Here is a 72,089-nt window from a genome sequence, read left to right as displayed (position 1 = left end):
AAATACAGGCAATTAAACACACTAAGAGTTTGTCTTTGAGTATTATAACATAAATTAATGTTAAGACAATATAAAGTAGCTATGCTTTGCATGCCATTTAAAATGAACATTATACATTATAAAATATCATGTCTTGTCAACTGAGTACGTTTATGTAACATAATAATTTTAATACGCTTGTCGCATACAGCTTGCAACACCACTTTCCGCCATGGTTTAATCATGTCAAGATTTAAAGATGTGCATGTATATAATAGTCAAAATTGTAATCAAACAACGAGATAGTTTATATAAGTATAAGCGAAAGTAAATATTGTCCAATTAATACAAAGACACATGGTTCTTTTCTTAAATAGACTAGTTTTTAATTAATTTCAGCAGTTGATTTACAAGCTATGGAACGCTAGCAGGATATGGGTTAGTACGAAAGCAATATATTAATACTTGTAATGATAAAACGCATGCATACAGTGCAAAATGAGTTTTAAGACATACTAATACTATGGAAAAAATAAAAATTATTCATAATAATTAAATACCGTATATCATTATATCAGTATAATTGTATCATTAAAATACATTAGCTCAAATATCTAGTCTGTGATTAGTCAGATGTCTAAAGTTTATCTATCACTAACTTTAGGTTTGCTAAATGTAAACTTACATTTGACTGAAGGAGTAATCCTAAGTTCTAAGCTGTTTGGCACTTGATTTATTCACTCTAGTTCCAATATAGTAACAAAATGTGACTCCGCTTAAAAAACAATGGTGAAGTCATGAACACAAGTTGCGGCTAATATGTAGCATTGTCTGCTTTATGTGTACTTTGTATCTACCCGTTCTTTGTCTTAATTTCAAACCATTTATCTTAGTTTAATACAACATGTAGCATCATATCATGTTATCATGCAATCATTGACTGGTTTTATCACTTATATCAGCTATAATTAAGGTATGTTCAAATCAAACAGTACATAATTACTGATAACCTCTTTATGAACTAAATTGGTTGTCTGTGTCAGTGGTACATTTCCCTGCATTACACAAAGTCAACGAAGAGTAAATATCAAGCAAATAAGATGGGTGAAATATAAACCTCGGATCTCGGCCTTTTAAAATCTCAGTGGAGGCCAAAGTTAATGACGAAACATTGATGTAAATATTATAAGTGTTCTCTTCACGCTGATCATTTCAAGTTTCCACAACCAAGAAATCCACCCACCTACTTGAAATTATGTGTTAGCTAGTGTAGTGCTTGGCACATATTTGAGATTGAAGAAATTGACATTATATTAGGACAGTTTTTTTTAGATGTTTCCTTATCATCTCTCTATAGTGAAGATAGGTTTTATACACATACTATTGCTAAAAGCGATATATCTTTTAATGTTTTAACTATGTTTTTCCACAACACATGAGACAGCAATAGTTATTTACCAATTTACAATCAGAACCAAATTTTAATAGGCTTACCGTAATTAATAATAATATATTTCCAGTAAAGATAAGAATGTTAAATTTGCAAAATACAATTGTATGTATCATATATAGAGTAATATTTATGATTGTCAAATTCGTTTTACTGCATCTATTTTTATTTCTTTTCTTATTTAGGACTTAATTATATTACAAATATACAGTCTTAATATTATTTGAAGTAATGCTAGCTAAAGTTAGAAAACAATCATGGCATCTACAGTGTTTAGAATAAATAATCCTTGACACCTAGCGATCCATTTGACAAATGAAATAGAGTTCTGGTGGTTCGTTATTGAGTTAGGTGGACATTAGAGCTAAGGGGACATTCTACTGGCCTGGACCACGATCCTATCTTGAGACTTTCGAGTAAGCAGAACTTTTACTCCTGTGGTTTGATTAAAATGGCAGCCGTTGTGTTACCTCAGCACAGTGGCGTAGCTAGGATTTTTGGGCCCCTATGCAAAAAGTGTTAGTGGGCCCCTCAGAGGCGTAGCGACCCTTCACGGCGACCGGGGACAAACTTTTGATTTGCACCCCCACTCAGACTTTCGATTTGCACTTTCGAAAAAGGGCCCCTATTTGCCTCGGGCCCCATGCCTTGCTTGCGCTAGCTTTACGGTAGCTACGCCACTGCCTCAGCACCCTTACAATTTCCAATACACGTTTTAACTGGGATACATTTTTCTAAAAGATACTCTTATCTTACAACATAGCTGCTTCATGTCGCATCAATGTGATAGAACAAATTAAGTACATTATATTATAAGGGGAGCCGTACGTTTTCCCCGAAGGTCGATTTCCCAAACGGACACTTGACCGAATGTGACAAATGCCTGAATTTCAGTGTAATGATGTTGTATAGGTACTTGCTATTTTAATTTGTTGTAATAAGAAGCAGTTTTTATTATAGACCACCAGCTGAAGTTACTACCGGTTGAATACGTTTGTTATTTAAATTAGCACGGTTCAGTAGACAAAATATTTTGTAATATTATTTCTTCTGTTGAGAATAATAAGCTTTTAATTGAAGTGAAAATAAGAAAATAAACAATACTTGCTTATTTCAAAAAAAGGAATTATTGATAAAATTATGTAAGATATCTGATTTCCTAATCGACCAAAGCAAATTTGTTTTCGTTATTCAGTTCATTTCAAAGATTATAATTATGTTAAATATATTTGTTTTAGTTGAAAACCCCTCCATAAATCCATTCCTGTAAAAATTTTCAGGTGATTCGATATAACATTAACATGTGTTTATGTTAATTTTAACCTTGTAAAGTGTTTAAAGTACCCACCAGAACTCTCTCGATTAGAGATGACGTAGTCGACTCTAGTCCGAAATCGAAACCCGACACTTTCCGGTTATCACATGACTTACCACACGACCACACCGTTCCAATGTTAAAGTCTGACAACGGCCTCCTTCAGTCTTGGTGTGAGTTACTTTAATTTGTGCTTTCACACGCGATGTTACAAATGGATCTTTTTGTAATAGCTGGGTTCTCTGTAACCCGCAGTTATGCAGTGAGAGGGTATTCAATACCATTATGTTCTTCTCTAACCATTCAGTAGTTTTTCCTAGAGTTTCAACATAGAACAAGACGACATTAACGTACGACCTAACCCTAACACATCTTGATGCGTTCATTATATCTCTCGCACCAATATTCGTTCACATTTACACACCTGATCAAAAAAGATCATAACACTTTACTTTTAGCTGAATTTTAAATTCTGTTAATTTTTCGCCTAAATTATGTTTCTACTATGTTATTAATTAAAAATCGAAATATCTTTTAATATATCTACTATAGATCGAAGTTATAAAATAGACCTCAAATACCGCTTTTAGTTAATTTTGTCAGCGAATGCGGAAATTTAAAAAAAAATGTCGTCGATGTTTGTGTTATTTTCTGTTTAAAAACATCGCTATTTATACTGCCACTTGATGGTGTATTCCATCTCATTGCATCACGGACTACATGTGCATATCCTGTTATATGTGTATTGACATATACAAATATTCAAGATAAATCTTCCAATACGAGAAAAATGGCCGGTTGAGAAAGGATACAACGGGAACTAGGTTGATAGTGCTGTCCATTTTCTCTAAAATAAAAGCAACACACCCCCCACACACACACACACATCCCAAAACATGGATACCGTCCCATTCAACGAAATATAATTATATACTTTTTCCAGTGTCCGCCCCTCCCAGAAAATTCTACCCCCAACCCGAAAATTTCAAGTACTCCCACCCCTCTCCGGGGAGGAAAAAGTCTGAAAGAAACACTGGTGTCGCGCTTAGCCACTACCCGAAGAATTGCATGAAAAAAACATAGTAGGATATTTTATCACATTTACAGTAAAACATCTGATCTTGGTGGGCCGTGTGGGGTCAGTCCATCTGTACTTCGGGTTTAGACCATATCAAATAAACAAATGAGTCGCGAGTGTTGTTTTTTTTGTTAATGATCAGAAAGATAATTTAATGAAAACTATAGTTGAGATTTGTATTATAAAAATGATCTTAATGTCTAACTAATATAAAACAGTTTAACATTCTGGCATTTTGAAAGGGTTATATTCATACACTCTAGCATATTTTACGGAGTTTTAAACGTATTTCTCGGTGTGTCAGATATTAGTAGTATATTAGGTCCCTTTTGGGTCGCAGGCGCAGGCGCAGGGTGAGGGGAGCAGGAGCAGGAGCAGGAGCAGGAGCAATGGTTATATAGGAAAATACTCCCTGCCTGGGTGAGCCGCAGGAACAATGACATATAGCAAAATACTCACCCACCAGGCGCAGCCTGCCGCAGCCGCAGGAACAACGAGATATAGTAAAATACTCCCTGGGGGAGCAGGAGGTACACCGACATATAGTAAAATACTCACCCAACTGGGTGAAGGTGGGTGAGCCTGGGTGACCCGCAGGAACAATGAGATATAGTAAAATACTTACCCACCTGGGTGAGCAGGTGGGTGAGGGTGGGTGAGCCGCAGGTACAATGAGATATAGTAAAATACTCACCCACCCTAGGGTGGGTGAGCAGGAGCGGGAGTAGGTCAGTAGGTCACCACCGGTGACCTTGTGACGTAATTAGTAACATTATGACGTAATCATTGACCTAGTTACGTAATTTTAATGAGTTTTTTTAATTAGTTTTAATGAGTTTTTTAAATTTTAATTAATTTTTGACCTAGTTACGTAATTTTAATGTTTTTTGATTAATTTGATTTTAATTACTTTGTTTGTGTTTTGTTTGTTTATTTTTTAATAAGTTTAATTAATTCGATTTTTATTTATTTTGTATTTGTTTGATTTTAATTATTTTAATTTTGTTTGTTTACTTGTTGTTTAATTTAATTACTTTGTTTATATTGTGTAATTTTTATTGACTAGTTACGTAATTTGATTATTTGTTTACTTTTAATTATTTTTATTGAGTAGTTACGTAATTGGATTTTAATTTTTTAAATTTTTAAATTTTAAATTTTATTTTATTAACTAGTTACGTAATTTGATTATTTGTTTGAAATTCATTTTATTTCTTTGATTTTAATTACTTTGTTTATTTATTTATTTGATATATTTCTTTTCTTTGTTGTTTAATTTGTTGGTTTGTTTATTTGATTGTATGTCTGTTTTTAAATTCTCCCCTACAACGAGCGTGTACTAGAACAGTCTCTGTATACCAGCCTTTAACCAGACATGTATCACCTGTTACGTATCGACCGCCCGCGAAGTTTTCTCGGCGCTGCCCGTTTTAATGGGAATGTATTGATCGCACCCACGGGACCATCGGGACAACGGGCGCGTTAATATTGATTCCACACACGGCCATCAAATGATGGTCCGCCTAATTAATTTGGTCATGCATCGTGGGTTTATGTCGACTACAAACATCCATTAGAGACACCTGTTACTCGCTAATGGCACCCGACACGTATCGATCCACATGCGATCCTTTGTTCTTATCAACCACCGTACAAGGGCCAAGTTAATATTGATCGAACCCACTGACCATCAGTATGATGGTCCACCTATGTGTAATTTTTATTAACGAGTTACGTAATTTGATTTTAATTTTTTTAAATTTTTAAATTTTAAATTTTATTTTATAATTAGTTTAATTATTATTAACGAGTTACGTAATTCGATTTTAATTTTTTAAATTTTTAAATTTTTTTTTTTTTTTTTAAAAATTATTATTTTTAAATTTTATTTTTAATTGTTGTTTACTTGTTGTTTAATTTAATTACTTTGTATAATTTATTTGTTTGAAATTCATTTTAATTAGTTTGCTTTTAATTTCTTTGTTGTACGCCGTTTAAAATAAAAGACTAACACTAGCGTGTACTAGAAAGTGTCATTGTGTATAACATCCATTTAACCACAGCTGTTACTTATTAGTGACAGCTTGTACTTATCGATCCGCCCGTGATCCTCCCCAGCGCTCCCCGTGGTTGCTTAATAGCGGGCTCACTGAAGCGATCACAACAGGTAATTAATCGAAGCCATTAAGTCCCTCTCCGCGTTAAGTGTGGCGACAGCTGGTGCTGTAATTAGTCACGGCTCTCGGCTTTTTTTCATTAGACTACAGCTGTACATGAACTATGTTCACATATCGTACGCCCGGTCATTCTTTGATCAAATTAAAAAATTTTGTTTCCACATGTCCTGCGAACCGTCCCTTGCTATGTATGAAAGATTAATGGTTGTAACTATTCGCTTATAGCGAGGGTCAGCGAAAACAAAAATATATTTAAGGGTCGGAATTTTCTTTCAACCACCGTTAAGTCAGGTTTTGAGACGAAACGAAGTCTCGGTAGGTTCGTGTTTTTTAATGGGCGACAGGGCGACTTGATGCGTTGGTACGTAGGTATGCGGGGTTAAGGTTCTATAACTCTATATATTTAAATACGTTTTTTTTTTTTTTTTTTATTCAAATGAGTTTACTCCCCCTAACGTAAGTACATGTAAAGAGGGATTTCCTATAGATCTGTAATGAATTAGGCCTTTTTGACTATGACTTGTTGCCCAGGTGTTGACATGATACGCTTTTTTGAGATATACATACACACACACACACACACACAAACACACACACACACACACACACACATGCGCGCGCGCGCGAAATTCATACTAGGTCGGTAATGGCGGAGAGAACTTATAGGTATACATTATCATGGCGACAACAAAAGCGACTCTTATTTTATTTACATGAAAGCGTGTTTTCCAAAAAGTGTCACCATGCCATTGTCATTTTCGCAGCGGGGTTTATTTTAAGTGTACCCCGTGCACGGTTGTTTACATTTTAAAAGACGTGTCGCGTGTCTTCCCCTTACGGCTTCCCTAATAGAGAAACGAGAGGAAAGACAACTGTTCTAAAATTAGAACAGCCTTGTCTACAGACACGAGTATCGTCCCTTGTGAAAAAATTCGCGTCAGAATCCTTAACTAAACAGTCAATTTCTTTAAAAAGTTAAAAAATAATTTAGGAAGACAAGGGTTAACAAAATATATATCTTAGTCTTGCAGCAGATTACCTTCCCATGTTCGCTTTAGTATTACAGTTTTCATCAATCTTCTTTTTGACTTGAACTTCTTTAATTTTTAAGAAAGTTTACTTATACATAATACATTACGTCTAATGACAATTTTTTTATTTTTACCACTCAATGTATTTTCTTTTTCTATATCTTACATTGTCATCTTAATTTTTGATCACCTTAGGTGGTGGTAAGGTGGTAAGGTGGTGGTAAGGTGGTGATAAGGTGGTGGTAAATTTGCTTAAGATTATAAACTTCAAGTTTTAAAAATCAACAACGTTATAGTACGTCGTGTCAAATGACACACAGTTTAAAATGTCTACATTTAAATTTCACCAAAATAAGGGTGTATAAACTAAATATGATATGACGTTAGCATACATATCATTCAATCTAATCATTCTAAAGTACAAATCAATAATTTTTATTGATTAAGGGGCTGGGTGAGTTATTTTTATCACTATTCGCCCTTCCCCTTCCATTTGTCCGCAACCCCTTTCCCCTTCTCTCATCCCTAACCTCAATACCAACCGTACCACTACCCATTCTATTCCATTAAAGAGGCAAAGGCTGTAGGACAATCCTACAGACAAATATTTATTCAACTAATATCACAACTCCTAGACACTACTTCAACAGACTGAGATATGTAACTTGTAGACACCACTCCGTAATGAATACCATAGGCGCCCTACCTACATCGACAACTTTGTCCGCCGCTCTCACCCCATCCCTAAACAACCGATAGATAAACACACCATACCACTACCCACACTATTCCCTTGGACAGACAAAGTAACAGACAAACTTGTATCTGTATTCAACTAATGTTACAAGTGACAACGTTCCCATCCAACTCCAAAACATCCATGGCCGAATTTCGAAACCAGCCTCGTTGAAAACTCCCCTGACCCTAGTTTAACTTTGCCTCACCATTTCCAAAACAGTCCTGTACCAAACATCTATGTACCAATTTTGTTGAAAACAAAGACCGTCCCACTCTAGTGTAAACTCTACCCCGACCAACTCCGAAACAGGGATGGTCCACGTTTGAAATCTGCCTCGGTGAAAATAAAACCATCCCACAGTAGTATAGACTCGGCCCCTATCACTTCCAAAACATGCATGTAGTAACTTTGAAACCACCCTCGGTAAAAAATTTCACCGACCCTAGTATGAACACAGCCCCTGTCCATTCCTAAACATGCATGTACCAACTCTGAAACTCCCCCGACCCTAGTATGAACTCGGCTACCAACAATTCCTAAACATGCATGTACCTATTTTGTAACCTGAAAACTTCACCGACCCTAGTATGGACTCTACACCTACCCCCGACCCTAGTATGAACTCGACTGCCATAATTCCTAAACATGCATGTCCCAACTTTGTAACCTGCCTCGGTGAAAACTTCACCGACTCTAGTATGAACTCTACACCTACCGATTCCAAAACATACATGTTCCGAGTTCAAAACCAACCTTCACCGACCCTAGTATGAACTCGGCTACCAACAATTCCTAAACATGCATATACCAACTTTGTAACCTGCCTCAGTGTTAACAAACCTCCCCGACCCTAGTATGAACTCGACTGCCAACAATTCCTAAACATACATGTCCCAACTTTGTAACCTGCCTCGGTGAAAACTTCACCGACCCTAGTATGGACTCTACACCTACCGATTCCAAAACATACATGTTCTGAGTTCGAAAGCACTCTCGGTGAAAACTTCACCGACCCTAGTATGAACACGGCCCCTAACAATTCCAATGCTGCATGTACGAACTTTGAAACCACCCTCGGTGTAACCAAAACAGATCCGTCCCTAGTGTAAACTCTACCGCATCCAACTCCTAAATATGCATGGTCCGAGTTCAAAACCCAACCTTCACCGACACTAGTTTGAACTCGGAACATGTATGTTTTAGAATTGTTGGTAGCCGAGTTCATACTAGTGTCGGTGAAGGTTGGGTTTTGAACTCGGACCATGCATATTTAGGAGTTGGATGCGGTAGAGTTTACACTAGGGACGGATGTGTTTTGGTTACACCGAGGGTGGTTTCAAAGTTCGTACATGCAGCATTGGAATTGTTAGGGGCCGTGTTCATACTAGGGTCGGTGAAGTTTTCACCGAGAGTGCTTTCGAACTCAGAACATGTATGTTTTGGAATCGGTAGGTGTAGAGTCCATACTAGGGTCGGTGAAGTTTTCACCGAGGCAGGTTACAAAGTTGGGACATGTATGTTTAGGAATTGTTGGCAGTCGAGTTCATACTAGGGTCGGGGAGGTTTGTTAACACTGAGGCAGGTTACAAAGTTGGTATATGCATGTTTAGGAATTGTTGGTAGCCGAGTTCATACTAGTGTCGGTGAAGGTTGGTTTTGAACTCGGAACATGTATGTTTTGGAATCGGTAGGTGTAGAGTTCATACTAGAGTCGGTGAAGTTTTCACCGAGGCAGATTACAAAGTTGGGACATGCATGTTTAGGAATTGTTGGCAGTCGAGTTCATACTAGGGTCGGGGGTAGGTGTAGAGTCCATACTAGGGTCGGTGAAGTTTTCAGGTTACAAAATAGGTACATGCATGTTTAGGAATTGTTGGTAGCCGAGTTCATACTAGGGTCGGGGGAGTTTCAGAGTTGGTACATGCATGTTTAGGAATGGACAGGGGCTGTGTTCATACTAGGGTCGGTGAAATTTTCACCGAGGGTGGTTTCAAAGTTACTACATGCATGTTTTGGAAGTGATAGGGGCCGAGTCTATACTACTGTGGGATGGTTTTATTTTCACCGAGGCAGATTTCAAACGTGGACCATCCCTGTTTCGGAGTTGGTCGGGGTAGAGTTTACACTAGAGTGGGACGGTCTTTGTTTTCAACAAAATTGGTACATAGATGTTTGGTACAGGACTGTTTTGGAAATGGTGAGGCAAAGTTAAACTAGGGTCAGGGGAGTTTTCAACGAGGCTGGTTTCGAAATTCGGCCATGGATGTTTTGGAGTTGGATGGGAACGTTGTCACTTGTAACATTAGTTGAATACAGATACAAGTTTGTCTGTTACTTTGTCTGTCCAAGGGAATAGTGTGGGTAGTGGTATGGTGTGTTTATCTATCGGTTGTTTAGGGATGGGGTGAGAGCGGCGGACAAAGTTGTCGATGTAGGTAGGGCGCCTATGGTATTCATTACGGAGTGGTGTCTACAAGTTGCATATCTCAGTCTGTTGAAGTAGTGTCTAGGAGTTGTGATATTAGTTGAATAAATATTTGTCTGTAGGATTGTCCTACAGCCTTTGCCTCTTTAATGGAATAGAATGGGTAGTGGTACGGTTGGTATTGAGGTTAGGGATGAGAGAAGGGGAAAGGGGTTGCGGACAAATGGAAGGGGAAGGGCGAATAGTGATAAAAATAACTCACCCAGCCCCTTAATCAATAAAAATTATTGATTTGTACTTTAGAATGATTAGATTGAATGATATGTATGCTAACGTCATATCATATTTAGTTTATACACCCTTATTTTGGTGAAATTTAAATGTAGACATTTTAAACTGTGTGTCATTTGACACGACGTACTATAACGTTGTTGATTTTTAAAACTTGAAGTTTATAATCTTAAGCAAATTTACCACCACCTTACCACCACCTTACCACCACCTTACCACCTTACCACCACCTAAGGTGATCAAAAATTAAGATGACAATGTAAGATATAGAAAAAGAAAATACATTGAGTGGTAAAAATAAAAAAATTGTCATTAGACGTAATGTATTATGTATAAGTAAACTTTCTTAAAAATTAAAGAAGTTCAAGTCAAAAAGAAGATTGATGAAAACTGTAATACTAAAGCGAACATGGGAAGGTAATCTGCTGCAAGACTAAGATATATATTTTGTTAACCCTTGTCTTCCTAAATTATTTTTTAACTTTTTAAAGAAATTGACTGTTTAGTTAAGGATTCTGACGCGAATTTTTTCACAAGGGACGATACTCGTGTCTGTAGACAAGGCTGTTCTAATTTTAGAACAGTTGTCTTTCCTCTCGTTTCTCTATTAGGGAAGCCGTAAGGGGAAGACACGCGACACGTCTTTTAAAATGTAAACAACCGTGCACGGGGTACACTTAAAATAAACCCCGCTGCGAAAATGACAATGGCATGGTGACACTTTTTGGAAAACACGCTTTCATGTAAATAAAATAAGAGTCGCTTTTGTTGTCGCCATGATAATGTATACCTATAAGTTCTCTCCGCCATTACCGACCTAGTATGAATTTCGCGCGCGCGCGCATGTGTGTGTGTGTGTGTGTGTGTTTGTGTGTGTGTGTGTGTGTGTGTATGTATATCTCAAAAAAGCGTATCATGTCAACACCTGGGCAACAAGTCATAGTCAAAAAGGCCTAATTCATTACAGATCTATAGGAAATCCCTCTTTACATGTACTTACGTTAGGGGGAGTAAACTCATTTGAATAAAAAAAAAAAAAAAAACGTATTTAAATATATAGAGTTATAGAACCTTAACCCCGCATACCTACGTACCAACGCATCAAGTCGCCCTGTCGCCCATTAAAAAACACGAACCTACCGAGACTTCGTTTCGTCTCAAAACCTGACTTAACGGTGGTTGAAAGAAAATTCCGACCCTTAAATATATTTTTGTTTTCGCTGACCCTCGCTATAAGCGAATAGTTACAACCATTAATCTTTCATACATAGCAAGGGACGGTTCGCAGGACATGTGGAAACAAAATTTTTTTAATTTGATCAAAGAATGACCGGGCGTACGATATGTGAACATAGTTCATGTACAGCTGTAGTCTAATGAAAAAAAGCCGAGAGCCGTGACTAATTACAGCACCAGCTGTCGCCACACTTAACGCGGAGAGGGACTTAATGGCTTCGATTAATTACCTGTTGTGATCGCTTCAGTGAGCCCGCTATTAAGCAACCACGGGGAGCGCTGGGGAGGATCACGGGCGGATCGATAAGTACAAGCTGTCACTAATAAGTAACAGCTGTGGTTAAATGGATGTTATACACAATGACACTTTCTAGTACACGCTAGTGTTAGTCTTTTATTTTAAACGGCGTACAACAAAGAAATTAAAAGCAAACTAATTAAAATGAATTTCAAACAAATAAATTATACAAAGTAATTAAATTAAACAACAAGTAAACAACAATTAAAAATAAAATTTAAAAATAATAATTTTTAAAAAAAAAAAAAAATTTAAAAATTTAAAAAATTAAAATCGAATTACGTAACTCGTTAATAATAATTAAACTAATTATAAAATAAAATTAAAAATTTAAAAATTTAAAAAAATTAAAATCAAATTACGTAACTCGTTAATAAAAATTACACATAGGTGGACCATCATACTGATGGTCAGTGGGTTCGATCAATATTAACTTGGCCCTTGTACGGTGGTTGATAAGAACAAAGGATCGCATGTGGATCGATACGTGTCGGGTGCCATTAGCGAGTAACAGGTGTCTCTAATGGATGTTTGTAGTCGACATAAACCCACGATGCATGACCAAATTAATTAGGCGGACCATCATTTGATGGCCGTGTGTGGAATCAATATTAACGCGCCCGTTGTCCCGATGGTCCCGTGGGTGCGATCAATACATTCCCATTAAAACGGGCAGCGCCGAGAAAACTTCGCGGGCGGTCGATACGTAACAGGTGATACATGTCTGGTTAAAGGCTGGTATACAGAGACTGTTCTAGTACACGCTCGTTGTAGGGGAGAATTTAAAAACAGACATACAATCAAATAAACAAACCAACAAATTAAACAACAAAGAAAAGAAATATATCAAATAAATAAATAAACAAAGTAATTAAAATCAAAGAAATAAAATGAATTTCAAACAAATAATCAAATTACGTAACTAGTTAATAAAATAAAATTTAAAATTTAAAAATTTAAAAAATTAAAATCCAATTACGTAACTACTCAATAAAAATAATTAAAAGTAAACAAATAATCAAATTACGTAACTAGTCAATAAAAATTACACAATATAAACAAAGTAATTAAATTAAACAACAAGTAAACAAACAAAATTAAAATAATTAAAATCAAACAAATACAAAATAAATAAAAATCGAATTAATTAAACTTATTAAAAAATAAACAAACAAAACACAAACAAAGTAATTAAAATCAAATTAATCAAAAAACATTAAAATTACGTAACTAGGTCAAAAATTAATTAAAATTTAAAAAACTCATTAAAACTAATTAAAAAAACTCATTAAAATTACGTAACTAGGTCAATGATTACGTCATAATGTTACTAATTACGTCACAAGGTCACCGGTGGTGACCTACTGACCTACTCCCGCTCCTGCTCACCCACCCTAGGGTGGGTGAGTATTTTACTATATCTCATTGTACCTGCGGCTCACCCACCCTCACCCACCTGCTCACCCAGGTGGGTAAGTATTTTACTATATCTCATTGTTCCTGCGGGTCACCCAGGCTCACCCACCTTCACCCAGTTGGGTGAGTATTTTACTATATGTCGGTGTACCTCCTGCTCCCCCAGGGAGTATTTTACTATATCTCGTTGTTCCTGCGGCTGCGGCAGGCTGCGCCTGGTGGGTGAGTATTTTGCTATATGTCATTGTTCCTGCGGCTCACCCAGGCAGGGAGTATTTTCCTATATAACCATTGCTCCTGCTCCTGCTCCTGCTCCTGCTCCCCTCACCCTGCGCCTGCGCCTGCGACCCAAAAGGGACCTAATATACTACTGATATTTGGTTACATTTACGGTAACATATCTGATCTTAGTGGACCGTGTGGGGTCAGTCCAACTGTACTTTGGGTTTAGACTAAATCAAATAAACAAAAGAGTGGGCTAGTAATTTTTTGTGTTAATGACCAGAACTATAGTTTGAACGGGTTATATTCATACACTCAAGCATATTTCATGGAGTTTTAAACGTATTCCTCAAGTTGATGCAACAGTACCCTATGAAAGTGCAAAAGGAAGAGATCAAGAATTTCTCACTATGGTTATGTTTCTTATACACCTTATTTTTGAAATGATGTAGAAATAAAACAATGTCTAATATTATCATGTAAATTTAATAAACTAACCTGTTTTATTCTACTCCTCAACACTAATCTGTTACAGAAGTTATAAGCGGTCTACTGGTACAGCACTCAACACTTAAATCTCTCATATATCAAAATATATAATTGACGTCATATATTCATTACATATATGATGTATATCAACAGTAAATGATTTTGTAAGTCTTATATGTGTAATGAAAATAACGATTTTTTAAGGTTAGAATGTATTCAACTAAATTTATATAAAGATAATGGATCATGTGCTTCTAATTTCAAGTTCGATGTTTCTTGTAGCAATTATGTGTTACACTTTTTTGTTACACATACACATGTTTATATAAGTAGTTATATAAATAATTATTTAGTTTAATAGATGTAACGATTTTCGTTTGTGTTGATGTTTGTTAATTTAAAGATACAGTGTTACTAAATAAAGGAAAACATGTTTTTAATACAGATAAGCTGTCATTTATTTATTGAACGAATGTAGTGTTCACAATTACGGAGACTTGTAGTAAAATAAAAATAATTGTAATTTTTATTTTACAAATGACTAACTTGGATTAATAGCCTACTTTCGATACATAGGGCACATACTGATGATGTACAGTGAAGATATTTTAATATTCGTCTTTGTGGAAGTTCATTTGGTTTGTCTCAAGGGTTCTGTTAACAATGTAAATACATTTTAATTTTTTTTTACAAACCAAACGTATTCAAATACATTTGTGCTCCTATACAGTGAAGGAAATGGTACATACTTATATTCTATAACGTTGGTCAAGTAGAAAACATAATTAGTGATCATATTAAATCAATACAAACAAAATGATAACTAAACAAATTTCATGTAAATCATTCAAGTGTTTGTAGACATACAGTCTACCCACTTAGTAAGTTGTTAGCGTGTGTTTAACATGGTGGTTACATATTTGATTGTTTTAAAAATTACCATCCACCATGTTTTGTGTTGTACTTCTATAAACTAACGATAGTAAAACTACTGCGCCAGGATAAAGCTGCGTCTTGATCTGCGTGAAACACTTCAAGGTAAATTACTTGACCTTTCTTCATGTCAACAACCACTGACCCAGCAGCGCTAGTGTTGGCACATTTCACTTCTATAGCCGTACAGCACCTGCCTCCAGCCATCACAGCAACTCCAATCTGCTTATCTTCCCATTCATGTAGAGTTACACAAACAAGATATAAACCATCATGTGGTGATACAAATGTTCCTGTTGTTTGATTAAAATGTTGACCGTTATATTCACGTACTTCTTTAAATCTTGAAATAATTGATCCAGTACTGACAGGTGTGGGACCAGCAAGCTGTACATGACAAGCATATCTGTTACATACACGTGACTCTGTTGATTAGAAAACATTTATGATGTACATGTTTAATTCCACACATGCTCTGACTATTAGATTCATATGTTTGTGAATTGTTATTTAATTATTTTATGTAATTAACACTAAACATAATCTCAGTATATGTGTTTTGCATGCAGTTCAGAATGTAAGTAAAAATGGCTAACCCAAATAAAACAATTGTTTTTGAAAAAAATGAACTGTGTATAATAATCCATAATGTTTACATAATTAAGTCTAAGACCACAGAATGAAACACTAGACCACTAGTTTAGTACGGTCCTCTGCGTTAGTGGTGATAGTTTATCGTGTCCTACGTATTAAAACTACGAGTGTAGTAGGTGACGTAATACGTCACTAAAGTACAGCAATAGTTATTTGTGTTATGTTATAATCATACATAACGTTATGGTCTGTCTGGCTAACGAACATCACATTATGGTCTGTCTGGCTAACGAACATCACGTTATGGTCTGTCTGGCTAACGAACATCACATTATGTTCTGGCTAACGAACATCACGATATGGTCTGTCTGGCTAACGAACATCACGATATTGTCTGTCTAGCTAACGAACATCACGATATGGTCTGTCTAGCTGTATGATTTGGAATAAAAAATGTAAGACAAACTTACCTATTAGATTCAAATCTTTGGACAATTTTGAAATAGCATCTTCAATATTTTCCAGCTAAAAAAGATTTTATAAAGTGATTGAAAATATCACATAGTTACGTAGAACATAAAATCACTGCGCTGATTTTAACAGGGTGTGTCAGCTTGTAAGAATAGAACATAATTTAAAACAGGGATTATTTTATAATTATAAAGGCTTAAATGTTTCGCTTAATTTAGAAAACATGGTATTAACTGGTCAGCTAACATAGTGTTAAAAATTAATGCACAATTATCAACGTCATAGTTTATTTTTATCAAATTACTACACGTAGCCCTATACCTTTGTTATCCTTTTTTCCCTTGTTTCCAACTTCTGGTTAAAGATTTGAATCAATTTTTCAATGGGCATCAATCTTTGGTGCAGTAGCTTGTTTATTAAAATGTACTAAAGAGCAGAAAATTGAATAAAAGCATTACAATTTTAATTATTTTTACTATGCATTATAATTATCAAAAACATGTGTCTTAAAATTGGTATTGTATTAAAGGTATAACTGTTGATACAGTTAATAAGTTGTCTTTAGATTTAACCAGGTTATAAAATGTGAAATAAGTTATGTGGCCAGTATGTGTAAAATTGTGTACACAGATAATTCGCAATTTTACCTTTTCTAATTGAGTTGATGTATTCAGCATATTTTTAGAAAGCACTTCTTGTAGGTTAGACATCTTATCAGAATGTGTTTTAATTTCTTGAGTTATACTGTCTGTTTTGTCTGTGTGATCTTGCATTTCTTTATTTATTTTGTATACGCTATTCTCATATTCCTTCATATCTCTAAAAAGTTTATCTAGTGTTTTGTTTGACTTGGATTCTTTTTCTTTTAAACTTTCAATTTCTTTTTTCAGCTCCTTTACTTTGTTATCTTGTTCACTCATTTGTTTTCTGAGGTTTTTAAAATTCTGCTTTTGTTTTTTGGTCAGTTGTTCAATGTTTACCCCCATGTCACTCTGTTCTGTTACAATGTTGTCTCTCCATTGTTTTATTTCTGCTATGTCATCTGTAGACTTGTGTTGTGTGTCCTGTAGTGAAGATAGTGTTGTTTCAATATAGGCGAGTCTACGCTCTAGGTCAGGATGTTCTTCAACTGAGAAAAGTCACAAATATAAGTTTGAAATTTAAAATACCGAAATCTTGAAAAAAAAGTGTGTTAAAAATTAAACAAAACCAAGGTATCAATCGTACATTTTTTTACAAAATACAATACATGTACATATTTTAAAATTATATCGAGTATATGATGATGCTATTTAACGTGTTACACCAAAGCATACTATAATATACCCGCTGTATGTGTGACTTGTGTCTTGAGTTGTCTTGTTGATTCTACTGTTAGAAATGTTGCTGTTGTCTGTGTGTCAGGCTGTGGTAAAGATGGCGTTGGTTTGTTGACATCCATGTTGTCCTCGTCTGGTGGAATCGGATTTATAATTTTATTTTAATTGCAGTTTAATTGAACAAGGATACTATAGTACACACAATAAGTTTTACTGGTTTAGCTAGTTTAAACTATAACGCCAACCATGTAATGTTCTGATGAAAAAAAACTTTGATTATCATCCAAATTTAAGCAAACACAAATAGTTCCAACACTTCATTACTGAACACAGAGACTACATTACCATAGGCAGAGGCGTAGCGAGGGGGAGGGGATGCGGGCGGGGTGTGCGGACTGCACCGGGTGACACCATTTAGGGGGGTGACACCAAGGCAAAAAATAGCAAAATATATAGAGGAAAACTCGAGCGGGGGTACAAATCGAATGTTTGAGGGGGGGGGGGGGGGGTTGCAAATCGAAAGTTTGAGGGGGGCGGTGCAAATTGAAAGTTTGAGGGGGGGGGGGTGCAAATCGAAAGTTTGTCCCCGGGAAGGGTCGATACTACTCTGGGGGGTGACACCATTAAGTGCCGCACCGGGTTAAACCCGACCTCGCTACGCCACTGACCATAGGCGGCTTTGAGATTTTAAATTATAAAAACTATTGGAGTATTGACTTGAAATATGTGACGTCACATCCAACAAGGCCGTGGCTGCTGTGTCCAGTTCTTGTGATAGCTCGATGTAGCTGACAGATGATTGGTCAGTTTTTTCTTCTAGCCACGCCTTACTTTTTGCAACAACCTGGTTAAAGCAAACAACAACAATATTTTCAAGTTGCCACGTGTGGCAGAGCTTTATTCCTAAACACGTGTGGTTGTTCTGTGTTTTTTAACACATGCACTTCGAAAAACTCTAAACCTACTTTATCGTGAATAAAATGATCTTTACATTTTAAGTATAACGAAGAATTTTTAGTTTGTAATGACTTACATTTTTCATATTTCCCAAAACAGGTTCCAGAACTTTTATCTGTTCTTCCAAATATTTCTTGCGCTCTGTAACAAACTTGACGTGAATTCTTGAAGGCATCTAAATGTTAATAACACTAAATTAAAAAAAATATATTAACTCTGTCATCATCACTAAGTAAAACTAAAGCAGTATTTCTTCTAGGCTACCCCCCCCCCCCCTATGATAATCTACCGCCCCCAGACGAAACATCGAAAATATATACTTTTAACAGTAGGCGCCCCACCCCTCCCACCCCTTGGAATTTTAGTTCTCCCCCCTCACCTCCACCCAAAAAAAAATTAAGTGCCACCCCCTCTCCCCTGGAGAAGAAAGCTGGAAGAAGCACTGATCTAAAGTCGTTTCATATAGATCATTTTATGATAATATGTAGTCTATTTGTTTTCATTAGAATAGTAAGTCCAGTGCACATGTTATTAATGTCCGTCAATATGTAGATGACTATATCGTAAAGTATCCTGGAATAGGATCTGATAGTGGAAGTATTGTTAACATAACGTATTTTTTATAACAAAATCCACTGCGCTCATTCGTCATAGTTAAATCCTTTAACTACTAAACTTTGCTAAAATTATACACTTGGGTATTTCCGATTTTCACTTTCATTATCTATCCAGCGTTGTGATGAACTATTTAATATTTATCTATGAATTGCCTAATTATACAGTAATAAAATACGTTTTAAATAAAACGACCTACATTCTTTTCTATTAATAAATATATTTTTATGGAAATTATTATCAAGCTTTATACTTTAAAAAATAATAAGAATAGCTTAGTAAGAATTAAAGTAGAAGAGCTTTTGATTTAGTTTAAAATTCATTATTTTAAGTTTTTTTGGTTAGATTAAAAGGAAATGCTATTTTAAAAATAGATGAAATAGATTAAAGATTAGCAGTACCTTAAGTAGGCGTATTTTTGTTGTGAGGAATCAAAGGACTAGAATTGTGTAGAGTTGCAGAACTTCCTCCTTTAAATAATAGTGGGCTTTCCGGAAACGCGTTGTCATTATTAGAGTTATCTTTCTTGTAGTGATGATTTAATTACGTGTAGATCAGCCACAACAAGAAATCTGTTTCATCAAAACAACATTCTATCTAAATTTAAGTTAACAATTGTAGATCTCATACACAACGTTTTAATTATTTACACATCGACTAACGCGTGTGAAGTTTAAATGCGAAATTGCACCACGATATATCATATATCGAGGCGCTAAAATGCGAAATTACGTAACATTTGTGTCTCGCAGTTGAAATACTTCACTGGGACTATTGCATCTGCATTTATAATTATGTTATCAGAGGCGCAGCGTCCCAAGCCGGCCCGATGCGAACTCTTAATTGTGTGCCCCTACCCACTTTTTTTTGTGGCGTTTGTTAAAAATTCCCCCCCCCCCCCCCCCCCCCACCGCAGCACCATTTGAAAAGGTTGGTGGCGCTTTTAACCAGTCACTACTTTTTTTTTAGCCACACTTAGACTATTCAATACCTCAGCTATCAATGTTTTCTACGCGATTTGACGCCCCATTAAGGTCGGCAGCCTCCCCACCCGCCCTACACTAACTACGCCACTGTATGTTATTAAGAGTCACATGCATTTATGATCACTTTATCGGTAAGCAATGTAGAGGTGCCACTTTATAAAACACATGTAGATGTTACTTTCAAATGAACATTTATTTAGCCTATCTATCACTTACATGCAGATGTCTGAGTACAACCCCATCCTTGAATCTTTGAACATTTTGTTGGAACAGTTAGAGAACATGCATGTTCATGTACAAAGTAATTTAAGTGATTCTGTCATACATGTTAGTCTAACGTATATGTTTCTAATGCACTTATATACTTAAAATCGAATATATGTGAATTTATTAACCTGTATTTAAAAATATTTATATTTTCTTGTATGGTTTATGCCTTTGCTAACAATGAGCATTTATATTAACTAAACTAATAATGTATCAAGATTTGGAAACTATTTTCTAGTAATTTGTTTGCTCTAATTAATTAGATCAAAATAAAAACAAGGAACTGGATGGATAAAACGTCTGACAATGATATGGCATTTAAAGATGTAGTTTCCATGGTAACATCCGCGAATGCTATATTGATAAAACATCTAGATATTATAGCTGGTAAACTGAACATGTGTATCTTGCTGTTAGATTGGCTGCTCTAGTGCTATGTTCAACTTTTGGTTTTAGTTCTTTACTCTCAGTTTTGAAATATAAATTGTGTAACATATAACAGAAAATTTAGGTATGGAATTTAGCTATTATTTTAGAGAATAGTGTTTATTTAATGTTGAGCATACACAAAGCAAGAGGTTTTTTTAAACAAATATTGTTTAATATATTTACTTTAGATTGATTAAGCATGTAGTAAACCAAATCAACGTTTAAACTGAGAGTGACTTTCGGTCAAGATAAAAGCATATTTGTTTTAGAGCTTTTTTCTAAATTAAATTATAGATTCCTACCAATGAAAGACTTTTTTTTATAAGTTTCAAATAACTCATTGTTAGACCAAACATTTTTTACAGAATGCAACATGCAGTCTACCAAGATAGTTTTACAACACAAGACACCTGGTGTAACAGGCACCAAGGAATCTCAAACTGATGAGAGGGGTTTCTGAAATTAAGAACAAATATTAGCTTAATAGGTGTTGTAACTATTGTTGCCTAAAAGGTTTTTTACTGTTTAAATTTAAAAGAGTTGTTATAATACACTAGTTTATTTTAAAAGAGTTGTTATAATACACTAGTTTAATTTAAAAGAGTTGCTATAATAACTAGTTTAATTTAAAAGAGTTGTTATAATACAATAGTTTAATTTAAAAGAGTTGTTATAATACACTAGTTTAATTTAAAACAGTTGTTATAATACACTAGTTTAATAACTATTTTGTTGTTGCTAGTCTGTGGAAGCATCTCTCATTTTGTTTTTGTAATGTGTTTAAACCATGTAAACTATATCTATACTTAGAATCAATCTTAATCAACTCCGATTTGTCAAATCGAGTGAAACTTGTTGAGAAAGCTACAGTTTCTCTTCAAGGAAGGAAACAAAAGATGAGGTGTCAGAATTGAAACAATGGAGAGAACACATGCTAACATAACAGAGCGACAGCACAACAAGAATTGAACAATTAAGTAAAAAGCAGAAACAAAACACTAGAGAAACTGTCTCTAGATAAAAAAAACAATATGAAAACAACCTACACAAACGAAATAAAGTAATGCAAGTTCACACAGATATTACTAATATAATGGCCGACGTATCAACCAGCATTACTAAATTACAATTAAAGGTAAGTCAAAATAAAATTTAAATTTTCTAAATACTTGCGTACACCATTCTTCAACTCATCTGTAATTACAAGTTTTTATCTGAACACAACACTAAACAGCTGAGGTATATAAAGTCTAGAAGTGTTTCCATTATGAAACTAAACTTTCTTTCAACATTTGTTTTAAGTCTATTTGGTGTCACCACATGAGGTTCGCACTTCCACCTCCGCCTCGCGACGCCTCTGTATACACATACTGGTAGATTAAATCATAATTTTTAGAGAATGTCAATTGTTTCAAGGCATGTCTCCACCCCCACCCCCCCCCCCTCCCCCTCCCCTGAAGGAAATGGAATTTATATAGAAAATGTTTATTTTTAACAATGTCCGCTCCTCCGGAAATTACAGCCCCCCCCCCCCTCCCCCCGAGAGAAAAATCTGGAAGAAACATTTCACGTAACAAAAATCATTTCTATATTACAAATTACCATCCCACGTAGTGTTATATTAGAATATTCGAGAAAGTTTAGGGGAGATCACTCCAGGTTTATTTTCACGCATTTAGATAGCAAATGCTTAAGAATATTACACTATGGCGATCAAGGCAAGCTTTTTACTATATGACTTTTTTGCAAAGCGTCTGGCCGCCCGCTATGTATATATTCAATGTAGAGCCCATGGAAATTTTTAACATTTTATCTAAGCAACAATGTGTGTTATTTGCTGCAAAACAATCACTGCTATAGTAAACATGTCTGTCGTTTTGCAAAATGTTTTACAAAACCATTATCACGATGCACGAAAAATAAACACTATTTATGAATAAAAATCATGTTTTTTTAATCAAATTGTTATATGGTTAGATTTTTACAATGCACACTTACCGATTGTTTAAAAATCTTTGGATAACTTTGAAATATTATTTTTAACATTGCCAAACTAAATAAAAATTAAGTTTAAATTAGAAAAATAAAATAATCACATACTTAGATACAACATACAATTAATCCACTGACATTAATTAGGTATGGCAACTAATGAGATTTAGAATACACAATATTTTGAAGCTATTTTATAAAAATCAAAGTATTTACGAAAACATGTTTTAGACTTGTCTAATAATAGAGTATTAAAAGTTAAATCATGATTTATGAAAATTACTACTTATTTCTTAATATCAATAATTACAAGATATATTTTCTCTTCCCTAGTATCCAAAATCTGGTTAAAGATTTGAATCAGTTTGTCACTGTGTATCAATCTATGTTGTAGGCGTTTGCGCATAACACTGTGCTAAATAGCCGACGATTTTAATTGATAACAACTAAATTTGCCTATTTCTATTGCTGAATAAATTGCATTTTTAAATTTGTGCCTTAAAATTAGTTTTAAATTAAAGGTTTTCCTGTTGATATATTATTTATCTAACATGTAATTACTTCTTATAAACTTGGTTATAAAATATGGCGTCAGTAAAATGACAAGTAGGTGAAGAATTGTGTACCCAATTAATTACCAAATAAAAACTTATCTCTGATTGCACCTCTTCAAGTTTGGTTGATATATTGACCATGATTTGCTTGTTATCTCCTTGTAGAGAAACAATTAAAACAGAATGTCTTTGCATTTCTTGTGTTATAATGTGTGTTTTAACTGTGCAAATTTGCATCTCTTTATTTATTTTGTGTGCGTTATTTTCATATTTTTTCATATTTAGTGACAGTTTTTCTAGTGTTTTTTTTTTAATTTGGATTCTTTTTCTTTGAAACTTTCAATATCTTCGTTCATCTCTTTTACTTTGTTTGTTAGTTGTTCAATGTTTAACACCACGTCACTCTGTTCTGTTACATAGTTGTTTCTCCGTTGTTTTATTTCTAAAATGTCATTAGTAAAGCATAATAAAATAAAGTGGCAATATTATCTACTAGATAAATGGCCAATTTAGGAAAAAATTAAAATATCGATATTTTAACCGGAATCGTTAATTTAGCCAGATACTGAAACTACGACAGAAGAAGGAGTAATTTAACTGGAGACACAATATAATTGAAGTGGGATTTTTATCCAGGGAGGTATTAAACCGGATACGGAAATTTTACTGGATGGATAAGGAAATTTAGTCAAAAACGGAAATATATAAAAATATACGGAACTTTATCCGGAATCCGCACTTTAACCGGATCCGTAAATTTAGTTCGATATTAAAAGTTAGATCCTAATCAGCTCCAAATATAACCGAAACGAAACTTTATTCAGAACCAGCATTTTAACTTAATCAGGACTTTCAACCGGAATACAAGATTTAGCTGGGAACTATACGTAAACTGAAAGTAGATTAAAAATAAAAACAATAATTTTATCCGGTAACGAAATTTAACTGAAAACGAAAATTTATCCGGAAACGGAAAATTGACTAAATGGAATTTGACTGAAATCGTAGCCTTAATAGTTACGAAATTTACTAGGAAACGGAACTTTATTTATTCGGTTGAGCTGAGGAAATTTAACCTGAAAAGAAACCCTAATAACTCAAACCTCAACCGTAATCCGAATACTAACGTTTATCATATAATTAATTGTTCGGTGTTGTTGTGCATCAATTACTAAAAATAAAAATAAAGTAAAATCCGATTTATTATTATTTGCATCCTTTTAAATTTTTAAATTATCTAATTTATTAATATTTTCCGCCCCGTTTTTATTTCAGACGAATAAATGAATACTAAATATTGAATGCAGTTTATATATTTTAGTCATCAAAATATAATTTTATAAAGATTTCATAAAACAATTTTGGTTGGGTTAGTATTACAATAGTCACAGTTGATTTTCTTTCTTGCTAAAGTAGAGTTAGGTCAGTTCAAATGGGTATTGTACAAAGTTTAGATTGAGATTGGGTAAGTGTTATTAAACCTAGAAATAGTAAAACAACGTACTTGTTTATTAATACTTTTTCTTTAAAAAAAATTTTAAGGTATACACCCTTATATTTTATTTTTAAAAGTAGTCTTATTTTAAAAATGTTTTTTAATACCATCTGTGTTTGGAACTAGTTTAGTGACTTGATTTGTTGATTCACTTTGGTAACGTTTCTCTGTTGCTGTAGTTTGTGGTGTAGACTGAGAGAAAGATGGCGTTGGTACCTCGACATCTAAGGGCTCTTTATTTTCCCCTGTTGAACATTATACCTAACTATAATATTAGACTAAATTAATGCTTTAATTCTTGTTTATGAATACTATGTTGGTGTAGTTTAAATATTTGTTCGTGTAGGCGGATGATTGGAATATACATTTAATTTTATCTCTTAAATAACCACCCTTGCACAACATTTAGAATGGCATATATTATGATTGCATGTTAAACTATACTTATTACTACAATAGAAGATAAAATACAAAAATGTAAATATATTTTAATCTTATTGTTTTCCAATCAGTTACTTATAATATTTGCCGCTACATCCAACAAGGCCGTGGTCGCTGATTCGAGTTCCTTGCATAACTCGATGTAGGTCAAAGAAGGGTTGTCATTTGTATCTTCTATCCAGATCTTACTTTTATCTACTGCCTGATGAAAGTTATGAAAATAGAGTTTTTAGTTTAAAATATATGTCAGTCAATTGTATACAGGACATACCAGTTTAATATATTTACATATTTTTAAACTACAAACAACTATTGCTTTCTTTTTTCATAATTCCAATAACAGGTTCCACAACTCGTATCTGTTCTTCCAAATCTATCATGTGTTCTGTTACATGTTCGACCTCAATTCTAGATGACATCTTGTAAATAGAGAACTCACTTTTTAATCTTTCCCTCAATTCTAGATGACATTTTGTAAATATAGAACTAAATTTTTATCTTTCTCTTAATTCTAGATGACATCTTGTAAATATAGAACCCACTTTTTAATCTTTCCCTCAATTCTAGATGACACCTTGTAAATATAGAACTCACTTTTTAATCTTTCTCTTCTCTTGGGTGCCAAGTACACTTTCGAGATTGGATACATTTATTTGATACAGAAGCCTCAAAATAATAGTCAACATATTGCAGATAACTAGAACACAAACGTCTATTACTAATTTTTTCGCACTTGTTCTATGGTTTTCATTTTAGAAAACTGCCATAGAGATGAAGAAAAAAATTCAAATAAACACGTCCTGCTTATAGCTATGTTTAACATACCAGATGATAAAACGTAATTAAACACAATAAGAGCTTTAGTAAAAAATTATAGTCAAAGCACATACAACTTTAGTGACCAACATTCTGACGTAAAGCATTGTTGTGAATTATTTAATATTTTACTCTGGTGTATAGACCTACGTATCTGGGTAAAATATATCTTTCAAACAGTTTATAAAAAATGTATCTTGATTGTTCAGGCAAATATGTGAAATGTAAAAACATAAAAGGGAGATTACCCTTTGTGATGTATCAGTTTCACTAGCAGTCCATAATTTGAATCAACACATGAAGTCACTAAACTATGTCAGCAAAAAGCGGGTATAACATGTTAAAATCGAAATAGTAAAAACTACTTACATTTCTTCAAGAAAATTATTCGATTTAAAAAAAAAATGTTTAACCTTTTTTAATAATATTAATTTTAAAATATATCACAGAAATAATCAGTCGACTGGACCTTATAGAGACTACTTTAGTTTCTTTACAAGACACACAAGAAAAAGTTAAAGATGACATATCGGAAATAAAACAATGGAGGGACCACTTAAATAGAGAACAAAGTATCATGACTTCAAACTTTGAACATCTAAGTGGAGAAAAAAAAGGAATTTTAAAAAAACATCATGAAAGAGTTAACTTAAGTAAAGGAACTGAACAAAGAAATTGAAAGTTTAAAAGCAAAAGAATCAGAGTCCAACAAAAACACTAAAGAAACTGTCTCTAGATATGAATGAACATGAAAACAACTTACTCAAAATAAAGAGATGCAAACTCACACATAAAAATTCGACAATATAACACTTGAGTTAAAAAGGCATTCTGAACAGATAGTTTCTTTACATGAAAATAATAATACTATATTGATCAGTACATCACAATCAAAGGAAATCATTAAATCAAAGGTAATTAGCTTTGAGGCAAATTTACATGTGTTCACCATATAGCACATACTACCTCTCTCTCTATCTCTCTCTCTCTCTTTCTCTCTCTCTCTCTCTCTCTATATATATATATATATATATATATATATATATATATATATATATATACACACACACATATATACCAACAGTTATTATGAAGCGAAGTCAGCGGTATGGTTGGTATATGATGGTAATGATGACTGCAGTGAGAGGTTCAAATGAAACGCCAACACAATTTCAGCTGAACAACTTTAATGGTTACTACTCTAGTCTTGTATAAAATAAACCGGTAGTGATCTCCCCTAAACTTTCTCGAATATTCTTATATAAAACAACAGGGGATGGTAACTGGGGATATAGTTATGATTTTTAATCCATTTTAAATACTTAAACTTTTAAAAATAGAATAGAATCTCATAATTAAGAGACTTAAAAGATTTCTTTAAAAACCCGGCGGTTCAGTGGTAGTTATGTTGTTTTTAGTAGATAGTCTAAATCCAGATCTTAGCGACTACGTATAGTTTTTCCGTAGATCTAGTCCAGATCTAGAATCGAGATCTAGATCTATATCTAGAATCTAATTAGAATTTAATTAGATAAAGTAAAAAGTTATAAAAGTTTAGGCCGAGAAAATCGTATTGTATACATTTCTCGTAGACAAATTAATTGCACACCAAGTGAACGCAAATAAAAAAAAGCGCATAATAGTGCGCAATATTATTAGTACTTTTAAAATTTACATTAGTTTTTTGAGAAATCGGAAGTAGCGTAAATTACTACTTCCAGTCAACGGAAATTACTCAAAATTTAACAGAAGGTAGAGAATTAGATCTTTTACTTACATGTGAAATTTCATTTATCTATCTGAAATAGTACTCAAGTTATAGGCTTTTAAAAAATTCAAAGTAGGAAAAGTACCACTTCCGGTTATCGGAAATCGCTCAAAAGTTGATACGGATCTACGATTTTGATAAAATACTTATATATGAAATTTCATCAACCTAGCTGTAACGGTACTCAAGTTATCGTGTTTACACACGGACAGACACACACACGGACAGACACACACACACACAGACATACGGACAAGATTGCAAAATTATGTTTTTCCGTATCAGTGAGGTGTAAAACGTCGAGATTTGTAAAAATCTCGATTTTTTTTTTTGCACGATTACAATACTTTCTCTATACTACGTATATACGAGAAAGTAAAAAGGAAATGATTTGAACATTAATAGTGACCAGCTTTAGGGGCCAGCCCTTTCACACAATACAAAAACACAACTACATCATCGCAAGCCTAACGTTCAACTGTCCTATCTTTCTGGCCCAAGCTTGACCCTTTGGGTTCCTTAACCCCTGCATGACCCCGGCATTCCAGCGAGGGGGAGGGACGGGCGCCTGCAAAATCCTCGGTGGGACTGATGCATTGTGTCCCAGTTCAGGGGTGGGGGTGGGGAGGGCAGTACACGCTGTCACAGTTCAGGTGTGGGGCAGGAGGGGGGTGGGGTAGATACCCACTAGCGGTGGGACGAGGGGGTTGGACTCGGTTATTATGACACATATCTCTAACGCCATACTAATAATGTATATATATAAAGTGAGTTTTTCCTACGAAAGTTTCATTGTCAGTATTACATGTTTAATCCTAAAGCTTTTTTTAAAAAGTGAATAAAATATTTGTAAGTTTAACTAATTTTTAATTATTTTAGTGCATGTTTTTTTTAAATATGTCAATAAACCAAAGGCTGATGGAACTTTATAATAAGTTGTCAGTTCACAACAAGTTAGTTAATAGAATTATGTTTGCCAGATCAGTTGTTTACTACAGAGGTACCATTGACTTATTGTACAGGGAACTAGCGCTTCGTATTGTTCTTAATTAAACCCTTTTAATGGACACATTTTCGATGTAAGTTTCAGTTTTACTGGGTTTTTCTGTGTTTCCATTTACACGTAGCCTTCACATGGAGTCGTACTTAGATCTCATGTACACTTTATTTATTTTAAAAAAATCATGAGATTATTTATTCAGTAAAAAAATTATTATTTCATAAAAGAAAGAGGTTATAAATGGATGGAACGTTTCATATGTTCAACACACCCTAATGCTTGTTCTATTTAACAGAGACACGTGTACGTAACAGGTACGCTTGCTGTATCACGCTGGAAGATCACACATCAGTTGAAGGATGTGAAGTATTGTCACACTTTGGTAAAGTAGGTGAATATAACGGTCGGCACTTTAATCCAAGAAAAGGAAAATTTGTCTCACCACATGATGGTTTATATCTTGTCTGTGTTACTCTACATGAATGTGAAGGTCAGCAGATTGAAGTTGCTGTGGTGGCTGGAGCAAGGTGAAGGACATCAATCGAAGTGAAATGTGCAAACACTAGCGCTGCTGGGTCAGTGGTTGTTGACATGAGGAAAGGTCAAGAACTCTATTTTTACGTGATACACGGTGATCAAGAAGCTACGTTGTCCTGGGTTAGCAGTTTTACTATCGTTAGTTTATAGAGTTTATAGTGTTTATAGTGTTTATAGTTTTTATATTGTTTATAGGATGTCAACACCAAACATGACGATAAGATATAATAAAACAACAATAACATATGTCGCTATCGTCTTGCACCCATGATAATGGACTACTTTTGATGTATATGGATTGTGTTAAAGGTAATTACCAACAAGTTATATATCAAATTATTTAAATAGTGTAACATGCTTTTAGCTCAATAAGTTTTAAGTATATAACTGAGTCTTGTTAAGACATACACTATTACAATTTGCTTTACGAATTCTACATTAATACAAACCGTTGATTTAAAAGATGTCATCATAAACGCGTGATAAAACGATTATAGTGCCAATAAAAAAAACAATGGTTAACATTAACATGTTTTTCTGCTCCCGTTGATTCAACAACCGAGTATTCTGAATGATTGTGTTGTGTGTTTCTGGATTCTTCCTTTCCTTTGTAATATATATATATCCTGAATTATCACTGACTACTTAACCCTCGTAAGAGTGAGCATTAAACTGCATACGTTTCAAAATTTAAAAGCAATCTAAAACAACACTTTTTTCATTTCACATTATTTTATTTAAAAAAAAAAATTCCATTTATATTTGTTTTAGTTTTTAGTGTTAAAAACTAATCGATAAGCTGCACATTAGTGCATTTATATTTAAGATAAAATAATCACTCCGAATTAGATAATAATGTTACATTTATAAATATATTCATTAGTTTCACTATGTTTACAAATTATGTTTTTAATAAACTAACCTTCAATAATTAATTAGCACTATCAGCACAGTGAAAAATTAAATTATTCAACAGACTTTGCAACTGAGGTTGTAATAATTCTATGAACTAGTACCTAATGTAGCTAAACTATTCGAACTTTTCATTTTATGTATTATATCCAAAAGAATCGAAAATAAAATATCGTTGTTTTATTTTTGAACGAAGTTTATGTTTATTATTTAAAACACTTGTAATGTTTTTTTTCTATTTCGCTATATAACCACCGCAACACGTCGGCTAAACAAGGCGTTCAAAACTTACATCAAAAGAATTTTATGATACCGCCACCAACATCACTTTGCATTTATTAAAGAATAAAGAATTTTTACAGCAGTTTCTCATATTTAAAAAAAAATCAAAATTTTAAAAATATAAACAAAGGTGTTTTTATGCTTAAAACTGTGTTGATTATCAACATTTCAAACTTGAATTGATTAAGATGCCTATTTGGTTATATAATTTTGTATTCAATTTTTGCATTTTTCAGGCTTTTGTCGCATTCGGGCAAGTGTCCATTCGGGCATTTGTCGCATTCGGGCAAGTGTCCATTCGAGCATTTGTCGCATTCGGGCAAGTGTCCATTCGGGAAAACGTCCGGCTCCCGTCTAAAAGTATGCACTTAAACATATCAGTACCAGGTTTACACATGAGAAATATTAGGTACCTCAAAATGTGAGCACCTATACTTAACAATTAAAACCTGGAAATCTAATGAGAAATGCACACGTAATCGGATATTGTGATTACAGCCTGCAGTAAATACTTTGGTAGTTGGTCCTTGTTCAACATACAACAAAACAACTTAATTAATTACGTTAATTTACGCCTTGTTCATGGACCTAACGTTTAATTTTATAGCGACTGATTATAGCAAATAGAAATCATATTCTAGATCTAGATGTCAATTCATAGTTTAGACGTGTTGACGTTCGTGTTTCTTAAGTGTCCATCCGAATAAGTAACAATGCTCGTCTGCTTAATGTTAAAATTAACTTTCTTGTGAATAATGTCGATTAATCCATAATGAAATAGATTTAATAAATAGTTAACGTCTGATAATTAATTTATCAACTAAGATAGTGCTTTATAAAATTATTATTACCGAGGAATAATAAATAGACATTTGATATTTATGTGTTTAAACTAAAACAAATACTATTGAGGCTAATGTAAGAAAACGTTTTGCCATTTTGTATTTAGTTCCTTTAAATGTCCGTATCCTCCTTAAATTAATTAACAGTCTTAGTCTTGGCAGATTTAAACAGAATCTTTTCATATAAATGACACAGTGGCATTCCGTGTTGTTACATTAGAGGGTATGTCTTCACACAGAATGTAGTATTGCTTGTGAACATGTTATCCGCTCTATCGTACGCTGGAACTGCGTTCGGCTGCGTTTCTTCTTTTCCTTCGTTCTTAATGTGTTGGAAGGGATCGAGCCTTATCTGTCACAGAGGGTTTGAACTCGAGATTTTTTCGAATTTATCAACCATGAGCCTTGCCGACTCGACCATGCTTCCATCACAATTAAGGAATACGTGTCAACTGGTTATGCGCCATTGAGGCCATTGACTCCGATTTCAGCCTGATTTTCTTTTGGGATTTGCTTCCATAGCCTTTGTCCAACCAAGAACAAACTACAAGGCAGCAGTTGTTTGATTTTGGAGTTGTCTCTCCTAGAAGAGTGACTTTCCCCAACTAACGAGCCTCTTCTGCCCGAGGGTTCGAACTGGAGACTTTTTCGGTTTAGCAACCATGAGCTTTACCGACTCGACCACGCCGACCCTCGTCTGCTTTTATTTCTGGATTTTCTACTCATAGCCTTTGAACATCCAAGAACAAAGTGCACGCCAGCAATTGTTTCATTTATCAGTTTTCTTGGCTAGATGTGTTGTTCTCTCTGGTTATCGAGGCTAATCTGGCAGAGGCATCAAACAACGGACTTTAGTGTAAGCAAGTGTCAGCTCTTACCTGAACACGGAGATAATGACGTGGAGGTATGACGTCGTTGACCCATTGCATATTACGTCGTTTTTTTTGGTACAGAATAAATTTAAAAATGTTAACACATTTTAATACATTCCACAAATTCCTGTAGATCTGTATGTTAATAATGTTCAGTTTTTAAAGTCGTATTATTTCTTTTATACGATTTTAAGGTTACTCGCGATGTAATTTTCTACCAGCCTTATGTTTCTTATATTTATTTATGCTTGTGTAACACAGGAGATGCTGTATGTAGAATTTATATCACTCATACGATAGTATAGGCCTATAGATTCAAGATGATTAACGGTTATGTTGTGGAGTCCGCAAATCAGTTATATATCCCTTAGTAACTGGGTAGCATGTCTAACATATATGTAGATACTTATATATATATATATATATATATATATATATATATATATATATATATATATATATATATATATATATATATATATATATATATATATAGCCAATAAATAACCTATATAAATATACACATATATACATACATTATTTGTTAGCATACCAGTCTCTCAACTATGGATTTAAATTTAATGTTGCATGTTCAAACAAAAAAGCGTGCAATATATGGTTAACAAAACAAACTGTTATATTATAACACATGCACCTTTATTATAGTGCTTTTATACAAAGAAAAAAAGATATGTAAAATAGAGATATATGTTTAGTCGAGTACAACGTATTAATTGGTGATCACATTTAGTTATTTGGAACTGTGTAATGATGGCCAAGCAAATGACATATAAACCATTCAAGTTTTTGTAGACATGTAGTCTACACACATAATAATTTGTTAGCGTGTGTTTAACATGGTGGTTACATATTTTATTGTTTGAGAATTTACCATCCACCATGTTTTGTGTTGTACTTCTATAAACTAACGATAGTAAAACTACTGTAGTTGGACAACGTTGCGCCTTGTTCTGCGTAAGACACTTTACAGTAAATTTCTTGACCTTTCTTCATGTCAACAACCACTGACCCAGCAGCGCTAGTGTCGGCACATTTCACTTCTATAGCCGTACAGCACCTGCCTCCAGCCATCACGCCAACTCTAATCTGTTTACCTTCCCATTCATTCAGAGTCACACAGACGAGATATAAACCATCATGTGGTGATACAAATTTTCCTGTTCTATGATTAAAATGTTGACCGTTATATCCACGTACTGCACAAAATGTTGAAATAATTGATCCAGTACTGGCAGGTGTGTGATCAACAAGCTCCACATGACAAGCATATCTGTTACATACACGTGACTCTGTTGATTAGAAAACATATGTTTGATTTACATGTTCAATTTCACGAATGGTGTCATCCATTTATGACGTTCACAAAAATTTGGAATTTAAATGTCATTTGTAATGTCATTTGTATCTGTCTAGCTGTCAAGCTATTAACGAATAAATGGGTTAGGGTAAATTCAGCTAATCAACGTGACGTCATAATATTACTCTAACACAAGTTAACGCTACACATGTTTCCATAACAAACCACCCCCCTTTAGTCCTAGTCCCGCTGACCGTGAGCCCTACACACCTGACCAAGCGAGCATATTATACACGTGCTGTTATTTAAATATCTATCTGTAATGTATAGTTTTTTACTTGTAGAAAATCACTAGGTCTCCGTCGTCTTAGGCTTTGACAATTAATGATGTAGGCCTACTATGATTTAGTTACACATCAATCAGAGCCAAATCTTATTGTTTTTTAAAGTTAAGCTTTAATTAGTTTGAACTGTTTTAACCAATAAATTTGAAATATCGTGAATAAAAGTTAAGATTTAATAGTTTGAAATGTTTAAAAAATAAACTTGAAATACCGTGAAATATTTTAGATAATTGTAGCGGTCACTGCCCCTTCCCCCTCCCAAAAATAAAAAAAAATGTCCGCTTATTGTCCTAGGTTGGCGATATACAGTGACATTTTGGCTACATTTATTTACCAGTTGTGCTGGGGACATTCAACACGAGAACTGCCGATTTAACGTATAACCTACATTTTATGTTCATTTTTTAAAAAGTATGTTGTTGTTAAATTCAAAATGTGGACGTTGATAATGACTCGACCCCCCCCCCCCCCCCCCACCAGTCCACATGCGTTTACAAAAGTATATTTTATTCGATCCACCTCCCACCTCCCCCGTGTGAAAGTAATAAATGGATGATCCTCATGCTCTGATGATTTGATCCATAATGTGTGCATTGTCGTATTGTCGTATTATTAGTTTATGTTACTAAATCTAAACATAAACTAATTATATGTGTTTTGAATGTTTGTTCAAAATGTAAGTAAAAATGGCAAACCCAAATCAAACAATTTTAAAAAAATACTTTGTGTATAATAATCCATAAAATTTAAATAATCTTGTCAAAGATCACAAATTGAAACACTAGACCATTACTACTAAAAAAGGTTATATGCGCAAAGTTTCTTCAAGGCATCTCTTCCCCCCCCCCCCCTCTCCAGGACGAAATGAAATGTATGTAGAAATATATAATAGAAAATATATAGAAGATATACTTTTAACAGAGTCCGCCCCGCACCCCCCCCCCCACGAAAATTTCAAATGCCCCCTTCCCCCGGAGAAAAAAGTCTGGAAGAAACACTATATATGCGTTATGTTACAATCAATCAGTCCGTATAGTTTAATTATATAAGGTTAATTTATCGTAACAAGAATATCAGGAACTAAATTTATTATAATGTACTTTTGAAACTCTAATAAAACGACTGACAAAATTAGCATCATTAACCTATTCTATAGCGCATTTCATAATACAACAAATTAATTTGATACTAAGATGTTAATAAACCGGGAGTGATCTCCCTTAAACTTTCTCCAATATTCTTATTTAACTCGGAATATAGACATATTTTTTAAGTACTTAAACTTTTAAAAATAGAATAGAATCTCGTAGACAAAAGAATTGCGCACCAAGCGAACGCTAAAACAAAATGTGCATAATAGTGCGTAATATTATAAGTACTTTATAAATTTACATTCGTTTTTTGAGAAATCGGAAATAGCGTAAATTAGTACTTCCAGTCAACGGAAATTACTCAAAATTTGACAGAAGGTAGAGAATTAGATCTTTTACTTACGTGTGAAATTTCATTTATCTATCTGAAATAGTACTCAAGTTTTATGCTTTTGAAAAAAATCAAATTAGAAAAAGTACCACTTGCGGTTATCGGAAATCGCTCAAAAGTTGATACGGATCTACGATTTTGATAAAATACTTATAAATGAAATTTCATCAACCTAGCTGTAACGGTACTCAAGTTATCGTGTTTACACACAGACAGACAAACAGACACACATACACACAGACATACGGACAAGATTGCAAAATTATGTTTTTCCGTATCAGTGAGGTGTAAAACGTCGAGATTTGTAAAAATCTCGATTTTTTTTTGCACGATTACAAGACTTACTCTATACTTCGTATACACGAGAAAGTAAAAATGTAATAATTTTTTGTGTCTTTAAGTATTATTTGGTTTTAGATTTAACCCCTGGCTCGTATGGGACTCCTTCTTTATATTAGAAACATAAAAGGATAATGTAACGATAATTGAAATTAGTTAATTTTAAACTACAGCTCTGTAAATGTCTTACTGTACTAAGGTAGACCGCTGTAGGTCGACCCCCCACGGGTCTAGAGACTGGCACTATGGGTGAGTGAAATGTTCCATTCTTTATCACGTTATGGTCTGTCTGGCTAACGGACATCACGTGATGGTCTGTCTGGCTAACGAACATCACGTTATAATTTGTCTGGCTAACGAACATCACGTTATGGTCTGTCTGACTAACGAACATCACGTTATGGTCTGTCTGGCTAACGAACATCACGTTATGGTCTGTCTGGCTAACGAACATCACGTTATGGTCTGTCTGGCTAACGAACATCACGCTATGGTCTGTCTGACTAACGAACATCACGTTATGGTCTGTCTGGCTAACGAACATCACATTATGGTCTGTCTGGCTAACAAACATCACGTTATGGTCTGTCTGACTAACGAACATCACGTTATGGTCTGCCTGGCTAACGAACATCACATTATGGTCTGTCTGGCTAACGAACATCACGTTATGGTCTGTCTGGCTAACGAACATCACGTTATGGTCTGTCTGCCTAACGAACATCACGCTATGTTCTGTCTGGCTAACGAACATCACGTTATGGTCTGTCTGCCTAACGAACATCACGCTATGTTCTGTCTGGCTAACGAACATCACGTTATTGTCTGGCTAACGAACATCACGTTATTGTCTGTCTGGCTAACGAACATCACGTTATGGTCTGTCTGGCTAACGAACATCACTTTATGGTCTGTCTAACGAACATCACGTTATGGTCTGTCTGGCTAACGAACATCACTTTATGGTCTGTCTAACGAACATCACGTTATGGTCTGTCTGGCTAACAAACATCACGTTATGGTCTGTCTGGCTAACGAACATCACATTATGGTCTGTCTGGCTAACGAACATCACGTTATGCTCTGTCTGGCTAACGAACATCACGTTATGGTCTGTCTGGCTAACGAACATCACGTTATGGTCTGTCTGCCTAACGAACATCACGCTATGTTCTGTCTGGCTAACGATATCACGTTATGGTCTGTCTGCCTAACGAACATTACGCTATGTTCTGTCTGGCTAACGAACATCACGTTATTGTCTGGCTAACGAACATCACGTTATGGTCTGTCTGGCTAACGAACATCACTTTATGGTCTGTCTAACGAACATCACGTTATGGTCTGTCTGGCTAACAAACATCACGTTATGGTCTGTCTGGCTTACAAACATCACGTTATGGTCTGTCTGGCTAACAAACATCACGTTATGGTCTGTCTGGCTAACGAACATCACGTTATGGTCTGTCTGGCTAACGAACATCACGTTATGGTCTGTCTGGCTAGCGAACATCACGTTATGGTCTGTCTGGCTAACGAACATCACTTTATGGTCTGGCTAACGAACATCACGTTATGGTCTGGTTAACGAACATCACGTTATGGTCTGTCTGCCTAACGAACATCACGCTATGTTCTGTCTGGCTAACGAACATCACGTTATTGTCTGGCTAACGAACATCACGTTATTGTCTGTCTGGCTAACGAACATCACGTTATGGTCTGTCTGGCTAACGAACATCACTTTATGGTCTGTCTAACGAACATCACGTTATGGTCTGTCTGGCTAACGAACATCACTTTATGGTCTGTCTAACGAACATCACGTTATGGTCTGTCTGGCTAACAAACATCACGTTATGGTCTGTCTGGCTAACGAACATCACATTATGGTCTGTCTGGCTAACGAACATCACGTTATGCTCTGTCTGGCTAACGAACATCACGTTATGGTCTGTCTGGCTAACGAACATCACGTTATGGTCTGTCTGCCTAACGAACATCACGCTATGTTCTGTCTGGCTAACGATATCACGTTATGGTCTGTCTGCCTAACGAACATTACGCTATGTTCTGTCTGGCTAACGAACATCACGTTATTGTCTGGCTAACGAACATCACGTTATGGTCTGTCTGGCTAACGAACATCACTTTATGGTCTGTCTAACGAACATCACGTTATGGTCTGTCTGGCTAACAAACATCACGTTATGGTCTGTCTGGCTAACGAACATCACGTTATGGTCTGTCTGGCTTACAAACATCACGTTATGGTCTGTCTGGCTAACAAACATCACGTTATGGTCTGTCTGGCTAACGAACATCACGTTATGGTCTGTCTGGCTAACGAACATCACGTTATGGTCTGTCTGGCTAGCGAACATCACGTTATGGTCTGTCTGGCTAACGAACATCACTTTATGGTCTGGCTAACGAACATCACGTTATGGTCTGGTTAACGAACATCACGTTATGGTCTGGCTAACGAACATCACGTTATGGTCTGGTTAACGAACATCACTTTATGGTCTGTCTGGCTAACGAATATCACGTTATGGTCTTTCTGGCTAACGAATATCACGTTATGGTCTGTCTGACTAACGAACATCACGTTATGGTCTGTCTGGCTAACGAACATCACGTTATGGTCTGGCTAACGAACATCACGTTATGGTCTGTCTGTCTAACGAACTTTGTTTAACAAATGATTATATCCGTGTAATTAAAAGGCAGAGAGTGCAATAATTTTTACAAAATGTTAGAGATTGAAGGTAGAATATTGAACAATGGTAATGAAACGTATAAAACATTTACCGATTGGTTATCAGTGTGAATTACATGATAGCTTTTACTATTGTTACATTTAAATGGGAAATCAAAAGGTCGAAATGTCATTAAATCACTACTGTTAAATAAATATGTTTCTAACCAATTTTTAAACCGAACTTACCGATGCGATGAAAATCGTTGGACAACTTTGAAATACTATTTTCAAGTTCACCCAGCTAAATTAAAATAAAATACATAAATGAAAGCATCACAATATATTACGGTTTTAAATATATAAGCAATAAACATATTGTATGCACCAAAATCATTGTTAATTTGAACGGAAATTTTTAAAAAATAAACTTTAATCCAACAGACGAGGACAACATGGATGTTTACAAACCCACGCCATCTTTACCACAGCCTGACACACAGACAACAGCAACATTTCTAACAGTAGAATCTACAAGACAACTCATCACACAAGTTCAACACACAGCTGGTATATTATATTATTCTTTGGCATAACACGTAAAATAGCATCATCATATACATTGATTTGATTTCATTTTTAACATTCTATTTTCCAAGGTTCAAGACATGTTAAGTTACAAACTTATATTTGTGACTATCCTCAGTTGAAGAACATCCTGACCTAGAGCGTAGACTCGCCTATATTGAAACAACACTATCTTCACTACAGGACACACAACACAAGTCTACAGATGACATATCAGAAATAAAACAATGGAGAGACAACTTTGTAACAGAACAGAGTGACATGGGGGTAAACATTGCACAACTGACTAAAAAACAAAAGCAGAATTTTAAAAACATCAGCAAACAAATGAGTGAACATGATATCAAAATAAAGGAGCTGAACAAAGAAATTGAAAGTTTAAATGAAAAAGAAACCAAGTCAAACAAAACACAAGAGAAACTGTCTCAAGATATGAAAGAATATGAAAACAACTTACATAAAATAAATAAAGAGATGCAAGCTTACACAGATAAAACAGACAATATAACACAAGAAATTAAAAGGTTTTCTGATTTAATTGTTTCGTTACAAGATGAAAGTAATAAAACCTTTGTCAAAACATCAATCGGATTTGAAAAGTTGCAATCAAAGGTATAGTTTTAATTTGCTAAGTATTTTGAACACATTTCTATTCCCTTTTGTCATTTAACGTACATCAAATTCTTAATTAAAAGGCATTTGATTAATTTAACCTTTAATCATACCGTTTATTTTAATGGTAATTTTATGTGAGTTTTAATGTACAAAAAATAGTTTAACTTATAAATAATCTTCTATTGTGATCGTCGGTTTTTAGCACAGTGTGATGTACAAACTCCTACAACAATAGAATCTTCACTTATTACATTTTTTTGCTAGCCGCATAAGATAATGTGATGGACAATAGAGGACAGAGACGTTTGGTTTACTGGCAATTGTTAGTCTCTTTTGTTTTGGACGGACTTGTTGCAGTAATTCATGTTTCATTGAACATAATTACACAGGTAAAATAAGAGTAGCATGATGTATAATCGTGTTACGGTCGTTGATGCAGAGAGACAGGTGCAAATATATGTAGATCTGCAGACACGTTTGCTAGCACCTGTGCAAATATACATGTACACCCTTCTCCCCCCTCCACCTACCGTATTATGGTTACAACACAGCAATAAAACATCAAGGTGTGACCCCAGAGTTGCACGATTTAGGTAGAAATTATTTTGTTTGCAGTTTATAACTAAATATAAAGATTTAAATATAAAGATTTAAATACACATTTATATAGAAAGTAAAAAAAAATGTAAAGTACTTCGTTTTTTTTAAAGATTTTAGGGATACATTTCGTGATGAATACTATATTTGAGGGGAGGGGCGTTGCCAGAATTTTTTTCGCAAGTATTTGTAAGCAAATAGGACTAGTGTCAAAGTAGATACTTGAAGTGAGGATATTTTAGACGTGTTAACAATGTAAACAACTACCTCAGTTGGCTACTGCTTGTGTTTGAAAACATAAAATACATAACACTTTAACTACGTATCGAAACTTGTCAAATGTTGTCTTATAGACTTAAACTGAAATGAAATTACAAACCATTCCATAAATAAAATGACAATAATCACATCGAGAGTTTTACAAAACTTTCTTACAGGAATTATATTTTTAACGCATTCATTGTAGCTGTTACCCTCTCTACGAAACGCTTTTTATTTTTTTTTCATTAAATAGTTAACCATTACAGCTGTTAAACTATAAAAATAATTCTTTTGTATTTATATGCTACCTCATTAAAACTAGAACGGCAAACCTTAAGTTCTTAACGGAAAAATCCGCTATTAAAAATATATCTTCTACCAGGTTACAAAGATGGCGACAACACAAGACACGTACTAGAGCAGCTGTCTTGTCTTCAACTAAAACATTTTATTTAGGTAACACACAAACATTAAACACATTATCTTATTATCTAATAATCTGTAGTGAGTGTCATTTTAATGCTTTTAAACTATCTCAAACGAAATTAACGTACATTTTAAAATTATTTTTAAAAATCATTAGCCTTCATGAATATATTACATTTTTAATAAATAAAACATACACTTTTCTACATACTTTTTATGTTTATCGTTATCAGTATTGTATGCATATTTAAATGGTATGTAAATTAAATGTTTACACTTACTTCAAAGATAACTGCAGTAAATTTTACAGCTAGATCTAGATCTAAAATCGTTCTACAAACTGCTACGCTGCTATTGAAACCGAAATAACTGAACGGGAAATTCCGGTATTATCTAAAGAGTTAACGTCACGTTCCAAGGGACAGAACTGTCGCTGTTCAAATTTATCTCGCTCGACCTCATTAAGGTAACTCACAATATAGAGGAGTCGAACTATCATACCGCAGTACGGGTGGGGGCATATTCCGACCAAAACAAAACATATATTTTTTGCAACTTTTTAAACATATCTACTACAGCAGTGGTTGTTCTTCAGTATGTAGCACACACTGTCACATAGAGACAAATCTTGATTAGCTGTTGTGTGAAAGTTTGGCAAACCTTCTAATCATTTACATATTTTATCACTCCGCTTTAAATAGTATAATAGGGATGTCAAAAAGGTAATTTGTCTAGTTTGAACTAAACAAATTAAAAAGAAATTTCTTTACTTAATTGTTATTAAATAAGGAATAATAAAGAATGACATAGTCATAATTAACCGGGAGTGATCTCCCCTAAACTTTCTCGATTATTCTTATGTTAAACAACAGGGGATGGGAACTCGGGCTACAGACATGATTTTTAATCCATTTTAAAAGTTTTAAAAATAGAATAAAATCTCGTAGACAAAAGAATTGCACACCAAGTGAACGCCAAATGAAAAAGTGCATAATAGTGCGCAATATTATTAGTACTTTAAAAATTTACATTAGTTTTTGAGAAATTGGAATCAGCGTAAATTACTACTTCCGGTCCACGGAAATTACTCAAAATTCAACAGAAGGTAGAGAATTAGATCTTTTACTTACATGTGAAATTTCATTTATGTATCTGAAATAGTACACAAATTATAGGCTTTTGAAAAATTCAAAGTACAAAAAGTACCACTTCCGGTTATCAGAAATCGCTCAAACGTTGATACGGATCTACGATTTTGATAAAATACTTATATATGAAATTTCATCAACCTAGCTGTAACGGTACTCAAGTTATCGTGTTTACACACGGACATACACACAGACAGACACACAAACATACGGACAGAATTGCAAAGCCCAGTTTTTCAGACTGGATTACGCATAAAACCTCTTAATTTTGATAAATCTGGATTGATAATTTTTGCCCGATTAAAATAAGTCCTCTATACTTCAGATGTGATGAAGGACTGAGGTATAATACGGAGAAAATAGTTAAAATTTCAAGTGATTTTTGTGCACGATTACAATACTTTCTCTATACTTCGTATATACGAGAAAGTAAAAAATGATATTTTTTTAATATCTTTTAAGTTAGCGAAAACAGCTTTTATTAGAGAAGGCAAATTAATTTTATATTTTTAATTTTTAAAGCCGCCAATGCCTATTGCTTTTACCGTTATTGAATACATTATTTTCTTATTTACAATATATTTAAAAGCTTGTTGTTAACGAATTTTAATTTTTGTTTTATTTGTTTAAACTGCATCCACTATCTTTCGCATTTTCTCTCTATGAGTGCCATGAACACAATCAATTTTCTGAATTCCAGCTAAAAACATTAATCTTGTTGGTCTTGTCATATTTTAAGACGGCACAAATCAAAATTTAGTCACCGAGTCGATGTTCTATAATCTATTGTGAACCCCAACAGTTGATGTTTTATTGTGAACCCCAACAGTTGATGTTTTATTGTGAACCCCAACAGTTGATGTTTTATTGTGAACCCCAACAGTTGATGTTTTATTGTGAACCCCAACCGTTGATGTTTTATTGTGAACCCTAACAGTTGATGTTTTATTGTGAACCCCAACAGTTGATGTTTTATTGTGAACCCCAACAGTTGATGTTTTATTGTGAACCCCAACAGTTGATGTTTTATTGTGAACCCCAACAGTTGATGTTTTATTGTGAACCCTAACAGTTGATGTTTTATTGTGAACCCCAACAGTTGATGTTTTATTGTGAACCCCAACAGTTGATGTTTTATTGTGAACCCCAACAGTTGATGTTTTATTGTGAACCCCAACAGTTGATGTTTTATTGTGAACCCCAACAGTTGATGTTTTATTGTGAACCCCAACAGTTGGTGTTTTATTGTGAACCCCAACAGTTGATGTTTTATTGTGAACCCCAACAGTCGATGTTCTATTGTGAACCCCAACAGTTGATGTTTTATTGTGAACCCCAACAGTTGATGTTTTATTGTGAACCCCAACAGTCGATGTTTTATTGTGAACCCCAACAGTTGATGTTTTATTGTGAACCCCAACAGTTGATGTTTTATTGTGAACCCCAACAGTTGATGTTTTATTGTGAACCCCAACAGTTGATGTTTTATTGTGAACCCCAACAGTTGATGTTTTATTGTGAACCCCAACAGTCGATGTTCTATTGTGAACCCCAACAGTTGATGTTTTATTGTGAACCCCAACAGTTGATGTTTTATTGTGAACCCCAACAGTCGATGTTTTATTGTGAACCCCAACAGTTGATGTTTTATTGTGAACCCCAACAGTTGATGTTTTATTGTGAACCCCAACAGTTGATGTTTTATTGTGAACCCCAACAGTTGATGTTTTATTGTGAACCCCAACAGTTGATGTTTTATTGTGAACCCCAACAGTTGATGTTTTATTGTGAACCCCAACAGTCGATGTTCTATTGTGAACCCCAACAGTTGATGTTTTATTGTGAACCCCACATTAGGGATTGTTAAGGTGGATGCTAGCTAGAGTCGTTTATTTCAAAAGTAGACACTTTCTTCACAGAACATACAAAACAGAGGAATTATGTTAATAATTTAAATATGACCTTGCCTGTCTAAGTTTAGTATGATTTATTACCTTGAGATATCCTATCATAAATTCATTGAGATAAGAAAAAACTTATTTTTAATTATATCATTTTGCCTATTACAGTTTACATTGAGATATTCTAAAACTAAAAACATAATTTTAATTACACCATTTTCAACGTCACAGTTTACATTGAGATACTCTATCAAATATTCTATGAGGTAAGAAACTTTTAATTATATACTTTTGTATTTATGCACTACCCTGCTCACCAACATTAAAATTAGATCCGTACTTTGAACACCAACCTAGTGACACACAAAAGGATAAATCATGTTCACAAGTTTGTAGAAATGTGTTATGTTATTTTTATGTTTTTGCCTACACTATAGTCTACACATTTTCTATGTACATTTTAATGAGCTGATAGGGTCACAAATATTGATAATTAATAGTTGATCTATTTATAAAGAGTATATTCAAAGGAAACAATTACATTAAATTAGTTTATATTTTCATACAGATGGCCGCATCGATTCCTATAAAGGAGCAATTAGCTCAGTTGTTGAACAATCTGGAAGAGATGAATAGTTTGTTGAAAAATAATTTAAATGACTTTGATCAACAGGTAAGCACATCTCATAGTACGATATATTCACAAAACATTAACTTATCTAGAACATTATTAAGCTGCTTAAAAAATACAAACGCCTAAGCCTGTTACTAAGAGCTATTTATTATTTGTGTTGATTTTCTCTCAAAATAACTGACACTGAATTTCAGGTATATAGTTGTTTTTAAATTTGGACTTATTTTTTTATGCAAATTACAGTATGTCGCGAAAACGCGACATCGGGCACTTACGGACCGAACAGTAATATCCACGCACAAACAATAGCATATAACAAACTAAACATACGGACATGCAAGGAGATGTAGAATCACTTACAAAATGTACGAAAACTATACTTTATTAGCTCAGGCATAGAGTTACATAACTCTGCTGCACCTGATCACTGTCTAACTCTTATGAATAGGTATTTCGAAGCCTTGCTGTCGTGGTTCTACTACACTTCAGTAACACACTACATATGAAAGGACTTCATTCAATGTGTAGAGCCTTAGTTGTCCCCGGTTACGTCATTTTCGTGAACTCTTATTCAATGTCAACTAATAAAGACGCATATTTCTCATTTGACCTGTATTTGGTATATACACAAAGCACGTGAACAAATATTGTCATAAATGACAGTGTTCAGCCATTGTATATTCGTCCATGCTCAATGTAGCTGCTGTGGGAACTTAGCGTCACTGCTGTGGGTACTCAGTTCCACCGGTGTGGGTACTCACTGCTATTGTTGATGGTACCCTATGTTTCCGATTCGTGCTACGGCTATTAAGCTCGACTGATTCTGCTATTAATTACCAATGACAGTGCTGTAGCTACATATTGCCACTGGTATGGGTACTCAATGCTGAAACAGTGGGTACTGAGTGTTGAAGCCATGTGTACTGAGTGCTGAAGCTGTGGATACTCACTGTTGAAGCTGTGGGCACTCAGTGTTACTGCAGTTGGTTCTTGATGTCACTGCTGTGGGTACTTTGCGCTGGAGCTGTTGGTAATTGATAACGTTGATGTGGGTACTCAGCCTTAGCAGTGGGTACTCGGTATCACTGCTGTGAGTGCTTATTGCTCAAACTGTGGTTGCTCAGTGTCACTGATGTTGGTACTCAGTGCTGAAGATGTGGGTACTCAATAACACTGCAGTCGGTACTAAATGCCAGTACAATGCCACTAATGTGGATATTTAATAGCAGTGCAAAGGGTATGTTTGTCAATATTCAAACTTACTGTGTTTATTACGAGGTGTATGTCTATGCTCAGTGTTATTATTGTCAAGGTCACTGTGAAGAGCTTTATTTGGTGGTATACAGGATAGTGGTCCACCACCTCACTTCCTGTTGTGTATTTATTTTTTTATGTTCTCATATTTTACAATATTATTTCAAAGCTAAATTCGTTATATTGTACCAAGCAATATGATCACATTATCCCAGCATCTCTCTCTCTCCATATGCTAATGTCAATTAAACATGTGAACTCTACTTCACCTACCACATGGACCGTAACTTTCTAAAGTGCACTTGTATATATAGACAAAGACTATATTGTAAATCCTTAACTTATTTATAATCATACTTGAATAAATGACAGCTTGGCGATGCATCGTATTTCGTTATACCTGTTTGGCACCCAAGTTCCATTTTGTCTTATTGCCGGATGTCGCGAAAACGCGACAAACCGTAATTAGCAGATAACTTCAAAAATTCTTATCATATGTGATTTATACTGTTTACATACATAAAAGAGTGAATAATAAAGCTATTAGTATTTTTGTAGCAAAAAAGGATCACCTGTTTAGAAATAATAATCAATGTAATTAGGCTGAATTCATGAAGTGAAACAAATTACGATGCAGCAGTAGGATAAATGTCCCTATGCACAAATGCTAAGCGCTAAATCGATATTAAAAGTTAATGCATATATTTTTGCTAATGGGTGATATGAAATTTTATTTTCCATCCACATTCCTTCTGTAAATAGATGTGTACTTGGAAGTGGAATTACTTTAAACACCCAATCCAAAAATGATGAATATTTTGAATTTAGATGTTTTTTTGCTTTTAAATTAAATGTCACATTAATCTTTAAATATTTCAATCCTCGTCTATGTTATGTCATGTCTAGGTAAAACAAGCAACACTGGAATGGTTGGACAATCCATCAGAAGCGAATATAGATTTTAAAGAAGTGGTTTCTATTGTAACAACAGTAAATACTGCCCTACTTAAACTTAAACAAACGATTTCTGGTAATTTTATGATATGTATACATTTTTACTTTTTATTTTTCAATAATTCGTTGGATTATTAATTTATAACGATCAAAGACAATCGACAAATATGGTACATAAAAATATACAATACTAAACTTTAGTTATTATACATTTTGTCTTCATTGACTACGTCTTTCATTTAAAATCATCCCGATTTATTGTAATATATATCTATATTTGTAAAAAAAACTATTGTATGTTTTCTAAAATTCAAAATATTTATATTGGAATGATAACATATCGTTTAAAAGCCGTTAATTTTTATATTTCAGATTGTGTGCTTTTGAAAACATTTGCAATGCTTTTCAAATATTTTTACATTCTTACTATTGTAAATCTAGTCCTTAAAACATTTGTGTTACACATGTCTAAAAGTTTCCTGCACCAAGTATCAAGCAATGGCTGCTGGAGATAAGACAACACAAGAGAATAAAAGTGTTGACTCTGTACACGATGGAAATTATTCTGATCTTCCTATGTCAGGTAAAATTGCTTTATATATATATATATATCAATGCACCGTTGCTGTAATGTAATTACTTTACTTTTGTCTTTAGTTTGAAATATTTTGATTCTATAGCCTTCTCCAAGAATATGCTAACATAAACAAATTTTACAAGTTGCAGGTGATTTAAATAACAAACTAGAGCAGAGAGTAGAACGTCTTGAAACAGCGCTAACTTCTATGCAAAGTAGGAATAAAAGAACTGAAGCTGATGTGACCGAAATTAAGCAATGGAGGGACACTTATAAAACAGAAGAAAGTAATATAAACGAACAAATAGAACAATTGGCTATAAAACAAAAACATAATGCTAAGCAATTCCGAAAGCAAATTAACGAACAGAAACATATAACGGATGAGATGAATGAAGAAATGAAACAATTGAATGAAATAAAACAATGGAGGAAAACACTAATATCAGAACATAACACTATGGCGAAAAAACTTGAAGAACTGTCTAAGACACTAACAGATAATAAAGAAAAGACTAGAGAGCAAATACAAGAATCCAAAACCAGAATAAATGAGTTGAATACAGAAATTAAGACCCTCAAACAAAAAGAATCAAATACAAGCCAAACACTGGAAATTACAAATACAGAGATTAACAAGTTTGACATAATGTTGAACAAAGTAAATGAAGAATTAAAAATTCAAACTACTAATACAGAGATATTACAAAAAGAAATTAAACGGCATTCTGATATTTTATCTCACTTGAGGGAAGAAGGAAAAAAAAACAAAAATACGGAAACCAAAGTAGAAAAGTTAATGTCAATGGTTTGTACTTATTTATATTTTTGAACACATATGGTATTTTATTAAATGGTTTAGTTTAGTTCTTTGTATTTTATTAGTTAATAGCTACACATTTTATAACTAAAAATCAGCTCAATTGCATTGTGTTTCCACTTCATTTGTGAACATTTTTAAAACAACATGATTATATTATTCTACTTCTAGCATAGTGTGATGTCCAAGATCTTGCAACAAAGATTGATGCCCTTTGAAAGTTTAATTCAAAAGTTTAATCAAAACCTGGCTAGTAGACAGATAAACAAACAAAAGGTAAAGTGTTTAGTATCTAATGCGATTTTTCACATTGAGAGTCTACAAAGCGCATGTCTATACGACATTCACTTGTGACAGGAGTATTGTTTGAGACCAGAGGCGTATCCAGGTTTTCGTTGTAGGGGGAGCGAAAAGAGCAAAAAAAAGGCGCCGAATTTTTAACACGTTCTATATACGTGTATTATATATATATATATATATATATATATATATATATATATATATATATATATATATATATATAATTACTAGATGTATGTCATTACTTCGCTATGATGTAAAATAAGTAGCACTCTGAAGAAATAAGAAAAAACACAATGTAGGCCGACAAAACAAAAATTGTATCAATAAAAAATATACACACACTACAACCAAAAACAATGAACGTAACACAATCTGTTTTGTAGTTCTTGTAAAAAAAAAATTCTTACCTAATAATTCCTGGGAAATTATTTAAGACAATTGAAATAGGGGAAATAATCACTCTCTTAATATAAATATTTATATATCTACAAATTTGATTATAAATGTCAAAACAAATAAATAATCACTTAAGAATATAATGAAATTGTTTAACACTATTTGTGTTTACAAAATGTTTTGTCTATAATCAAAATTTAATATATCATCATCATAAATGCTAAAGTAATATAGCATAATGAAAGTTTTTAAAATCAAAGTTGGAATAAAAGCTCGCTTTTCTATATAATTGTACCACATTCGGAATAACAGCCTACATATAACTAAATATAGGTCTTTTAGTTCATATCATATATTTTTAATTAACTACTGCTTCTTTGTGTTCTTTAAAGATAATTGTTTAACATCGTGACAGGTATGGGTTGGATCACTGTATTGATCACACACCTTTTTACTGGTATTTGCAAAAACAATATTTACAGAGTTTTACCTGTTTCAAAAGCTATGATTCTGGCGGCACGGTACTTTGGTACATCGTTACGCGTTTTTCCAAATATACTTAACAGATCAGTTCGGGTTGGGTTGGGGGGTGTGGGGTTCAACTTCATTCACCACTGTCCGGTCACTTTAGGTCAATTATCCAACTCAGTGTACACCTAGGTGTGACATAATGTCGCTCTACACAATTGTGGTGGTGAGGTGTGTGTGTGGGGGGGGGAGATAACCAACTCAGAGTGAACATAGCGTCAGTTTTTAGATGACTGTTCTAAACATACATATTCAATTACACATATATACTGATTCAGAAATAGATTTAAATAAGTAGCAGTGGTATTGTGACAAAACTTTTTTTTTTTACAGAGAATCCATGGGGGGGGGGGGGGGGGTTGTAACTGTTTCATATAATTTGTAATCGTAATCACTATCGCCCAAACTGTCATAATACTACTACTTCATCGTCAAAATTTCCCCACCACTACGCAGTTTGCCCATAAGTAATTTTAAATAGAGGTGCCACATCAGTTGTATTTGTGTCTGATTTGTATTTTTTTTTAAATTAATTACACGATTAAAACTGTATATATAAAGTAATTATGTGTGAAGATTTATGTATAACATTTTCTAGATCAATTATTCTTAAGCAAATACATTATACAGTTGCCTTAAACTTAACACCCCTCTTGCCAAGTGGTACTACCCGTAGAGGTTTTTTTAAAATTGCAATGCATCGTAATGGTTATTTTTAGAATGACAAACTTGATACAGCTGTTAATACATGTTGTAAACGTAGACGCTACTAGACTAGTACAATTCTGCTTAATCGCTGCATGAAAAGAAATATTGTGATTTACATAGATGTGCCAACTAAAAATAATTTGTTAACAAAAAATCATTGTTTAAAACTTTGAGTTTAAAAAGTTTCCAAAAAGGCGCCACTTTACTGAAAATGGCCAGAGGGGGAGCGGCCGCACCCCCTGCTCCCCCCCTGCGTACGCTTCTGTTTGAGACTGATATACATAGATTAACAATGTAGCTTTCGTTCTGTGGTAGACTCAATTAGAACAATAAAAATATAAATAATCACTTTTCTCAAGTTAAATTTGTTAATTTCTTTTTCTTTTTTTTTTGTAAATTCGTAAAAAGTCAATTGTACAAAAAGAGGTCGGCGTGGTCGAGTCGGCAAAAGCTCATGGTTACTAAACCGAAAAGTATCGAGTTCGAACCTTCGGGTAGATTAGGCTCGTTAGCTGGGGACAGCCACTCTTCTACGAGAGACAACTCCAAAATCAAACAACTGCTGCGTTGTAGTTTGTTGTTGGTTGGACAAAGGCTATGGAAGCAAATCCAAAAAGAAAAGCAGGCTGAAATCGGAGTCAATGGCCTCAATGGCGCATAACCAGTTGACACTTATCCTTTACTGTGATTGAGGCGTGGTCGAGTCGGCAAAAAGCTCATCGTTGATAAATTTGAAAAAAGCCTCGAGTTCAAACCCTCTGCCAGATAAGGCTTCTAAAAATTAAGAACGAAAAAAAAAAGAATTGTAGAAAAATAATGATACCATTTTTAAAATGGCTTGATGTCATCTTTTGTTTTTAGCTTGCAACCCTGGAAAATGATAATTGGAAATTGTCAAATGATCTAGATTCAATTAGTAAGTATGTTACGATTAACTCCTTGTATGATAGTTACAAGCCATTGGTACCCATTAAATGTGAGTTATAGGCCTATATTATTTAAATTCTATACCTGGTTGAGAATTGAATATATATATATATGTATGTATATATATATATATATATATATATATATATATATATATATATATATATATATATATATATAAAGCAGTGCATGTTTGTGTTTGTATGTCTGTCTTCTATGCATTACAACATCTTTCATCCAATCTACATGAAACTTTGGGAAGTTTTTAGAGGGAGGTGTCTGTGAAAAAAAACCCTTTAAAATTCACAGAATTTGCGCCCCGATAGTACGCGGCTTTATTCTTCTCTATATACGGTATATAACAATAAAAGTCGATTGCGGTTTGCCACCGTTCATCCGATCGCCATGTATCTTTGTGGAGGTGGTGGGTGGATATGGGAGAAGGTTTCTGCAAATTGTGGCGCCCTGGGTTATCATTTTAGCACCATTGTGCCTACGTTATTGTTAAAGAGCCAGGCGCCTACGCAGTGCAATCAAAAGCGCCCTCTACGTCCCCTACACTTGTGAGGTCAGTGATAAAAGGTGATATTACGGTGAGTGATTAATGTACATTCAGGGCTTTCATACGCTAGGCGATAGTGTAGGTAAACCCGTTTCTAGATAAATATGATCAAAGCTCAGGCATTGTTTACATTTAAATAACTCAGTTTTAACAAACAAGGTAAGGCGTCTAAAAATATACGATTGGTAAAGCATTGATGAAACGCTACTAATATATTTTGTCCGATTTGTATTTGTCTTTTAATCATTGCTACACCTTTGAACAGATCGCGATGAAACTTTGGGAAGATGTTGATAATACTCCTGGTGTGGTTTCTGCGTTTTAAAACGTTTTAAGTTGGGCTATTGTCGAGTAAGAATATAATAAGTGTCTGGGAACGAGAACAAAAATTCAAACAGGACTAAAGAGACGTACACGCAGACACACACAAAGACACACACATAAATAGAAAAAAGTCATCGTTACACACAACACAAATATTGACATAACAAACACACAAACAAAACGTATGTTTCAACACATTATACAATCTTGTAAGTGTATCTGCTTAGTTATGGTTGATCCAAGAATTTTTTTTTAAAAAGGTTCGTAATCGTAAGGCGATCGAATAATATTCGCGCTTTTTTCTAACTCTCTTTGTCGCCCCACCCCCGTCATGTTTTATCCAACGATTACTTAATTACTTAAAATGAGACTTGTATACTATACTAAACACAAAAACGTTTGAACACAACGTTCAACAGAAATAAACATGAGTGAATAAATATGTTTATATCACTTTATGTACGGTGATTGATAATGCATGTTAAAAACAGGACAAGACATTAAGATTTTAAGTCTATTGGTAAGTTAAATAGTAAACACACATAACTGTGAACAGACACACAGACACTTGTGCAAAAGTCTATGATTATACTCTAACATATTATTTCCAACAGAGATTCGTGTATGTCAGCCTTACATCTGTCAACTTCACCTGGATAACAACACAACAGTGACTACTGGATCAATTCTTTCAACATTCTATTGCGTGTGGGAATCCTACGGCAACCATTTTAATAGAACCACAGGAAAACTTGTAGCACCAGATGATGGTTACTATCTTGTGATTGTGACGCTGCGTGAACGTGATGCTAAACTGATTAAAGTTGATGTGTACAGGGATGACTCATTTTATCAGAACTGTTTTGTCAAATCTGCCAACACATCTGCCGCTGGAGCAACAGCTATTTACATGATGAAAGGCCAAGAACTTTACTTTAAAGTGGGCCAAGCTGATGATGGAGCCAAGCTACAAGGAGGAAGTGGCTTTACTATACTTAGATTATAAATTTAGTAATGCTTATGAAATAAGTAGTTTATAATTTATTTCACACCACATCATTTTTGATTGTTTTTGATTATCCAATGTTCCTATATTGTATGCATGTGTATATCGTTTCAATAGGTGTTTCGCTGTTTCTGGCAGTCATATTACAGAGAAATATGTGACCATACTGTATTATAATCTACACTTCATTTTTGGAAAACAAATGGTTTGATTTTTTTTTCGGTTGCATTTTAAAATACATACAATTAAACATACAAAGAGTTTGTGTTTAAGTGTTATAACATAAATTAATGTTAAGATAATAAAAAGTAGCTATGCTTCGCATGCCATTGTGAAATGAACATATACATCGTAAAATATTATGTCTAGTCATCTGAGTACGCTTATGTAACATAATATGCTTGTCCCATATAGCATGCAGCACCACTTTCCGTCATGGTTTAATCATGTTAAGATGTAAAGATGTACATGAATATAATGGTCAAAACTGTAATCAAACAACTTGATAGTTTATATAAGTATACGAGAAAGTAAAAATTGTCCAATTAATACAATTGAACATTATTGATTTTTTTTTAAATAGACTAGTTTTTAATTAGTTTCATTAGTTGTTTTACATGCTATAGAACGCTTTAGGATATGGGTTAGTACAAAAGTAATATATTAATATTTGTAGTGATAAACGCATACATTCGTTGCTAAAAGGTCATTTTAAGACGCAATAATACTAAGAAAAAATAAATAAAACATGAGAGATCTCCCCTTAATATTAACGGTATATTCGTATATCACCACAAGTCAAAAAACACTGTCAGTGCAATCGGGCGTTAGAAATGTTGTTTTTTTTTTTAAATTTATTTTTAAATAATTAAATACAATATATCAGTATACTTGTATTATTAAGGTGTATTAGCTCAACTATCTAGTCTGTGATAAGTCAGATATCTAAAGTTTATCTATCACCAGCTTTAGATTTGCTTAATGTTAACTTACATTCGACTGAATAATCCTAAGTTTTTAGCTGTTTGGCACATGAATTTTTCAATCTAGTTCAAATACAGTAATAAATTATGGCTCTACTTAAACAACAAAGTGTGAAGTCATGAACAAAAGTTGCAGCAAAGATCTAGCGATGACTGCTTTATGTGTACTTTGTACTGATCCGTTCTTTGGCTTAATTTCATAGTTTAATATAAATATATGTAACATCATATTGTTTTATCATGCAATCACTGACTGGTTTTATCACTTATAGCTACCTATTGTTCAGGTGTGATCAAATCAAACAGTACATGACTGCTGATAAACTGATTAAAAGCTAAATTTGTTATACATCAGTGAAACATTTCTCTGCATTATAAAGAGTCAGCTTAGAGTAAATAACAAGCAAATAAAATGGGTGAAATATAAAACTCGTATCTCGGCCTTTTAAAATCTCAGTGGACGCCCATGTTTATGACGAGCCATTGATATGAAAATGATAAGTGTTCTCTTCAATCTGATCATTTCAAGTTTTCACAACCTAGAAATCCACTCACCTTCTTTAAATTATGTGTTAGTTAATGTAGTGCTCGGCACATATTTGCGAGAAAAGAACTTGACATTATATTTCGATATGGTTTTGAGATGTTTGCATATGATCTGTCTATAGTGAAGATAGGTTTCGTACACAAACTATTGCTTAAAGCGATACCACTTTAATTAGGTTTTTCTACAACACATGGAACTGCAATAGATATTAACCAATTTATAATTAGAGCTAACTTTTATTAGGCTCACCGTGAATAATACAAAATTATATTTGCAATACAAACAGAAATGTTAAATTTGCAAAATACATTTATATGTATCAAGTATAGAGTAAAATTTATGATTGTCAAATTTGTTTTACTGCATCCATTTTTCATTATTTTCTTATTAAAGACTTAATAATATTACAAATATACAGTCTTAATATTATATAAAGTAAAAGTAATGCTAGATAGAGTTATAAAACAGTCATGATATCTTCAGTGTATAAAGTAAATAATCCTAGCGATCCATTAGGCAGACGAAGTAGAGTTCTTGTATTTCTTGACCTCGGCATATGAACAGAAGTTTCAGTTATTGAGTTAGGTGGACATTAGACCTAAGCGGACTCGTGGACGCTGAACTTGCTGGATCCAGATTCTATCTTGAGACTTTCGAGTTAGCAGAACTTTTACTCTACCGCATAGCCACGCCGTTACCTCTTCAGTGTATGAATATAATTATAAGCTTATAGCGAGAATGAACCCTTATGATAATATTCAACTGAGATAATATTTTGATTTTAAATTTTTGGTTTACAAATACAACCATATTTAATCTTTCAGCTAAATTCTTAAAATAGTAAAACCGCTCTCTTTTTGCTGGAAAGACCCTGGTCTTGATTGTTGAACTTTAAAATATAGTTCTTGACCTTTCTTCAACAGAACTACAGTTGATCCGCAAGCAGAAATATTGTCAGTTTTCGCATAAATAGTTTTATACTTTAGTTTTCTAACTTTTTTATGACGTCACACTCCGTTGATCAAAGCACATGGACAAAAATTGTGTTCATGAATTTAGCCAACTTATAATGATTATTATTACTAAATGAGGTGTCAATTTAAGCTACAAAAGTGCTAATAGTTTTATTATTCACTATTTTATGTGTATTAACAGTTTATTTCACATATAAGAATAATTAAAGAAGCTATCTTTGGGTTACGCTTTGTCGCGTTTTTGCGACATCAGCAACAAAACATACATTTGTACTTGGGTGCCAAGCAAGTACACAGGAAAGTAATGTGTCGCTGTCGTTGCTTCAAGCTATAAATAAGGAAGGATGTTAATACAGTCTTCTCCTTTATATATAATGTACACTTTCGAACGTTACGGGCCATGAGGCGGGTGAGGTAGAGTTTACCTGTTTCATTGACCTCGGTATATGGACAGAACGATGCTGAAATAATGTGGTCATGCTGCTGGGTACAATATAAAAAATTTAGCTTTGAAATAGCATTGTAAAATATGAGAAGAATATAAAAACTAAATACGACAACAGGAAGTGAGGTGGTCGACCACTATCCTGGATACCACCAAAGATAGCTCTTCACAGTGACCATGACAATAATAACACTTACAATAGACGTACACCTCGAGATCAATACAGTAGCGTTAAAATATGCTGACACATATGCCCACACCAGTGCTGTTGAGAACCCACATCAGTGGCATTATACAGGCATCCAGTACTGACAACATAGTTATTAAGTACCCACAGCTTCAGCACTGAGTACCCACTTTAGTGACTCTGAGCACCTACAGATTTAGCACTAAGTTCCAGCTGGCTAGTGGAATCATATAATACGCGGTAATACAATTGGATTTTATTCAAAGATTTATAAGGATTTATTTACTTACCATTCCGATATAAATCAACCCCATTTATCTTGGCAAAAAAAGCGACGCACCCCTACCACTTTTTTTATCGTTACACAATACGCTTGGTTTCTTTTCTAAATGTTATAAGAGTCATCTACTTACCAGTCCAGGGTAAATCCCTAACGCTAACCCACAGCAGTGATACTGAGCACCCACAGCTGAGTACTTATAACAATGTTATCGATTACCAACAGCCCCAGCGCTAAGTAGGCCTACCCACAACAGTGACACCAAGTCCTCAGTACACATGACTTCAACACTCAGTACCCATTGATTCAGTATTGAGTACCCACAACATTGTAGCTACAGCACTGTCATTGGATTTCAATAGCACTATTATTCGAGTGCAGTAGAACGTACCGAAAAAGCACATAGGCCTTCTATCAAAAGCAGAAACATTGGGTAACAACAACTAAGGCACTGAGTATGCTATTTTACTGTTTAGGTAGCGACGTACGAATCCATGATATTTATTTCAAGTTAATTCCATGTTTCCAGGCAAGATGGTTAAACTTAAAAGATGAAATTGAAAGAACAGTAGCTTTTCTAACAAAATTGGCAAGTAAAATCGTATATTACGCGGTAATACAATTGGTTTTTATTCTAAGATTTATAATGATTAATCTACTTACCATTCCGATATAAATCATCCCCATTTATCTTGGCAAAGAAGCGACGCACCCCTACCACTTTTTTATCGTTACACAATACGCTTGGTTTCTTTTCTAAATGTTATAAGAGTCATCTACCAGTCCAGGATAAATCATTCCGATTTTAGTCGACAGAATTGCACCCCTTCCTCTCCCATCTTGATGGTAAACGATCTTTCCAGGTCTCTGGTTCTTAAGAGTGTACTTCACATTTACCCAATCAATGTAGAAAGCATTTGAATAAAGACGTACTCGTTTAATTTCTTAAATTTGACCGTTTACACTTCAAAACTTCAGCTTATTAAATTTGACTTTTACCGCTTTTTGTGCTTCCCTACTGTCGGCAGCGGACGACCCCACCCCCTGTCCCTCTACATCAACTAGACCCATGGGTAGCCTACACTTAGGTAGACAGGCCCATGCTACTTCACTGATAGTAATTAGATAGCTGTAGACTTGTTTTGTATCAAGATTGTATACAAGTACAGAAAGCAAACCAAACTCTTACGAACATATGAAAAACCAGCAATCAAACAGCCACAACAAATAAAGCAATCACACTTAACTTAATTAACACGACTAGACAAAGAAAACAGACTAGTAGCAACGGCTATTTACGGATCGACTATATTGGAATATAGAATAAGGTCTTGTTTTATTTTTTAAAACGGTGGCGAACAGACATACATTTTAACGCGAATCATCTTCTTAACAGTCTTGAGAGTTGTGTTTGATGTGCGAAAACACGTAAGCTATAGTGGTTTATTTCTCATTTAAAAAAAGAAATAAAACTCGAGTAGCCTTGTTTAAGTTACGTAAAAATTACATTCTTCACTAAACCTTAACCCAACTAAATAAACTAAGCATTTTTAAAAAAAAAATCCCTAATTAAACCCAGACCCGCCTCTCCACACACAATGCAACTCCTTATTAACTGTATGTCTGTATATTTAAGTTGTTCTAACGTTTTAAAAGGCTTATTATTTCTTTACTCTGATGTTCATGTTACACGCGAAGTAACTTTCTGCCTGCCTAAAGTTTCTTACTTTTATTATGCTTGTGTAACATTGGCGGTGCTGTATGTATAATTTAGATAAATAAATGGACAGAGTCAAGATATTGGTTGATTAACGGTTGTGTTAGGATCAACTCAGCTCAGCTATATGTCACTTAGTAACAGGGTAGCATGTCCAACATGCAATATATATATATATATATATATATATATATATATATATATATATATATATATATATATATATATATATATATATATATATATATGTATATATATATATATATATATATATATATATATATGTATATATATATATATATATATATATATATATATATATATATATATATATATATATATATATATATATATATATATATATAATATGGTCTATATATTGTCAGACTTATGTATATGCTATTTATGTGTGCGTGTTTGCGTAGGTGTTAATTCACATACACTGTTACTCACTAGAATCACAAGAGCGGTTTTTGTTTCGAGAATAACTGTAATATATTTATTTTTTACCTTGAAACAAATCAAATGTTATTGTCAGTATCTTTCACAATATTTACAAATTCAAATCATGAATTAATTTTTTTAAATATATCTTACACATATTTAAGTTACCAAGTGAACTTATTCCATGTTTTAATAGTTCATTGTGTTTGTCCGAAAATGCGGATTTCAATTTCAAAATTTACACACAAAACTAGGTTTTGTTTTTAACAAATACAATGATACACATTTACATAGAAACAAAAGATTTTTAAAAACTGATGTATCTCGTATCTTTATTGGGGGTCCAAAATCAAACTACTGCTGCCTTGTAGTTTGTTCTTGGTTGGACAAAGCCTATGGAAGCAAACCCAAAAAGAAAAGCAGGCTGAAATCGGAGTCAATGGCCTCAATGGCGCATAACCAGTTGACACGTAATCCTTAATTTTGATGGAAGCATGGTCGAGTCGGAAAAGCTCATGGTTGATAAATTAGAAAAAAGTATCGAGTTCAAACTTTCTGGCAGATAAGGCTCGATCCCTCCCAACACTAAAAATTAAGAACGAAGAAGAAGAAGAAAGATATGTTTATTGTGGTCACGTACAACATATTAATTGGTGATCACACTGAAAAAGTTGGAACTGTATAATGATGACTAAAAATAACAACATACTAACCATTAAATGTTTATGGACATGTAGTAAGTTGTTAGCGTGTGCTTAACATGTTGGTTACATGTTTTATTGTTTTGAGAATTTACCATCCACCATGTTTTGTGTTGTACTTCTATAAACTAACGATAGTAAAACTACTGTAGAGGGATAACGCTGCGCCTTGATCTGCGTGATACATTTCAAAGTAAAGTTCTTGACCTTTCTTCATGTCAATAACCACTGACCCAGCAGCGTTAGTGTCGGCACATTTCACTTCTATAGCCGCACAGCACCTGTTTCCACTCATCACACCAACTCCAATCTGTTTACCTTCCCTTTCACTTAGACTGACACAGACAAGATATAAACCATCATGTGGTGATACAAATTTTCCTGTTGTTTGATTAAAATGTTGACCGTTATATTCACGTACATCCCAGAATCTTGAAATAATAAATCCAACACTGATAGGTGTGCGATCAAGCTTCACATGACAAGCATATCTGTGACCTACACATGACTCTGTTGATTAGAAAACATATGTTTAATTTTACGAATGTTCTGACTACTTGATCCATAATATTTGTAAATTTTCGTTTCATTAGTTTATGTTATCATGTCATTATATGTGTTTTGTATGCAGTTTATAATGTAAGTAAAATTGACAAACCCAAATCAAACAATAATTTTTCAAAAAATTAAACTGTATATAAGAATCCATAATGTTTACCTAACTTTGTCAAAGACCATAAATTGAAACACTAGACCACTAGTTTAGTAGTCCTCAGTTTGTGTGATGCTAGCTTATAGTTTCCCACGTATTGACACTACCAGTTTAGTAGATCAATTAAAACGTAACAAAACGTACAACAAATGTTAAATACGTTATGCTAAAACCGGGTGTACGACAAAATCCCGAAATACACATGCCCAAATGCCGTTTACTCCAAGGTCGATTGCCCGAATGCGACAAACATCCGAATGGGCATTTGTTAATATCAAATAGACATTCTTAATCAATTCAAGTTTGACATTTTGATAACACAATTCTGGGTATAAAAAACAAATTTGTTTATATTTTTTAAAAATGTGTAAAATTTAACATGTAATGTTTGAAAATTGAGAAATTGCTGTAAAAAAAAAGTTTAATCTTTAATTATGTAATGTGATGTTGACGGCGGTTTTTTATGCTCTCTTGGTGTAAGTTGTGAAAACCTAGTTTAGCCGACGTGTTGCGGTGGTTATACGGCACGTATGACACGGTGTAGTCGGCGCGGCGTCTCACAACATTGAAAAGAGTCGCGTTTGGTTGATTTATTTTGTTTCGTTTAACTGGTGTGGTATTTAACTGGTGTGGTGATCATTTCACAATAGAGTGAGGCGCGGTCTAGGCGGCGAATGTAAAAACCAAAAGTAGTCAATTATATTTGATCTTTATTTAATTTGTTTAGATAATGTGTTGAAGCTATTACATAATACACAAAATGAGAATCATTTTAAAAACCTAAGATAAGCGAAAATTATATGTTCGTCTTGTTTTATAGATAGCAAAAGATGTGGACCCTACACTTTCTATAATATAGCAAATACTAATTAATTCATAATGCCTGCTTGCAGATATTAAATAGTATTTTGTTCCCTTTCAATTTGGTTAGACATTTATTTAATTATCAACATTTCAAGTTTAAATTGATTAAAAATGACTTTTGGTAATCAGTAATGTTCACATTTTTCGGGCAAACGGCCTTCGGGCAAATGGGTTTTGTGCATTGTCGCATCCGGCAAGTGTCTTTCGGGAAATCGTCCGACTCCCATTATAATCATGCAGTCCGTATGTGTTCACATTATAGTTTAATTATATATGGCTTATCTATCGAAACAAAAATACAAGAACAAAAGTTATTATGTTGTAGGCCTACTTAATAATGACTAATCACAAGATCTGCACAGCATTTTGTCTTTCTTCTTCTTCGTTCTTAATTTTGTAATGTTCATTTCAGTTTACAGCCAATTAATTAGATACTAAGATGTTAAAAATGTATAATTATAAATGTTTTCATTTTATTACTTTTTATTTTTCAGATCTGGCTCGTATGTGAAAACTTCTTAATATAAGAAACATAAGGGGATGACGTGACGTTAATTGAAATTAGTTAATTTTTAAACTGCACCTCTGTATATGTCTTACTGTACTAGGGTAGACCGCTGTACGTCCGTGTAATAGAAATGCAGAGAGTAAGAGATTTAGAGAGAGCGTGAGAGTGGGCGGTAAACAAACCTATAAAACATTTTACCGATTGGTTATCATTGAGAATTATTTGATCTCTTTTACTATTGTTACATTTAAACGAGAAAATCAATAGATAAAATTGTCATAAAATCACTATTGTTATATAAATAAGTTTTAAAAACATTTTTTTACAAAGCAAACTTACCTATGAGATGAAAATCGTTAGACAACTTTGAAATAGTATTTTCAAGTTCACCCAGCTAAATTAAAATAAAGCGTAAACGAAATAAATGAAAATATCACATGTATTCTGACTCACCAGCTTCAATAGCTAATGGTAACTTTTAAGTAAAGGAAATGATTTATTGTATATTCTTATTTAATTATTAAAACTATTTATTAGTGAATTCCCAAAAATTATGGACATTACTGGAGTAATTTAGGATTTATCAATGTTGCAAATGATTTTTTATACATATTACAAACATACCTTATTTAATTTTTCTTCCCTAGTTTCCAAGTTCTGGTTAAAGATTTGAATCAGTTTGTCAATGGGCATCAATCTTTGTTGTAGGAGTTTATACATTACATTGTGCTAAATTGAAGATGTATATATTCAACTATTTTTATTGTATATTAAAACTCACATACAATTAGCATTTATATAAAAGTTATGATTATAGGTTAAGTTAGTCAACTGCCCCTTTTAACAATTTAAAGTAAATTAAATTGCAGTAAGAATAGAACTGTGTACAAAAAATACAGCAATTTTAAAATTTACCTTTGAGTGTAACTTTTCAAATTGGGTTGATGTTTTGTCCAAGATTTTATTCTTTTCATCTTGTAAAGAAACAATCAAATCAGAATTGCTTTTAATTTCTTCTTTCATACTGTCTCTTATATCTTGCATCTCTTTGTTTATTTTGCGCACTTTGTTTTCATATTCATTCATATCTTGAGACAGTTTCTCTAGTGATTTATTTGACTTGGATTCTTTTTCTTTTAAACTTTCAATTTCTTTGTTCAGCTCCTTTACTTTGTTATCTTGTTCACTCATTTGTTTTCTGAGGTTTTTAAAATTCTGTTTTTGTTTTTTAGTCAGTTGATCAATGTTTACCCAATTGTCACTCTGTTCTGTTACAAAGTTGTCTCTCCATTGTTTTATTTCTGATATGTCATCTGTAGACTTGTGTTGTGTATCCTGTAGTGAAGATAGTGTTGTTTCAATATAGGCGAGTCTACGCTCTAGGTCAGGATGTTCTTTAACTGAGAATAGTCACATATATACGTAATTTAAAATGTCCGAAATCTTGAAAATTTGGGTGTTAATAACGAATTTAAACCATAGTATCAAACATAACTTTGTTTACAAAATACAATACATGTACATATATTATAAAATTATATCCAGTATATGATGCTATTTAACGTGTTTTACCAAAGCATAGTATAATATACCAGCTGTGTGTTGAACTTCTGTCTTGAGTTGTCTTGTTGATTCCACTGTTAGAAATGTTGCTGTTGTCTGTGTGTCAGGCTGTGGTAAAGATGGCGTTGGTTTGTTGACATCCATGTTGTCCTCATCTGGTGGATTGGGGTTTAGAATTTTATTTTAATTGCAGTTGAATTCAACAGGGATTTTATAGTAGCCTACACACAATAAATGTTGCTATTTTAGCTAGTTAAACTATGACGCAAACCATGTAACACTGTGATCAAAAAGAACTTTGAATATGATCAAAATGAATAAAAACACAATTTAAAAAAAAACGAAAACTATATATAGTTTTAAATTTAGCTTCTACAAGAAAGATTATCGATTTTATAATAAAAACTAATTTAAAAAAAAAAAAAATTTAAGTTCTATAGACATTTAAGGCTCTTCGAAGTTGTTTTTAGGGCGAATAAGGTTACACGATGTGATTGTAAAAATCTTTTTTTGTGTTCATATAATGATTTACAATATTCACTAATGAGACGTCGATTTCATAGAAAAGAGGAAAGTGATTTGTTAGACAGTAAAATTATATCTCTTTAACTTAGTATTTGTAATGCCTGTAAACTAAGCTGTAAAACAATTTCGTTGCATTTTTCTCAGTTGAAACACTTCATTACTGAACACACATGACACATGACAGTAGGCTTTGAGATTTTAAATTATAAAAACTATTTGAGTACTGACCTAAAATATGTGACGTCACATCCAACAAGGCCGTGGCTGCTGTGTCCAGTTCTTGTGATAGCTCGATGTAGCTGACAGATGATTGGTCAGTTTTTTCTTCTAGCCACGCCTTACTTTTTGCAACAACCTGATGGAAGTAAACAACAACAATATTGTCAATTGGTCACGTGTTGAAGTGCTATATTCCTAAACACGTTTTGTTGTTCTGTGTTTTTTAACACATGCACTTCGAAAAACGCTAAATCTATTTTATAGTGAATAAAATGATTTTTAAATTTTAAGTATTACGAAGACTTTTTTAGTTTGTAATGACTTACATTTTTCATATTTCCCAAAACAGGTTCCAGAACTTGTATCTGTTCTTCCAAATATTTCTTGCGCTCTGTAACAAGCTTGACCTGAATTCTCGACGACATCTAAATTTTAATAACACTAAATTTAAAAAATATGTTAAATCTGTCATCATCACTAAGTAAATCTAAAGCAGTGTTTCTTCTGGCAGATAAGGCTCGATCCCTGCCAACACTGAAAATTGAGAACGAAGAAGAAGAAGAAGTATTTCTTCAATGTAACCCCCCCCCCCCCCGCCTCCTAAAAAATAGTCTACCGTCCCCCTAACGAAATATTAAAAATATGTAATTTTACAGTGTCCGCCTCCCGCCTCCCCCCTCCCCCCCCCCCCCCCGAAAATTTCAAGTGCCACCCTTTATCTACTGACGGTTTCATAAATTATTTTAATTTAAGGTGAATCTTTATAATCCTTTATATATTTATAATCTTCCTTGAGTCAAGTATAATTTTAGTGTACCAAAAGTAATAGGATAATTCATTAAATTAATTCAGTAAAGAAGGAGTTAATTATAACAAAGATAAAATCTAATACATGAGTTATAAATCTACCAAGACTAAGTTTTTGTCCTAAATTATTAAACTATAACTGGCAATCCACAATAAAATAAAAACTAATTTAAATTTTGATATATACTTCAAGTATTGTATTTAGATCTGTTAACTAATGTAGTTAATTATGTAATACATATCAGAAAAATGGGATAGTTTTCCTTGGTTTCACTTATGTTATTTCCTGCTTGCTAAAATTATACACTTGGGTATTTCCGTTTTTCACTTTCATTATCTATCCAGCGTTGTGATGAAGTATTTTACAATTTGTCTGTGAATTGCCTAAATATACAGTAATAAAATACTTTTTTTTATAAAACGACCTACATACTTTTCTATTAATAAGTATATTTTAAAGAAATTATATATTATCAAGCTTTATAATTAAGACAATATAATTATAATAACTGAACTGAGTAAGAATTGAAGAAGTATAAGAGCTTTTGATTTTGTTTAAAATTCATTATTTTTAGGTTGTTTGGTTATATTAAAAGGAAATGCTGTTTTAAAAATATATGAAATAGATTAAAGATTAACAATACCTTGAGTAGGGCTAGTCTTCTTGTGGGGAATCAAAGGACTGGAATTGTGTACAGTAGCTGAACTTCCTCTCAGTGTTTCTTCCAGACTTTTTTCTCCGGGGGGGCACTTGAAATCTTCGGGGGGGCGGTAAACTTTCTTCGGGGGGGCGGACACTGTTAAAAGTATATATTTTCTATATAAATTATATAAATTTCCTTTCATTCGGGGGGGCGGTAAAAAATTTTCGGGGGGGGCCCCCCCGAAGAGATGCCTGGAAGAAACTCTGCTTCCTCTGTTTAATAATAGCGGGTTTTCCCGATCGCGTTGTCAATTTGAGAGTTATCTTTCTTGTATTGATGATTTAACTACGTGTAGATCAGCCATAAAAAGAAATTTATTTCATCGATCTAAAGGTAAGGAAACAATTGTAGATCTCAATCTCATGCACATCGTTTTAATTATTTACACAGCGACTAACGGGGGTGAAGTTCACATGCGAAATTGAAGCACGATATATCAACTGTCGAGGCGGTAAAATGCAAGTTTAAGCTGAAAGTTAAAACAGTCATTTACGTAACATTTGTTACGTTGAAATACTTCACTGGGACTATTGCATCTGCAGTTATATGTTATCAGAGGCGTAGCGACCCTAGTCGGCCCCGGGGCGAACTATCAACTTTGTGCCCCCTCCCATTTAAATTATATCTATTGACGTGAGTGAAAAAAAAATCACTCCCCCCCCCCCGAGCTCCAGTTGAAAAGGTTGGTGGCACTTTTTAGCAGTCAATAACATTTTTTTTTGGTACCACACTTAGAGAGTGTACTATTCAATACCTTAGCTATCAATGATTTCAACCCAATTATCGGTCAACAATTTAGTGGTGCCACTTTATATAACGCATACTGATGTAACTTTAAAATGAACATTCATTTAGCCTATCTATCACTTACATGCAGATGTCTGAGTACAACCCCACCCATGAATCTTTGAACATTTTGTTGGAACAGTTAGAGAAGATGCATGTTCATGTAAGTAATTTAAGTTATTGTGTCACCAAGGTAAATCAAATATATATATATATATATATATATATATATATATATATATATATATATATATATATATATATATATATATATATATATATATATATATATATATATAATGCTTTTTCAATACTATATTCTATATCGAACTCATTTGAATTATAAATCTGTATTTTAAATAAATACTATTATGGCTACTGCCTTTGCTCACGACGAACATTTATTTTAAATATATATATATATATATATATATATATATATATATATATATATATATATATATATATATATATATATATATATATATATATATATATAATGCTTTTTCAATACTATATTTTATATCGAACTCATTTGAATTATAAATCTGTATTTTAAATAAATACTATTATGGCTACTGCCTTTGCTCACGACCAACATTTATTTTAACTGAATTAATAACGAAAACTATTTATCTACTAATCTATGTGCTCTAATTAATTAGATCAAACTAAAAACCAGGAACTGGATGGATAAAACGTCTGACACTGATATGCCATTTAAAGATGTAGTTTCCTTGGTAACATCTGCGAATGCTACATTGATAGAACATGTAGATATTCTAGCTGGTAAAGTGAACGTTTGTATCTTGCTTTTAGAATTGGCAGCTACATATAGGTTCAACTTTTAGTTGTTTTTTTACTTTTAGTTTTTAAATATTAAGTATGTAACATATAACGGAAAATGTAGGCATGGTATTTCGTTATTTTTTGAGTGAATAGTTTTTACTTATTATGGAGCATACGAAAAGCAAGTGATGTTTATTTTTGAACCAAGACATTAGTAAATATATTTATTTTAGATTGATAAAGTATGTAGTAAAAATAGTATTGAAAAGTTGAAACTGATAGATAGTCTTTGTCCTGATCAAAAATATTATATTTTACAATCGCTTTCTAAATGAAATTATATATTCTTACCAATGAAAGAATTGCTTATAAGTTTTAAATAACCCATCTTCAGACCAAACATTTTTTTGTTACAGAATACAACATGCAGTCTACTACGACAGTTGGACAACACAAGACACCTGGTGTAACAGACACAAAGGAATCTCAAACTGGTCAGAGATTTTTTTTAGAATTAAAAAAAACAAATATTAGCTAAAAAAGTGTTGTAACCAATGTCGCCTAAAAGGTTATTTACAGTTTACGCTTACATAAGTTGTTTTAATACTATAGTTAAATAAACATGTTGTTTTGTTTTTGTTTTCTAGTGTGTGGGAATAACTCTCATTTTAGCTTCTTAAACTTGTTTAAAACTTGTATGCTATTTGTGTTAATTTAAAATCAATCTTTTTCAAATCAGATTTGTTAAATCGAGTGAAAATTCTCGAGAAAGCTATAATTTCTCTTCAAGCAACGCAACAAAAGACTGAAGATGACATGTCAGAAATAAAACAATAGAGAGACAACTATGTCACAGAACAGAGTGATAGGACAACAAAAATTGAACAACTAAACAAAAAATAAAATCTAAACTTAAAAAACTTTAGAAAACAAATGAGTGAACAAGATAAGAAAGTGAAGGAGCTGAACAAAGAAATTGAAAGTTAAAAAGAAAAATAAACCAAGTCAAACAAAACACTAGACAAACTGTCTCTAGATTTAAAAGAATTTGAAAACAATTTACACAAAATAAATAAAGAGATGAAAGATCACCCACATAAAACAGACAGTGTAACACTAGAAATTCAACATTTATCGACAATTATTTCTGGTTTACAAGAAGATAGTAAGAAAGTGAAGACCGATACAGCAAACACGATAGATAAATTACAGTTAAAGGTACATCAAAAATCACATTTTCAAAATAGTTCGTACACATGTTATTTAAATATAACTCTACAAAGATGAGGTTAATTACAACATAAACACATTATGTGTGTTTCCATTATGAAACCGTAATTCGTTTAAAAAAATTAGAATATCAAATATCTGCATTTGAAATAGACATAATTATAATTTTTGTTTTAAAATCATAGCACAGTATGATGTACAAACTCCTACAACAAAGATTGATGCCCATTGACAAACTGATTCAAATCTTTAACAAGAAGTTTGAAACTAGGGAACAAAGTTTTAAAAAGGTGCGTTTCTTTAAAGTAAAATTGTTTTCTGATTTATATTAAAATAGCCAACATTATAAAATTAATAACAGTTGCATGGAGCCAGTAATGCATATTATCTTTTCTTTCTAAGCCAAGTTTATAATCATTTATTTTAGATTCCATTAAAGGTGTTGTACTAAGTTGCAAGCTCAGTGTTATATTACACGTTTCTGTTTGTTTAGCGTGATAATTATCAATATCAATAGATCATAAACTCGAATTATTTAGCAAGAACATTTAACATATATAAATATGTTTTTTCAATTAAGCTGGAGGCCATTGAAAGTGAGATGATAAGGCTTCAAACGATAATCATACAATCGGTAAGTTTCTTGAGTACTTGACTTAATACTTTGTGGCCCCTGAGGAACAAAGGGCTACAATCACACCTCGACACCAGACTGGGTTTTGGGCAGCTCTCCTTTCGTGAGCTGAGGTCATTAGCTTCTACTTCTACCGTTCTCGTCTGTGATCTTTCGGCCGGCCCACTTTCTTTCTTCCCTATCGATTCTAGTCTACAGCTTTCTTTGCAAAATTATCTTCATTCCTTCTCAGGGTATGTCAAACACATCCCCATTTAACGGGTATAATGTCCTTATCTATTGGTTATTGTTTTGTGTTTGTCACAGGTAATTAGTTGATAGTTTACCAGGTCATCTTATTTTGTGGATTTGCAGAAGACTTCAGTTTATGAACAGTTGTGTTTGTGTTTTGTATTTTGTAGAAAAAAAGTAAAAAAAATGGATAAAAACAAAATGTTGGAAAAAGTAAAGAAATGAACTTGTATAAAATGTAATTACTTTAAGAATCAGCCAACGAGCTTAACTTAAGACGTTGGCGAGTGGGGGGGGGGGGGGGGGGGGGGGTTAGATGTACAGTATGTCCAACTAATATCTGGTCTACTTCACACACATTTCAGTCACTTACTAGCTCATTCGTTACAATCTTAATATAACGCCTTTTTTCTAAAAATAATAAAACTTTCTTAAATTTAACTGAACACAGTTGCACTTACTGCTACTCAATGATTAACAATTTTATCTCGTTCAATTTTCGTGACTGCTTTTCTTTTTCAGTGACCTTTCCTTTTTTTTAATACTTTAAATGTACCCGTTTAAGACAAAAACTGTGACGGAGTTTTGTTTCGTTTTCGCGTTCACAGTTTTGGTGAGGATGGTACTAAAAAACGCTCATTGATTAGTTGAATGGTGATGATATAGGAAATAAAATGAAATATGCAATATAATAGTAGCAAATACTTACTATTAAATACTAACAAAACATTACACACTACGAAAATCTAACCAATAAATACTACGTAAACAGTATACACTACCCAATACTAACTATTATATAATACATTTACTATCAGTTATACTAAACTAAAAAATAATGAACAAATGATTAACGCATGTGTAACAATGTAAAGAAACGTTTAACAAAACATACACGTTTTTTTTCCTGCTTGACAGATAAACGTGCAGCATGTAACAGATATGGTTGTTATATCCACCTGAAAGACAACACAATGATCACATTGTATTCACGGATTGAAACATTTGGTGAAATTAGAGAATACAACGGTCAACATTTTAATCAAACAACAGGAACATTTGTATCACCACATGATGGTTTATATCTTATCTGTGTCAGTCTACATGAATATGAAAATAAACAGATTAGAGTTGGTGTGTGGGCTGGTGTATGTCTGTAGAAGTGAAGTGTGCCGAAACTAGCGCTGCTGGGTCAGTGGTTGTAGACATCAAGAAAGGGGAAGAACTTTACTTTGAAGTGTCTGAAGCAGAACAAGCCGCAAAGTTATCTCAATAGTTTTACTATCGTTAGTTTATAGAAGTACAACACAAAACATGGTGGATGGTTAACTTTTTAAATAATGAAACTTGTATCCACCATGTTAAATACCATGCTAATATATTCATCTTGCAAAAATGTTTTCTATTTCTTTATATAATTCCACGTGTTATTATTGTTTAGCATTTTTCATTTATAAAGTCGTCACTGTCAAGGGTGCGACTAAAATATTTGCTTTAAAACACCTTTAGTAGCTCGCGATCTCTGAAAGACGATTATCTGATATATGGAAGCAGCCGAAAGTGTCCACATTAAATAGACAACAGCAAGCCAACCAAGTTTTCGCTAGTTCTTGCGGCCATTCAGATTCAAATTGTTTAATAACATTTATTCTCGCCCCTGATAGCTTTTACTAACTTGACTCGCCTCTAAGATTGTAAATATTTGGAATGAAGCACAGCCCTAGCTAGTTATCTCCCATTCTGTTACTGAATACAGTAATCTCTAGAGTATCCGCTAAGGGGATAATCTATAACAAGATTTGTTTGTTTCGAGGGATTGTGGCAAATCTTTTTAACTCAATTTTGACACACTTGAAATGCAACGAAAATGTTATCGATCATTTGTATCGAATATCTGGAATATTTAGCTTTGGTCTTACATTAATTAGTTAAAAGTAATTTAATTTAGCGAATTAATAAATGTGGAGATAACAAGAGAGGTGTGGCAACCGATTCCAGCCAACTCTCAGTTCTGTGCCCCTCATTCTAAAAATAAATATAAATTTAGAGTATTTAAATTGCCATTTACTAGTTACTACCCCTGTTACACAACCTCAGTCGTCGAAACTGGCAAGACTCCAATGTCGCGTGTCAAACAATTCAATCGATTTGTAAATATCGATTATTATGTTAAGTCAATTACAAATAACGAACTCAAGCCTAAATCTAAATGGTATCAGAAGCCAGCATGTTTTTATATACCTTAGAACACAATCCAGCAGGACAAAGTTTGATTTAGATTAACATCACGTATTTCGTTCAGTGCCTCTATATGTTTACATTAAGAAATTGAATTTAGTATTTTCTCACACAATACTTGTAAAAGATGTGCTCCTCTACATGATCCAATTTATTTCAAGTCGAGGTGTCGATGATATTCTGCGATTGTCAAATGAATCTTGGGTTAGATTTATGTATCTTACATCGAATAATGGTTTGGTCTATACTCCAAAGTTGTATTCTTTGTCCTATGATTCAAAAGCTGAATTATATTTTTTAAAAGCTTTTATTTAGTTCACAACGCTTTTCTTTGTAGTAATTTAAATAGTAGTTTCTTATAATATATTTAAACGCGTAGAAGGGGTGGAAGCAGGCGTTGAAATATCACTTTCTGTTTGTATGTGTTATTTTAGTAACACCCCCTGTTTACGACCCCTTACGCCTTTACACTATACCCATTACGGAAGCTACTATTTGTATCATCGTCCCCGTACTTCTGTGTCGTTTGTGCGGTCAAATAATAGTTCTTGTTGTGTTTATGAGGCCAGCGGTCAGTTGAAACAATTTGTGCACAGTCAAGAAAGCTCTGCTGATTGGCTGAAGTGGCTACACGTCTGACTTGATGCATGAAAGGCGAAGCGATTTGGTGCCGCGTGAAATGGTAAGTTCGGATCCCGTAGGGTTAAAACTTCTCTGCCTCTACTTGGACTACATTCTGCATCTGTCTGCTCTTGGTGTGGACATTTCACTTATGTTTATATGCCTATTATGTTTAAAGAAAATCTTTCATTTTTCTTCTTTTTAGTGCATCAGTGCTTTATTACATATTATAAGCTAATTATAAAAACGTTCGTTTTATTTAGCTCAAATCTAGTAGCTCTATTTTGACCTTCATCAAATCAAGTGATTTCGTTTAAACCTTTCAGTAACGTTCCACTTTGATGACAATACAATTCAATGTATTTTTAAGTTTAATTAGACGTTTAATTAGTCATTAAAATAAATAAAACTCTATTGACACTAAGAGAGATAAAACAAT

General features: G+C 33.5%; 6 protein-coding genes and 1 long non-coding RNA gene across 7 annotated transcripts in view; 3 read left to right on the top strand and 4 right to left on the bottom strand.

Moving 5' to 3' along the window:
- LOC131947324 (uncharacterized) overlaps positions 1 to 805 on the bottom strand; it is a 5,252-nt gene extending 4,447 nt beyond the window's left edge. Inside the window, exon 1 of the long non-coding RNA XR_009387860.1 lies at positions 665 to 805. This is a non-coding gene — a long non-coding RNA (uncharacterized LOC131947324). The remainder of the gene's footprint in view (positions 1 to 664) is intronic.
- A 13,699-nt stretch (positions 806 to 14,504) lies between these two features.
- On the bottom strand, positions 14,505 to 19,521 carry LOC131947311 (chromosome partition protein Smc). Its single transcript, XM_059308503.1, has 8 exons — positions 19,437 to 19,521; positions 18,497 to 18,595; positions 18,181 to 18,307; positions 17,471 to 17,596; positions 16,792 to 17,273; positions 16,466 to 16,570; positions 16,144 to 16,198; positions 14,505 to 15,504 (listed from the first exon to the last, which is right to left on the bottom strand). The coding sequence occupies exons 2-8, from the start codon at positions 18,593 to 18,595 to the stop codon at positions 15,113 to 15,115; spliced, it is 1,386 nt and encodes a 461-aa protein (XP_059164486.1). The 5' UTR covers positions 19,437 to 19,521; the 3' UTR covers positions 14,505 to 15,112.
- A 13,448-nt stretch (positions 19,522 to 32,969) lies between these two features.
- Positions 32,970 to 38,809, bottom strand: LOC131947407 (uncharacterized). The gene is made up of 3 exons (XM_059308621.1): positions 38,801 to 38,809; positions 38,662 to 38,716; positions 32,970 to 33,538 (listed from the first exon to the last, which is right to left on the bottom strand). The coding sequence occupies exons 1-3, from the start codon at positions 38,807 to 38,809 to the stop codon at positions 33,147 to 33,149; spliced, it is 456 nt and encodes a 151-aa protein (XP_059164604.1). The 3' UTR covers positions 32,970 to 33,146.
- A 58-nt stretch (positions 38,810 to 38,867) lies between these two features.
- Positions 38,868 to 39,850, top strand: LOC131947406 (coiled-coil domain-containing protein 18-like). The gene is made up of 3 exons (XM_059308620.1): positions 38,868 to 38,982; positions 39,119 to 39,612; positions 39,818 to 39,850. Exons 1-3 carry the CDS (start codon positions 38,868 to 38,870, stop codon positions 39,848 to 39,850), a joined length of 642 nt encoding a protein of 213 aa, XP_059164603.1.
- Positions 39,851 to 40,865: 1,015 nt separating this feature from the next.
- LOC131947306 (putative leucine-rich repeat-containing protein DDB_G0290503) lies at positions 40,866 to 54,454 on the top strand. The gene is made up of 9 exons (XM_059308495.1): positions 40,866 to 40,929; positions 44,180 to 44,214; positions 44,517 to 44,621; positions 46,743 to 46,866; positions 47,266 to 47,373; positions 47,511 to 48,175; positions 48,359 to 48,463; positions 50,984 to 51,038; positions 52,550 to 54,454. Exons 3-9 carry the CDS (start codon positions 44,517 to 44,519, stop codon positions 52,939 to 52,941), a joined length of 1,554 nt encoding a protein of 517 aa, XP_059164478.1. The 5' UTR covers positions 40,866 to 40,929; positions 44,180 to 44,214; the 3' UTR covers positions 52,942 to 54,454.
- A 4,136-nt stretch (positions 54,455 to 58,590) lies between these two features.
- On the bottom strand, positions 58,591 to 65,208 carry LOC131947309 (leucine zipper protein 1-like). Its single transcript, XM_059308500.1, has 8 exons — positions 65,062 to 65,208; positions 63,937 to 64,035; positions 63,620 to 63,746; positions 62,896 to 63,021; positions 62,219 to 62,703; positions 61,928 to 62,032; positions 61,643 to 61,697; positions 58,591 to 59,729 (listed from the first exon to the last, which is right to left on the bottom strand). Exons 2-8 carry the CDS (start codon positions 64,033 to 64,035, stop codon positions 59,341 to 59,343), a joined length of 1,386 nt encoding a protein of 461 aa, XP_059164483.1. The 5' UTR covers positions 65,062 to 65,208; the 3' UTR covers positions 58,591 to 59,340.
- Positions 65,209 to 67,760: 2,552 nt separating this feature from the next.
- Positions 67,761 to 69,821, top strand: LOC131947322 (uncharacterized). Its single transcript, XM_059308519.1, has 4 exons — positions 67,761 to 67,914; positions 68,112 to 68,216; positions 68,507 to 68,560; positions 69,710 to 69,821. Exons 1-4 carry the CDS (start codon positions 67,777 to 67,779, stop codon positions 69,752 to 69,754), a joined length of 342 nt encoding a protein of 113 aa, XP_059164502.1. The 5' UTR covers positions 67,761 to 67,776; the 3' UTR covers positions 69,755 to 69,821.
- The last annotated feature ends 2,268 nt before the right edge of the window (positions 69,822 to 72,089 follow it).

Source organism: Physella acuta, unplaced genomic scaffold, assembly GCF_028476545.2.
Source record: "Physella acuta isolate Inbredline_101_S28 unplaced genomic scaffold, ASM2847654v3 ptg000592l, whole genome shotgun sequence".
Taxonomy (NCBI): domain Eukaryota; kingdom Metazoa; phylum Mollusca; class Gastropoda; family Physidae; genus Physella; species Physella acuta.
This window is presented reverse-complemented; position numbering and strand designations above follow the sequence as displayed.

Excerpts from the sequence above, each read along its gene's own strand:
- LOC131947309 (XM_059308500.1), bottom strand. The coding sequence starts at position 64,035 with ATGTCGTCGAGAATTCAGGTCAAGCTTGTTACAGAGCGCAAGAAATAT. Across the intron at positions 63,022-63,619 it reads TGTGACGTCACATATTTTAG|ATGAGGACAACATGGATGTC; the intron begins GTCAGTACTCAA and ends CCAATCCACCAG. Across the intron at positions 61,698-61,927 it reads GGGAAGAAAAATTAAATAAG|CTGGGTGAACTTGAAAATAC; the intron begins GTATGTTTGTAA and ends ATTTTAATTTAG.
- LOC131947311 (XM_059308503.1), bottom strand. The coding sequence starts at position 18,595 with ATGCCTTCAAGAATTCACGTCAAGTTTGTTACAGAGCGCAAGAAATAT. Across the intron at positions 16,199-16,465 it reads GGGAAAAAAGGATAACAAAG|CTGGAAAATATTGAAGATGC; the intron begins GTATAGGGCTAC and ends AATCTTTTTTAG. Across the intron at positions 15,505-16,143 it reads CAAAGATTTGAATCTAATAG|AGTCACGTGTATGTAACAGA; the intron begins GTAAGTTTGTCT and ends TCTAATCAACAG.
- LOC131947406 (XM_059308620.1), top strand. The coding sequence starts at position 38,868 with ATGGATGTTTACAAACCCACGCCATCTTTACCACAGCCTGACACACAG. Across the intron at positions 38,983-39,118 it reads ACAAGTTCAACACACAGCTG|TTGAAGAACATCCTGACCTA; the intron begins GTATATTATATT and ends GACTATCCTCAG. Across the intron at positions 39,613-39,817 it reads TTGAAAAGTTGCAATCAAAG|CACAGTGTGATGTACAAACT; the intron begins GTATAGTTTTAA and ends GTCGGTTTTTAG.
- LOC131947322 (XM_059308519.1), top strand. The coding sequence starts at position 67,777 with ATGAAAGATCACCCACATAAAACAGACAGTGTAACACTAGAAATTCAA. Across the intron at positions 67,915-68,111 it reads TAGATAAATTACAGTTAAAG|CACAGTATGATGTACAAACT; the intron begins GTACATCAAAAA and ends TTAAAATCATAG. Across the intron at positions 68,561-69,709 it reads AAACGATAATCATACAATCG|ATAAACGTGCAGCATGTAAC; the intron begins GTAAGTTTCTTG and ends CCTGCTTGACAG.
- LOC131947407 (XM_059308621.1), bottom strand. Across the intron at positions 33,539-38,661 it reads CAACGATTTTCATCGCATCG|AGTCACGTGTATGTAACAGA; the intron begins GTAAGTTCGGTT and ends TCTAATCAACAG.
- LOC131947306 (XM_059308495.1), top strand. The coding sequence starts at position 44,517 with ATGGCCGCATCGATTCCTATAAAGGAGCAATTAGCTCAGTTGTTGAAC. Across the intron at positions 48,176-48,358 it reads TAGAAAAGTTAATGTCAATG|CATAGTGTGATGTCCAAGAT; the intron begins GTTTGTACTTAT and ends TTCTACTTCTAG. Across the intron at positions 48,464-50,983 it reads GACAGATAAACAAACAAAAG|CTTGCAACCCTGGAAAATGA; the intron begins GTAAAGTGTTTA and ends TTTTGTTTTTAG.